At 44.1% G+C, this 64,383-nt stretch overlaps 1 protein-coding gene, 1 long non-coding RNA gene and 1 pseudogene across 4 annotated transcripts; 1 reads left to right on the plus strand and 2 right to left on the minus strand.

The window, feature by feature from the left end:
• Positions 1-3,418: 3,418 nt before the first annotated feature.
• On the minus strand, positions 3,419-56,378 carry LOC144684414 (uncharacterized). The gene is made up of 3 exons (XR_013577496.1): positions 56,334-56,378; positions 17,651-17,713; positions 3,419-3,567 (listed from the first exon to the last, which is right to left on the minus strand). It is a non-coding gene; the product is annotated as an uncharacterized LOC144684414 (long non-coding RNA).
• On the plus strand, positions 7,905-60,015 carry LOC144684413 (multidrug and toxin extrusion protein 1-like). 3 transcript variants are annotated; one of them, XM_078548176.1, is made up of 17 exons: positions 7,905-8,237; positions 15,649-15,750; positions 17,843-17,911; positions 27,767-27,915; positions 29,940-29,982; positions 32,767-32,811; positions 36,383-36,480; positions 41,148-41,245; positions 42,459-42,572; positions 48,083-48,150; positions 48,787-48,895; positions 49,484-49,586; positions 49,693-49,762; positions 52,258-52,390; positions 53,314-53,408; positions 54,795-54,876; positions 58,556-60,015. In XM_078548176.1, the coding sequence occupies exons 1-17, from the start codon at positions 8,091-8,093 to the stop codon at positions 58,753-58,755; spliced, it is 1,725 nt and encodes a 574-aa protein (XP_078404302.1). In that variant the 5' UTR covers positions 7,905-8,090; the 3' UTR covers positions 58,756-60,015. The 3 variants fall into 3 exon arrangements, with proteins under 3 accessions (XP_078404302.1, XP_078404303.1, XP_078404304.1); XM_078548177.1 differs by having other exon boundaries at positions 49,511-49,586; XM_078548178.1 differs by lacking the exon at positions 54,795-54,876 and having other exon boundaries at positions 58,556-58,713.
• On the minus strand, positions 15,004-15,488 carry LOC144684269 (small ribosomal subunit protein uS19 pseudogene; annotated as a pseudogene).
• Positions 60,016-64,383: the final 4,368 nt, after the last annotated feature.

Here is a 64,383-nt window from a genome sequence, read left to right on the forward strand (position 1 = left end):
CCTCAGCTTCTCTCCCCTCTGAACTACTTTTCAGGATCCCACTCCTCCTGCCAATTTAGTTTAAATCCACCCCAACAGCATTAGCCAACCTCCCCGCGAGGATGTTGGTCCCGTTCCTGTTCAGATGTAACCCACCCAGCTTATACAGGTCCCACCTGCCCAGAAATGGTTCCAATGCCCCAGGAATCTAAAGCCCTGCCTTCTGCACCATCTCTCCAGCCACGCATTCATCTGCTCTATCCTTCTGTTCCTATATTCACTACTGTGCGGCACCTTTGAAGTCCTGCTTTTACAGTTTCCTAACTAACTCCCTAAAGTCTGCTTGCAGGACCTCGTTTCTCTTTCTTCCAGTGTCATTGGTCCCAACATGGACCACAAGATTTGGCTGTTCACCCTCCTCCTTCACACTGCTCTGCAGCTGTTCTGTGACATCCTTGACCCTGGCACCTGAAAGGCAACATACCATCCAGGAATCACGTCTACTGCCACAGAAGCGTCCGTCTATTCCCCTCACTAACGAATCCCCTACCACTATTGCCCTTCGACACTTCTTCCTCACCGCACCCCCCCCCCCCACTCCCCTGCCACCCCCGGAGCAGCTGGACCACCCACAGTGCAATGGCCTCGGCTCTGGTTGGCCTCCATGGAGGAACCGTCACACTCAGTGTTTTCCAAGGACGAAAAACGGTTTGCGAGTGAGATGCACTCAGGGGGTTGTTCCCTCACTACCTGCCTGGTCCCCTTCTTTTGTCTGGTGGTCACCCATTCCCTCTCTACTTGCACTTCCTTAAACTGCAGGGTGACCACGTTCTGAAACATGCTATCTACAAAGCTCTCAGCCTCGTGAATACACCATAGTGACCCCAGCTGCCACTCCAGCTTCAAAACCCGGAACTCAAGTGGTCAAATACTTGTGTTCCAACCATATTTTCAAGAACCACATTTTTTTTTTAATTTGGAAAGGCATTGCATTATTTGGACACTTGGAAGCTGACCTGGATTTTTTTTTTAAAAAAGGCCATAAGTTCATCTTGGACTGTTAACAAGCATGCCTTTTCTAAGAAATTGCATGACTTCAGCTAACTGACTAGCATAGCCCTTGATGGGGGAGAGCTGTTTGCTTATTGGAACTGCAATTACATTAATTGATTTAAAAAAGCTATTTTAAAGGCAAAGGCCCTAGTGATTTACTGGAAATCACCTGATGGAGCTGAGCTTTATGTTTTGAACTTGTTGTTTTGAACTTAGTTGGGAATGAACTGAGAAGGGAAAACTGCCCAGCATGCACCCTCCTTGCCTTGTCTGAAATACAGTGTGGTTATCAGTATTTAGCTAGGAGTCCTCACTACAGTAGAACTCATCTGTATTTGGAAACCCGAGAAGCTGCGACAAGAAGGAATGATCTGTCTCCATTCTCCTCCCCACCGAAGCTCCGTTGGTGAGAACCTCCAGGCATCTAGTAGGACTAGCGATCTGTCTTCATACAAGGGAGCTCCAGACCGACAGCATTGATACCCTGTGAACTTTATCATCTTTTATAAAGTTTTTCCTCCAACCGCCCAGCTACGCAGAGACCTATTTGTTTGTTCTCTGTTTGTGTGTGTGTGTGTGTGTGTACTGGGGAATTTTTAAAAGAGTTAAATAGCTATACTTCCAGATTACAATTGTATATCAACCAGTTCTTGCAACCTGCTTTTAAAAAAATATTTGTTTTATAATAAATCAATCATTCTGAGTTTATTGAAAGAAGCCTGATTAAAATCTCTTTTATTCTGGGTCTATCAGTAGTGAAGGTAAATAATTGCCCATTTTGGTGAATGAATTAAACATTTACTAATGGTGTGAGCTGTGGAGTAGTAGGGCTTGATGACCTGCACACACCTCCCATCCTGATTGAAACACGTCATTAGACCGATAGAAAAAGTTAATAAATAGCCATTCACACAGAACTTGAATTCAATTAAAGCATTCAATTTTTTTCAAGAGCTTACCATAAAATGGTAAAAACCAAATCATATTACTGCTTTTTGGGTATTTCTGCAACATGTCTTTCATTAAAGGAAACTTTGGGCTAAGGTTAGTATTAGCATTTAGCTCTTTGGATGGAATCAATAGCATTAAATATAATTTGTTTGATCTGAGATGGAGTCCGGAGTTTTTGACTGAGAGGTGGGATGCCAATCTGAGATTGTAGCCTTCTGCTTGAGGCTATTCCAACTGGCTCAGTCCTATAGCCAAATTTTGCAATTGATATTGCCTTTGAAATACCAATGAAAGGTCCCTTTTGGATGTAGATCAAATGATGATCCGCATGCCTGGTGCTGCTTTGTTGATTGATAAGAGTGGATTGGTTGGAAATACAAGATAAAAGGGCTCTGTGCATACAGGGATGATTGAGCACGCTAGAAATAGTTTGTTTTATTTCCACGTGTTGGCACTAATAAACTATTGACAAAGCCTGGTTATTGTTTCTCCTTCTTCAAAAAATTACATGGCAGACATTATAAACCTACTGTGATTAGAACAGATCATTAGTTATAGAAACAAAAACAGTGACATGCTTGCATCAGAATGAAAGCTTGCATTGACAGGTCCATTAATTGACAATATTTCAGAGAAATTACAGCTATCAACACATGTTAACATGAAGTGACCCAGCTACTGCTCATTATTGTTGTGTAAACACTTTGGAGGACACTGCTTATTTCTTGCTTCTTCCTTTTTGGTTCTGGCTACAAGCCACATGATTATAATATAAAGCAAGAATTATTACACTCCCCCCACTCCCCGACTACTCTACCCAGGGGGCTCCCCTGATCACCCCTGACTCCACCCCCCACCAAGGGTTTCCCCCACCGGCACGGGACTCCACCACCCCCAAAGCCCTGGTGCGCCTGACTCTTACTCCCAACCCCCCACTCCAAGCTCAAACCCCCTCCCCCTCCGACCACCAAGGACCAGCACGCTCCCTCCCAATCCCTCACAAGGCCAGACCCCTGCCACTTGAGGCCCGACCCAAGCCGATCTGAGGCCCAGATCCCCCCCCCACCCCCCCACCTGACGTCCTCCCCCACACCCCCTGCAAGGCTCAGCCAACCTCCCTCACCCCCAGACCCGACCCGATCCAAGGTATAACCCTTCCCCCCTTTAGGCCCGACACCCCCCGACCCAGAGGCCCGACACCACCCCAACCTCCGACTCCCCGCCCACATCCCGGCCTCCGGGCACCCCTCCAATCTCCAAACCACCACAACTCATCCCCAACCTCCGGCTTCCCTGACCTTCCCCCTCTGACCTTTGACCCCTGACCTCTGATTTCCCCCACCGACCTCCGAAACCCCTCAACTCCCCAAATCCTATCCACTTACCTTAGACACTTACCTTTTCCCTGGCCTGTCGAAACTTTTAAATTTCAATGGACCCTTTAACTTACCTGGTTTACGGCAGCTAATGCCATAAAAAATGAGCATGGCCTTCTTCACTTCGACTCTCCTGTACCTCGATACTAGGCCCCGGAGACATGCTTGCACTGCCTGGATCTCGCCCGGCCTGAGTTGGAAAGTTGGGCTGGATAGGAATGAAGAAAAATTACGGTAAGAAATTGGGTACGGAGTGGCAATCCGCTGATTGTCCCTCCAAGGAAGTTCAGGCCCTTTCATATTTTATTTAACATTTTATTGCAGAAAAGTCCTGGAAAGAAAATGCCATGGCACATGGTGGGACAGGAACTGTTACCCTGTACCAGCTTCAGCTGTGACGGGTTCAGAAACAGAAAAGGCAGGAACGGCCCGAGGGTAGGGGGAGTGGGGCCATGATAGAGGGGCTGTTCCAATGAGAACTGGGTTGGGGGAATGATGGAGGGACAGGACAATGATAGAGGTGGGTTAAAGATAGAAGGATCCTGGCAATGATTGCAGGGTCTGAATAATGATAGCAGAGACAAGGGAAATAATAAAGAGGCTGGGAAATGATACAGGGGTGGGGAGATCTGGGGGCTGTCTGTTGGAAACCGAGGAGGAGCAATGATATGGGAGCGGTGCAATCACAGCAGGAGAGATGGACATATTATAGGCTGTGTGGCAATGATAACAGGGTGGGGAAATAGAAATGGGGCAATTATTTTTTTTATTCATTCGCGGGATATGGGCTTTGCTGGCTGGGCCAGCATTTATTGCCCATCCCTAGATGCCCTTCAGAAGGTGGTGGTGAGCTGCCTTCTTGAACCGCTGCAGTCCATGTGGTGTAGGTACACCCACAGTGCTGTTAGGATAGGAGTTCCAGGATTTTGACACAGCGACAGTGAAGGAACGGTGATATATTTCCAAGTCAGGATGGTGAGTGACTTGGAGGGGAACTTCCAGGTGGTGGTGTTCCCATCTATCTGCTGCCCTTGTCCTTCTAGATGGTAGTGGTCGTGGGTTTGGAAGGTGCTGTCTTAGGATCCTTGGTGAATTTCTGCAGTGCATCTTGTAGATGGTTCACACTGCTGCTACTGTGCATCGGTGTTGGAGGGAGTGAATGTTTTTCGGTGTGGTGCCAATCAAGAGGATTGCTTTGTCCTGGATGGTGTCCAGCTTCTTCAGTGTTGTTGGAGCTGCACTCATCCAGGCAAGTGGGGAGTATTCTATCACACTCCTGATTGTGCCTTGTAGATGGTGGACAGGCTTTGGGGAGTCAGGAGGTGAGTTATTAGTTGCATGATTCCTAGCATCTGACCTGCTCTTGTAGCCACAGTATTTATATGGCTAGTCCAGATCAGTTTCTGGTCAATGGTAACCCCCAGGATGTTGATAGTGGGGGATTCAATGATGGTAATGCCATTGAACATCAAGGGATGATGGTTGGATTCTCTCTTATTAGAGATGGACATTGCATGACAGTTGTGTGGCACCAATGTTACTTGCCACTTGTCAGCCCAAGCCTGGATATTGTCCAGGTCTTGCTGCATTTGGGCATGGACTGCTTCAGTATCTGAGAAGTCACAAATGGTGCTGAACATTCTGCAATCATCAGCGAACATCCCCACTTCTGACCCTATGATGGAAGGAAGGTCATTGATGAAGCAGTTGAAGATGGTTGGGCCGAAGACACTACCCTGAGGAACTCCTGCAGTGATGTCCTGAAGCTGAGATGACTGACCTCCAACAACCACAACCATCTTCCCTTGTGCCAGGTATGACTCCAGGGAGAGGTTTCCCCCTGATTCCCATTGACTCCAGTTTTGCTAGGGCTCCTTGATGCCACACTCGATCAAATGCTGCCTTGATGTCAAGGGCAGTCACTCTCACCTCACCTCGGGTGTTCAGCTCTTTTGCCCATGTTTGAACCAAGGCTGTAACGAAGTCAGGAGCTGAGTGGCCCTGGCAGAACACAAACTGGGCATCAGTGAGCAGGTTATTGCTAAGCAAGTGCCACTTGATGGCACAGTTGATGACCCCTTTCATTACTTTACTGATGATGGTAGACTGATGGGGCGGTAATTGTTCGGGTTGGATTTGTTCTGCTTTTTGTGTACAGGACATACCTGGGCAATTTTCCACATAGTCTGGTAGATGCCAGTGTTGTAGCTGTGCTGGAACAACTTGGCTAGGGGCACGGCAATTTCTGGAGCACAAGTCTTCAGTATTATTGCCGGAATGTTGTCAGGGGCCATCACCTTTGCAGTATCCAGTGCCTTCAGCCGTTTCTTGATATCACGTGGAGTGAATCAAAGTGGCTGAAGACTGGCATCTGGAATGCTGGGGGCCTCTGGAGGAGGCCGAGATGGATCATCCGCTCAGTGCTTCTGACTGAAGATTGTTGCGAATGTTTCAGCCTTATCTTTTGCACTGATGTGCTGGGGCCCTCCATCATTGAGGATGGGGATATTTATGGAGCCACCTCCTCCAGTGAGTTGTTTAATTGTCCACCACCATTCACGGCTGGATGTGGCAGGACTGCAGAGCTTAGATCTGATCTGTTTGCTGTGGGATGACTTAGCTCTGTCTATCACTTGCTGCTAATGCTGTTTGGCATGCAAGTAGTCCTGTTTTATAGCTTCACCAGGTTGACACCTCATTTTTAGGTATGCCTGGTGCTCCTGGCATGCCCCCTTGCACTCTTCATTGAACCAGGGTTGATCCCCTGGCTTGATGGTAATGGTAGAGTGGGGGATATGCCGGGCCATGAGGTTACAGATTGTCTTCGAGTACAATTCTGCTGCTGCTGATGGCCCACAGTGCCTCATGGATGCCCAGTCTTGAGTTGCTAGATCTGTTCGAAATCTATCCCAATTAGCACAATGGTTATGCCACACAACACGATGTAAGGTATCCTCAATGTGAAGGCAGGACTTTGTCTCCACAATGACTGTGCAGTGGTCACTCCTACCGATACTGATCATGGACAGATGCGTCTGCGGCAGGCAGGTTGGTGAGGATGAGGTTAAGTATGTTTTTCCCTCTTGTTGGTTCCCTCATCACCTGCCACAGACCCAGTCTAGCAGCTATGTCATTTAGGACTTGGTCAGTAGTGGTGCTACCGAGCCATTCTTGGTGATGGACATTGAAGTCCCCCACCCAGAGAACATTCTGCACCCTTACCACCCTCAGTGCTTTCTCCAAGTGATGTTCAACATGTAGGAGCACTGAATCATCAGCTGAGGGAGGCAGTACGTGGTAATCAGCAGGAGGTTTCCTTGCCCATGACATCATGGGGTCAGGAGTTGATGTTGAAAACTCCCAAGGCAACTCCCTCCCGATCGTATACCACTGTGCCACCACCTCTGCTGGATCTGTCCTGCCGGTGGGACAGGACATACCCAGGGATGGTGATGGTGGAGTCTGGGACACTATCTGTAAGGTATGATTCTGTGAGGATGACTATGTCAGGCTGTTGCTTGACTAGCCTGTGAGACAGCTCTCCCAATTTTGGCACTAAGGAGGACTTTGCAGGGACGACAGGGCTGCAATTGCTGTTGTCGTTTCCGGTGCCTAGGTCAATGCCGGGTGTTCTGTCCATTTTCATTCCTTTTTTGTTTGTTACAACTGAGTGGCTTGCTAGACCATTTAAGAGTCAACCACATTGGCGTGGGTCTGGAGTCACCTGTAGGCCAGGACGACAGATTTCCTTCCCTAAAGATGGGGTTTTACAACAATTGTTTCATGGTCATAATTGAACTTCTAATTCCAGATTTTTATTGAATTCAAATTCCACCATTTGCCATGGCTGGATTCAAACCCTGGTCCCCAGAGAATTATCCTGGGTCTCTGGGTTACTAGTCTAGGCAACAATACCACTACGCCATCATCTCCCCAGTTATAGCACAGTGCAAAAGCAGGTGGGGCAATAGTGGGGGCAGGGCAATGATCAAGGGGTAGGGTAATTTTAGAGGGGTGGGGTAATTGTAAAGGGGTGGGGTAATTGTAGAGGGAATTGGGCAATGATAGAGGGGCGGGGTAATTGTAGAGGGGCTGGGGCAATGATAGAGGGGCGGGGTAATTGTAGAGGGAATTGGGCAATGATAGAGGGGCGGGGTAATTGTAGAGGGAATTGGGATGATAGAGGGGCAGGGTAATTGTAGAGGGGCTGGGGCAATGATAGAGGGGCGGGGTAATTGTAGAGGGAATTGGGATGATAGAGGGGCAGGGTAATTGTAGAGGGGCTGGGGCAATGATAGAGGGGCGGGGTAATTGTAGAGGGGCGGGATAACTGTTCAAGGGCTGGGCGAAGGGTGATGGTAGAGGGGGGCAGGGTTAGAATCGTGATTGGAGGTTGCAGCAGAGGCGGGGCTGAGCTCCCTCAGCTGATTGGCCGCCCGTTGATAGCGCCCGCAATGGGAGGCGGAGCCCGATGCGGTAGGCGGAGGAGTGATTGGCAGTGCCTGTAGCCAATCGCGGGGAGCCGTGCTGGAGCCTGGGCGGGGCGACGCGACGGCGGCGGCCAGGTGAGTGGGGGAGGAGCTGCTCACCTGGACTCACCTGGAGGCGGGCCCGGCCCGCACAGTCTGAATCAGGTACGCTCGGGCACGGGGCTCCCTGTTTAAAGCCGTAATTTCGCTTCCCTCCCCAGCGGCAGGAAGCGGCTCGGGGTGCAGTGCAAGCCCTTGAGGTATGGCCCAGTCGGCAGATGTGACCATTAGCGATGGTAGCCCGGCAGCAGGCAGCTCGGAGCGCTCAATATTGAGGAGAGTGACTGGCATAAGCGAGGACAGTTTCTGGAAAGAAGCGAAGGAGCTTTCCCGGCTGGCTGGGCCAGTGGTGAGTTTCTATTTTAAATCATTGCGTTAAAAATTAATGTTGCTACTCAGCCTTTCACAGTATTGCTCAGGAGCAAGACCATTGATCATCCTCAGATGAAGTTGGTTTAGAGAGTGGGATAATTGGGCTAAGGCTTGTTGTTATAATTTAATTTGCCTCTTTTTAAAAAATTCTCACCTATGTACTAATTTCTGTTTATAATGTTCTATGTCCAAATTTGGAAAGCTGCCTGGTATTCATACTTGGAGCCATAGCTTTGAGCCAATGATCCCGAGTCCTCCATCCCTGGGAATGTCCTGTCCCACCATCAGGACAGACTCACAAAGGGTGGCAGCACATTGATATGTAGTCAGGAGAGAGTGGCCCTGGGAATCCTCAACACTGACCCCAGACACCATGAAATTTCATGGCATCAGGTCAAACACAGACGGGGAAACCAGATTATTACCTACTGCCCTCCCTCAAGTGATGAACCAGTATTGTGCTATGGTGAACACTATTTGGAAGAAACAGTGAGGGTAACAAGGGCACAGTACGCACTCTGGGCGAGGGAGGCGAGGGATTTCAATGTCCATCCCCAAGAATAGCTCAGTAGCAGGACTACAGACTAAGCTGGCTGAGTCCCAAAGAAACATCTGCCAGGCCTTGCCTGTGGCAGGTGGTGAGAACACCAACAAGAAGGGAAAACCTAATTAACCTCATCCTCATCAATCCATCTGTTTCAGCTGTATCTGGTCCTATTTGCACACAGCAAGATCACAGCAACAGATGAAATGAATAGCCAGTTAAACTTGTGTTGGTGCTAATGGTTAAGCCTATGCTATCATATTATGAAGCCAGTGTCAAAAGTGAGTGTGGGTCAAGATCATTCCTTGTTCAAAGATGAAAGTTGAAAGATCTATAATCTTATGTAGGGCAGACATTCCTATTCACAAAACCTTACTTCTTGTAATCCTGTAAGAAATGATTTTGGATCAGAAGATGTAGAATCCATATGGGTGGAGGTAAGAAATAACAAGGGGAAGAAGACACTGGTGGGTGTAGTCTATAGGCCCCCTATAAGTAGCTATATTGTAGGACAGAGAATAAATCAGGTGATAATGAGGGCATGTAAAAAAGGCAGTACATTAATCACGGATGACTTTAATCTTCACGTAGATTGGGAAACTCAAATTGACAGAGCAAGAATTCATGGAGTGTATTCAGGACAGTTTCCTAGAACAATATGTTCTGAATCCAACCAGGGTCCAAGCTATTTTGGGTCTGGTAATGTGTAATGAGGCAGGTTTAATAAATACAGAATTACCTGGAAAAACTCAACAGGTCTGGCAGCATCAGCGGAAAAGAAAAGAGTTGACGTTTCGAGTCCTCATGACCCTTCAACAGTTCTGTTGAAGGGTCATGAGGACTCGAAAAGTCAACTCTTTTCTTCTCCGCCGATGCTGCCAGACCTGCTGAGTTTTTCCAGGTAATTCTGTTTTTGTTTTGGATTTCCAGCATCCGCAGTTTTTTGTTTTTATCTCCGGTTTAATAAATGATCTCAGATTAAAAGACCCTCAAGGAAACAGTGACCATAACATGGGTGAATTTAGCATTCAGTTTGAGAGTGAGAAACTTGGGTCGGAAACAACTGTGGCAAACTTAAATAAGTATAATTACAACGAATGAGGGCAGAGTTGGCTGGAGTGGACTGGGAAAGGAGTTTAGTAGAAAAGACGGTTGATGAACAATAGCAGATGTTTAAGAAAATAGTTCATGACTCTCAATAAAGATATACCCCAGTGAGGAAGAAAGATTGTAGGAAGGGGATAAACCAACCATGGTTAACCAAGCACGTTAAGGATAATATCAAATTAAAAGAAAAAACATACAATGTGGCAAACATCAGTGGTAAACCAGAAGATTGGGAGAGTTTTAAAAACCAACAAAAGATGCCCCAAAAAAAAAGAGGAGAAAATAAACTTTGAGGGTAAACTAGCAAGTAATATAAAAACGGACAGTAAGAGCTTCTTTAAATATATTAAAAGGAGGAGAGAGGCCTAAGTGAACATAGGCCCCTTAGATAATGAGGCTGGGGAAATAATAATGGGGAACCAGGAATTGGCAGAGGAGTTGAATAAATACTTTGCATCAGTCTTCACGGTAGAAGACACTAATACCATTCCAAAAATACTAAATAATCAAGGGGAAAAGTAGGGGAGGAAATAATACAATAACTATCAATAGAGAAGAAGTACTAGGGAAACTAATGGGGCTGAAGGCTGATAAGTTTCCTGGACCTGATGGGTTGCATCCTAGGATATTAAAGAAAGTAGCTACAGGGATAGTGAATGCACTGGTAGTAAACTTCCAAGAATCCTTAGATTCTGGAAAAGTCCCAAAAGGACTGGAAAACTGCCAATGTAAACACCCTTATTCAATAAGGGAGGGAGACAAAAAACAGTTAAGTGTAGGCCAGTTACCTTAACATCTGCCATTGGGAAAATGTTGCTGTCCATTATAAAGGATGTAATAGCAGAGCGTTTAGAAATAGATAATATAATCAAGCAGAGTCAGCATGGCTTCGTGAAGAAGAAATTGTGCCTGCCAAATTTATTAGAATTCTTTTGAGGAGGCAACAAGCAGGATAAAGGAGATCTAGCACATGTAATATACTTGGATTTCCAAAAGGCATTCGGTAAGGTACCGCAAATAAGGCTACTTAATAAGATAAGAACCCATGGTGTTGGGGGTAGTATATTAGCATGGATAGAGGATTGGCTAACTAATAGAAGACAGAGTTGGGATAAGGGGGCCATTTTCAGGATGGCAACCTGTAACTAGTGAAGTGCCGCAGGGAGCAGTGCTGGGGCCACAATTATTTACAATATATTAATGACTTAGATGAGGGAAGTAAATGTACTATCGCCAAGTTTGCAGATGAGACAAAAATAAGTGGGAAGGCAAGTGATGAGGATGACACAGAGCAGAGGGATATAGACAGGTTAAGTGAGTGGGCAAAAGCTTAGCAGATGGAATATAATGTGGGAAAATGTGAGGTTATGCACTTTGTAAGGAAGAATAGAGGAGCTGAATATTATTTAAATGCAGAAAGCTGCAGGACAGAGGGATTTGGGAGTCCTTGTGCATGAATCCCAAAAAACTAACATACAAGTTCAGCAGGTAATAGGGAAGGCAAAGGGAGTGGAGTATAAAAATAGGGAAGTCTTGCTAAAACTATACAAGGCACTAGTTAGACCACACCTAGAATACTATGAACAGTTTTGGGCCCCTTACCTAAGGAAAGATATACTGGCATTGGAGACAGTCCGGAGAAGGTTCACTCAGATGATCCTGGATATGGAGGGATTTCCTTATGAGGAGAGGTTGAGTAGGTTGGGCCTGTACTCATTGGAGTTTAGTAGAATGGGGGGTGACTTTATTGAAACATACAAGATTCTTAGGGGGCTTGACAGGGTAGATGCTGAGAGGTTGTTTCCCCTTGTGGGAGAGTCTAGGACCGGAGGGCATAATCTCAGAGTAAGGTGTTGCCCATATAAGACAAATGAGGAGGAATTTCTTCCCGGAGGGTAGTAGATTTGTGGAATTCTTTACCATAGAGGCTGAGTTGTTAAGTATATTCAAGGCTGAGGTAGACAGATTTTTTTAATCAGTACGGGAATCGAGGGTTTTGGGGAAAAGGCAGGAAAGTGGAGATGAGGAATATCAGATCAGCCATGATCTCATTGAATGATGGAGCAGACTCAATGGGCTGAATGGCCTACTTCTGCTCCTATGTTTTATGGTCTTAATCATGAAATAGGGCACATCAAAGACGTCCTGCTGGATAATGGTTACCCTGCTCAGATCATTTCGCGCTGTATATCACTCGAATTCATGAACGGGAATAAGGCTGTCACTTTCGGACCTGAAAAGTGCCCAGTCTACCCCTGATTACCCTAAGGGTAAGGTATGTCAAAAATTTGAGCAACAGGTGAAGCTAGCTGTTTGACGGTGTTACTATGCAGTAGCAACGTGAGTGGATTCGCCACTAACAGGATGCTGCCGTTGAGCCAAAAAGACATTCAGCCGATCACACGAATGAGTAACGTGGGATATGAATTTCGGTGCCAGTGTGATGCTAGGCATGTAGGCCGTACATCCCAAAGACTGCCTGATTGTATCAAATAACATGTCCCAGCCACTGTTTGCAATGGGCAGGGTACACACCGTACCCAACAAGCCCATCCTTGCAAACTCAAAACGCAGTGTCCAACATTAGATGCAATTCCACAATTGGACAACATTAGCTAAATAATCCTCAGTGTGCTAAGAGTTACTCTGACAACCAATTTAAGATTGTCAGTTGGGCTCGCAGTGTGGCACATTTGCGTGTCCTGGAAGCTCCATATATTAATACACAGGGCCCTGTTCTTTGTAGGCAGAAAGAACATATACACACATTGTTTAGCTGAAAGAGGCGCAAAGTAAATAACAGCCATTTGCTGACTCATTCCTCAGGGCAGTCTTGACCAATCAGGGTCAAGCTGCCTGGTTTAAATTTCAAACCATGCTTAGCAGTTGACTGTCAGTTACCATCAGTCGTGCATTCTCCATGGCAACTCCACTTGCCAACCAATCAGCACTCTCGTCACATATAGAATAAATTATTGTTTTCCCCTTATATTGGTATTCTTGTGAGGTGTCCTGATGAGTGCGAGACAAGGAGCTTAGACATGTCTCTTTTATCAGCAATAATCATGACTTTTGGTTATTTTTACCAGTGAATATATACTATTATAATTTGTACATCCTAAATTTCCCATTCAGTTTTGATATGTCCGCTGTCATAATTTGGTTGCTGGTTCTGCTCCCTGGATAGCTGTATGGCACAAGTTTCAAAATTCTCCTTTAACTCTGTCGCCATCTTGTGTAGAATCATAGATTGATACACCACATGAGGCCACTCGGCCCATTGTGCCTGTGCCGAACCTTTGAAAGAGTTATCCATTTAGTCCCACTCATCTACCCTTTCCGAATAGCACTGAAAATGTTCCCCCTCCAATTATTTATTCAATTTCCTTTCATATGATATTGTTGAATTTGTTTCCGCCGTCCCCTCAGGCAGCACATACTAGATCACAACAACACGCCGCGCTTATATAAAAACAAGCTCTCATCTAATTGTTTTTAATCAATTACCTTAGATCTGTGTCTTCTGGTTACTGACCATTCAGCCACTGGAAACAGTCTCTCATTATTTACTCCATCTAAACCCTTTAGGCAATCCCTTAACCTTGTCTGCTCTAAGGCAGTCCATTCCAGCTTCTTGTCTCTCCATGTCTCTGGAATCCAGTATCCTTGGTACCATTCCAGTAATCTCCTCTGCACTCTCTTCAAAGCCTTGACATCCTTCCTAAAGAAAAATGTAATTTTAACTAGTTGAGTACCTAGTTTGTGTCAGAAGTACTCAGGAGGGTTAATCTGCATCATTTCATTTCAGTGGTATGTACCGGTGGTAAAACACTGGCTTTCACTGTTTTTTATTGCAGTTCGTTGCTGTTGAGATTATCTCACTTGGAACAGAATGCACATTGTGTAATGTGAATAGTGAGTCATTTATTGTTAATGGCAACATCATGGGCAATTCACTTACCTGCACCTGTATAAAATAGAACTATATTTTTTATTACCATTTCCAGTAACGTTGAACTGTGAGCTAAACGTAGGTTGGCTTTTTGTTATTCTAAAATCTGAATTATTTTTACATTTATGGGATGCGAGTGGCATTGGCAAAGCCTTGCATTTATTGCTCACCCCTAATTGCCCTAGAGAAAGTGGTGGTGAACCGCCATGGTCTGTGTGGTGAAAGTACTGCCACAGTGTTGTTGGGTAGTGAGTTCCAGAATTTTGACCAAGTAACGATGAAGAAATGGTGATTATATTTCCAGTCGGGATGGTGTGTGACTTGCAGGTGTTTCTATGTGCCAGCTGCTCTTGCCCTTCCAGGTTGAGGTCATGAGTTTGGGAGGTGCTTTTGAAGAAGCCTTGGTGAATTGCTCCAGTGCATTCTGTAGATGGTACACAATGTAATCACGTGCTTCAGTGATGGAGGGTGTGAATGTTTAATATGGCGGAGCAAATCAAGTGGACTGTTTTGCCTTAGATGCTGTCAAGCTCACTGAGTGTTAGAGCTGCGCTTTCAAGAACACAAGAAATAGGACAAGGAGTAGGCCGTATGGCCCATCAAGCCTGCTCCGCCATTCAATATGATCATGGCTGATCTTGGGCTTCAACTCCACTTTCCCGTCCACTCCCCACATCCCTTAGTTTCTTGAGAGACCAAAAATCTGTCTATCCCAGCCTTAAATGTATCCAGTGATGGAGCATCCACAACCCTCTGGGATAGAGAATTCCAAAGACACTCAATCCTTTGAGTGAAATAATCTTTTCTCAGCTCAGTCCTAAACGATTGGTCCCTCTGAGACTGTGCCACTGTGTTTTTGATTCCCCGATCAATGGAAACAATCTCTCGGTGTCTATCCTATCAAGTCCTTTCAGAGTTTCGTAGATTTCAATGCCTCTCATTCTTCTAAACTCCAGAGAATATAAGCCCAATTTACTTAGCCTGTCATCATAGGACAACCCCCTCAACCCCGGGACCAATCTAGTGGAACTTTACTGTACCACCTCCAATACAAGTATATCCTTTCTTCCTGCACATAGTATTCCGGATGTGGTCTTACCAAAAACCCTGTACAATCGCAGCAACTCTTCTTTATTAATTTTATTTAAGCAACATTCCCATGTAAACGGTTTCCTTCAGAGGAATGAACCTGGAGGAGTGATTGGCACCGATACCAGGACTGCTTTGCTTGACAGGCTTGTAGGTGATGGAGAACTCTCCAAGGTAATGTCCAATCATTTCAGCCTTGATTTCAACCTGGTTAAAGGTTTTCCCATTGTACACACCAACCATGCTGCCGACCATCTCCGGGAAGATAACCGTATCCCGAAGATGTCTTGGCAACTTCTGGTTTCTCTGTTGGTAGGAGCTTCCTTTTTGGCCGTGCGCAGCTTTTTCGGGAGGGACTGTCTGTTTGTGGCACAGACCGGCCGGTGCAGGCCCCTGTTCACACGCCTACGCTGATGGGCACAATACGACTGCATCAGCTGTTCGTAATACCTGTCAAAGGGCTGATCCAGGTCAACACCTCTGTTGATAAATTTCCTCAAAGTTCTTTTCTTCTTCTGTTCTACTTGGTCAGCCATTTTCACCTGGCCTCAAAAATCTGCTTTCATATTCTTATGACCAAATTGAATAACTTCGCACTTCCCCAGTCATCTGGGTAGTATTCCATCGCACTATGAAGTTTTGTTTAAATATGTGTTCAAAAGAAAGCCTAATGGACAATTTCATGTTTTTCTACAGTTTTTCTCGCACCTGATGGTCTTTAATATAAGTGTTGTCAGCTCCATATTCTGTGGGCATTTAGGAAAAGTTGAGTTGGATGCTGTTTCACTTGCCACAGCTGTAAGTATGTCGATGATGATTTATTGTATAGAAATATCTGTTTTGTTAAGTACAAGCTGAGCTGCAGTAGATTGTTTTTAAATTGATATTATGTGCTTACTAACAGATCAAGTGCTTTTTACAAACAGAAAACAGATTTCAATAACATCACTGAGCCAAATAGCCTGAGAGATTCTTGGGTTCATTTGCTGGTCCTTGCTGATCTATCTGATATCAGAAGAGACAGCAGTATCCTTAACCTTCAATAAGGAGGCAAAAAGTATGCCAGAGATCCTGTGATAGACATGACTCAGCAAGTCACATTCTCCCCTCTGAGTCAGAGGTTGTGGGTCCAATTCTCACTCCAGAAACTGAACTGGACTAGACATATAAATACTGTGGCTACAATAACAGGTCAGAGGTTAGGAATCCTGCAGCGAATAACTCACCTCCTGACTCCCCAAACCTGTCCACCATCTACAAGGCGCAAGTCAAGACCGTGATGGAATATTCTCCCCTTACCTGGATGAGTGCAGCTCCAACAACACTCAAGAAGCTTGACACCATCCAGGACAAAGCAGCCCACTTGATTGGCACCACATCCAAAAACATTCACTCCCTCCACCACTGACATAGAGTGGCAGCAGTGTGTACCATCTACAAAATGCACTGCAGGAACTTACAAAGGCTCCTTAGACAGCACCTTCCAAACCCATGACCTCTACCATGTAGAGGGACAAGGGCAGCAGACACTTGGGAACACCACCACCTGGAAGTTCCCCTCCAAGCCACTCACAATCCTGACTTGGAAATATATTGCCGTTCCTTCACTGTCGCTGGGTCAAAATCCTGGAACTCCCTCCTTAACAGCACTGTGGGTGTAACTACACCACAGGGACTGTAGCGGTTCAAGAAGACAACTCGCCACTATCTTCTCAAGGGCAATTAGGGATGGGTAATAAATGCTGGCCTAGCCAGCGATGCCCATAATCCCATGAATGAATTATAAAAGAGGCTTGAGCACAAAATGCAGGTAGGTGGTCCCATTGCAGAGATGAGGGACTGCTGCACTGTCAGAGGTGTGCTATCTTTCAGATGATATGTAAAACCAAGGCCCTGTCTGCCCTCTTGGGTGGATGTAAAAAAAATCTCAGGCAACTATTTCAAAGAAGAATAGAGGATTTATCTTGTGTCCTAGCCAATATTTATTCCTCAATCAAATAATTAAAATCAGGAACAGTAGCACTGTAGTTATGATACTGATCTAGCGATCCAGGGGCCTTGACAGATGATCAGAAGACATGAGTTTGCAACTGGAAAAGTTAAATTCAATTGAATAAATCTGTAATTAAAAAGCTAACTGACCATGTGATACAAAAGCCCATCTGATTCATTAACGTCCTTTACAGAAGTAAAACTATCCACCTTATTAGTTTAGCTTACATGTGACTCCAGACCCATAGCAATGTGGCTGATTCTTAACTGCCCTCTGAAGTAGTCTAACAAACCACTCAATTGTTAAGTAGGTGGGTCAGCTCCAATTAGGCAATTAGGGCTAGACAGTAAATGAAAACCTGCCCAGCGATGCCCACATCCCGTGAATGAGTATAAAGGACTAAAGTAAAGATTATCTGGTCATTATCTCATTGCTATTTGTGGGAGCTTGCTGTGCACAATTTGGCTGCTGCATTTCCTAAAATTACAAGAGTGACTGCACTTCAGTGGCACTTCGTTGGTTGTAAAGCACTTTGAAATGTACTGAGGCCATAAAGGTGCCATATATATGCAAGCCTTTTTAGTACTTGGTATCCAGTGATGTCTCCTGAAATGATTGGTTGGGAGGATTTTGGATGAGAGCCGTGTTGGTTTTCGTTGTGAGGCATTCCACAGTGAAATAGTTGGTCAGTGTTGGCTAACCTACCTCACATCTTGGTTGAGATCAGAGCTGGCAGTGTCCTGGAGCTGTACCCCACCACATCAGTACCTATGGGGAGAAAGTTAAAGGAGACATAAAATATTAATTCCTGTAACATGCATTAATCTTTTACGTTTTGTGATAGCATAGCAATGGTGCCTGCAACAATATGATGTATTGTATGATTCTTTGTCACAGGTCATAAATATATCAGGTATTTCGATAGGTGTTGGGTTGTCTTCAGCATGTGACACGCTTGTATCTCAGGTAAGCGCATAATCCAGATTACAGTAAAGCCCCTGCATTCGTGGGGGTTACTTTCTTGTGAAACATTGCAAACAACGAGATCGCGAACGACGAGCATTCTCTACAATAAGAGTCAATTATATAGGCTCCAGCAATGCAAGGGCAGCATTGGTTTGTGTAGTTACTCTACAGCAAATTGTGGGTATGTGACAGATGGTTGGTGGGGGGAGACTCTGAGCTCAATGTTGTAACAAAAGGGCCAGAATTTTGCGTTCCGAACACACGTAAAACACTGCGAAAGGATGTCGGGCGTGCGTCCTGACATCATTGCACACGCGTGCAACATTGAGGTCAGCAGGTGCGCGTGGGAGTCGGAGCAGTGCCTGCTGATAATTAAAGGGCCAATTAAGGCCATTTAAAAAGCCAATTGTCAGCGATTTTACGTTGCCCATGGGATTTTTTTTCTAGCTTGTGCGGACAAAGCAGGTGGGCAGATTTTAATTTTTCATAATTTCCTCATCCCCAAGCGGGGTAAAAGGACCCTGGAGCAGCAGCACTTTCTCTGTCATTGTCATTCCTTTGCTGAGCGAGTACAAAGTTGTCCCAGAGTTTCTTGGCAGTTTCTTAGCATCTCGTTTGATTGTCAAGCCTGCCTTTCAGCTTCTCAGGTCCACATCTTCCCTGGAAGGTTCCCCGGAGTATTGCAGCCCAGCTCTCCTTCATTTTCAAGGCACTGCTCCTCTGCATCCCATCTAATGGGGATAGTGTATTCCGCTGGTGGAACCTGCTCTGAAGAGGAAGAGAGGGAGAGGAGGCCAGGTGGGCATGGGCAGCATCCCAACGACAGCCCTTTAAGAGGAGAGGCATGGGCTTAGTTGGTACAGGGCCAACAGGAAGGCCAAGGTGGGAGGGCACACTGAAGACGCCACAACGCAGCGTCTAGAATTTTCAGGCAGTGCTCCAACTACCTCCAGATGTCTGAGGTCCTGTGCTGCAGGAGGCTCCGCCTCTCCAGGGACACAGTGACAGTAATATGTCACATGATAGGTCCATAAATCACCTCCACCTGCGTGGGCAGCCACCCCATGCCAGTGGCTTTGAAGGTCACAGTGGCCCTCAACGTCTATGCCTCTGGTTCTTTTCAGGGCTCAGTGGGGGGACCTGTGCGGCATTTCTCAATCAGCTGCTCACAGCCGTGTCGAGCTCGTGACTGATGTTATCTTTAGACACACCCACACATTCATCCACTTCCGGACAGGTGAGGGAAGCCAGGCGGAGAGAGCACGAGGCTTCACTGCGATGGCTGGGTTCCCCGATGTCCAGGGTGTAATAGATTGCACTCACATGGCCATCAAGGCACCAACAGGTGAGCTGGGAACTTTCATAAGCAGAAGGGGGTTGCACTCAATGAATCACAGAATCACACAGTGCAGAAGAGGTCTTTGGCTCATCGAGTCTGCACTGACACGTGAGAAACACCTGACCTACCTACCTAATCCCATTTACCAGCACGTAGCCTGTAACCTTGAATGTTAAGATGTGCCAAGTGCTCACCCAGGTACTTTTTAAAGGATGTGAGGCAACCCGCCTCCACCACCCTCCCAGGCAGTGCATTCCAGACTGTCACCACCCTCTGGGTAAAAAAGTTTTTCCTCACATCCCCCCTAAACCTCCTGCCCCTCACCTTGAACTTATGTCCCCTCGTGACTGACCCTTCAACTAAGGGGAACAGCTGCTCCCTATCCACCCTGTTCATGCCCCTCATAATCTTGTACACCTCGATCAGGTCGCCCCTCAGTCTTCTCTGCTCCAACGAAAACAACCCAAGTCTATCCAACCTCTCTTCATAACTTAAATGTTTCAACCCAGGCAACATCCTGATGAATCTCCTCTGCACCCCCTCCAGTACAATCACATCCTTCCTATACTCAAATGAATGTTCAGATTGTCTGTGACGACAGGACACAGATTCTCCAAGTTTGTGCCCATTACCATGGGAGCTCACACGATGCTTACACCTCGCGGCACACACAGGTACCAAGGCTGTTCATGGCTCTCGCACGAGTGGATGGATGGTTCGTGGGTGACGAGGGCTATCCCTTGAAGAGGTGGCTGATGACCCCACTCCTGGGCGGTGGTGGAGAGGACTATCGGGCTGCTGAAGATGCGCTTCAGATGCCTGGACCACTCAGTGGTAACATTGCAGTATCCTCCAGAGTGTGTCTTCCTCATAGTCATCGCATGCTGGGCCCTGCAAAACCTGGCTCTGGCAAAGGGGGACCCACTGGAGGCTGAGGAAAGTGAGGCAGCTCCACAGGCCACGGAGGATGACTCCAGTGATGGATTAGATGAAGAGCCTGGGGAGGTGCAGGGTGAGAACCTTGAGGCAGAGGACAGGAGCCCTCATGGAGGCAGGGAAACCAGGGATGCTTTGATCCAGCGAACCTTCTGCTAGGAATCCAATAAATGCTGGCCCAGCCAGCGAAGCCCACATCCCGTGAGTGAATTTTTAAAAAAGGCATTGATACCTTGTCAAGCCAATGGCACTGTCTCCTTGGCTCGCAATCAATAAATGAGAGCCCAACCCAGTACACCAGCACCACACAACACCATACATTTACAAGCCAGTGCTGCATCTGGCACCTATTCAAACCATCCATCCAGCCAACTCAGCCCATTTAATTAAAATAAATGTTTATGGTTCTTAACCTGAACAAAGAAAGTGTCCATCCCTAACACAGAAGTAAAAAAAAAATGACCAAATAGCATTCCCTTTGACTCCCAAGTTTTAGCGAATCAAATGTTGATGCATTTACATGAAATGTTCACCGATTTATTTGTCTTTTTAACAGAACTGGACTGAGATTTGGACATTTCCAAGTTAATCTCTCCATTCAGGCTGCATTTCAGCTGCAACCATTCCATTCACTCCTGTCAGAAAGGTACTTTTAAAAAAAAAATTAAATGTCCACTTCCAGGACTAATGGAAGGAATCCACTTCCAGAGACTTCCACACCATCTCCCCACTAAAACGTGCCGAGGTCTCCGCTCCATCATGGCTGCCGTCTCCTTGGCACCAACCACTGACCGCGGTCACATCCGTCCAGAATGAAATTAATAAAATGGAATAAGTTCATTTAGAGTAAAGTGTCTTTAATGAGACAGGGGAAAGTAAAGCAGATAAGCAAACAGTTGCTCCCTCAATGGGTGATCTGGTGTACAAAGGCTTTAGCGTGGGTAAGTGTATACAGGAACAAGGGAGTCACGAATGGCAGGGCTTTACTGTATGCCACAAATAAATCTTTAACAACGAACGCAGAATGTTAGTTTCCTCCTTAAACTTCGTTACTGTAATTCTCCCTTTTGGTTCTGAGGGTAAATACACTGACCAGCATGGAACTGATTTTCATGCTGGTTTCTATGCAAATTCTAATCTCTGTCACAGTTGATCCTGATTCTAATGCAAATTCTAACCTGTGCTGATTGTAAATGCAATGCTTTACTGATTGCAGTGCTCATTTGCTCCAATAATTTTCCTTGCAATTCACTACACAACATGAGTTGATCTTTATGCCACAATCTCTATCATTTTTCCAGTTCCAATAATTTAATGAGATTCCCAACAAATTCAGACAGAACCTTCCTTCTTAGAAGATTGTGATCAAGAAATAAAATGATACAGATTGACTGTTGTAAAATGCTTTAATCACTCTGAGTGTACATATTTAACAGTGAAAGTAATATTTAAATACTAGTTGATTGCTCATGACCTTTGTGCAAGCACAGAATATCATCAAAAGTATATTTATTACATTCCATGGGTTTATAAATTCCTGCTATTCCATTACTCTCAAGATCATCACAGACAAGGAAGGCTGTTTCTTAAATGATTCCAAGTTGTTTGCCTTCACAACTTGGTGTGGAAATCCATTTCACGTGTTTGCTATCACTCAGTGTAATTCAAAACTTTCTGATATCTGTCTAAATTTGCCTCTTTACTAGTGTGAAACCTAACTCTTTGGCCAAGCCTTTGGTTACCAGTTTTAATATCTCCTTGCAGAGCTTGGTGTCAATTAATTTAAGAATTGTTCCTGTGAAGTGCCATGTGAGATTTTGCTATGTTAAAGATGCTATATAATTGCAAATGGTCCTACTCTTTGTATAGTAATGTTCTTATATTCAAGTATGCCCTTATATAGTAGTAATCCAATATTGCACATTTGCCTATTCCATTCCCTTTATTGTTTCCTGCACCTCTAAAATCGGTTCTTGGGTGCTCCTTTTCCAGGCTGAAAAGCCATTGGCTCAAAAGTCTTATGACTTTGTTTGAGGTTAGAAATCAGGTTCAAAGCTCTTCTGTCATCTGCCTTCTAATCCCAGCAGCCATAAGTGGTCAAGATGTACAATATTCATCTGCCTATATGACATAGTTCTGTTGTAACTTCATGATAAATGGGATGAGGATTTTGAATCCTTCCCTCCTGGTTTACATTCATTTAATGAGCATTAGCACATTGTTCTTGGGTTACCAAAAAAAATCCTTTTTTCAAAAAAAAAATCGGTTGAAACTGTCCCTGTGTTGCCACTGTTGGTGATATCATTGCATGTTGTGTCATGTGGTCACTGCAGATCACTGTTGGCTGAGATTCTTCAGTCACCTCATTACCCTAGACCAAACACAGCCTTTAAAACCAAAGAGCAGTGGTCACTGCAAAAGAGATCCATAAGCCATTAATATGTAAACTGAAACACAACTATTCCCTACTCTTCCTTCCTTGCCTTTACTAACATTGGCCCAGAGCGCTATTTCATGTTTGATTGGCCATGTATTTACCAGCAGCTAATGAGATTGGGAGAAAGTGACACAAATAAAACAGTTCTGTGATCACAAATGACCAGTGAAGTTGCTTAAAATTACCATGACCGTTTGAAAGGTCAGATGATTACTACTGGTCAGTGCGATTACTCCGTAGCAAGGACAAAATACTAATCTAAATGTGTTTACATCAGGGTGGTACCCTGGCCATTTAATTTATGTTCATAATCCAGGGCTGTTGAGGGCAGTTGCAGTGCTGGTATTGCTTCCCTGCTTGCGTGTCAGCTGTGGCTCAGTCCATAGCACCCTCGCCTTTGAATCAGAAGGTTGTGGGTTCATGTCCCACTCCTGGAAACCAAGAACTGTGATTGTACTCAAAAGAGTTGCAATCTGTGACTGTTGATAACTCAAAAGAATTGCTTCCCTGCTTGCATAGAAGCTAAACATGCAACTGCTGACCCCAGAGAACATTGAGGAGCTCAAGAGGGATTACAAAGGTTGGAGGACCGTGAAACCCCTCTTTGAGTCCCTGACACACTGAAGGGAAGCGGTCAAGGGAAACATCAAGAGGTTTTTCATCCTCAAAGGTGCCCAGAAAGCTAGAAAGGAACAGAGGGAAATGTCCTGACTCCAGAAAAACATGCAGAACCTGCTCCGGCTGCAGCCGATGGGGGTCGATGTCAAGGAGGAACTCCAGGAGGTGAAGAGCCAGCAAGCCTAAGAACATCTTCCGGTTCAGAGTCCGCTCCGTGGAACAGGATGAGACGTGCTCACGTTTCTTCTTCCAAAAGGTACACAGAGAGGTCTGTGATCAGCAGCCTGAAGGAAGAAGACGGCTCAGTAAAGTCATCGAAGTCTGACATTTTGAGGATCAGCAAATCCTTTTATGCCGGATTGTATGATGTGAAGCCCACAGACAGCACAGCCTCCCAGTCCTTCCTGTCCTCTATCACGGAGGTCTTAGACGACAGTACACAGGAGAGCCTGGACAAACCGCTAACTCCTGACGGACTGACTAAGGCCCTTGAGTCCTTCGAGAAGAGTAAAACTCCTGGAAGCGACGGCTTGCCGGCGGAGTTGTATTCGGCTCTGTGGGACTTGATCGGCCCAGACCTGCTAGGAGTGTACGAGAGTATGCTCCTGGCCGGTAGTATGTCAGAATCCATGAGGAAAGGCATCATCACCCTCATCTACAAGCACAAGGGGGAAAGGGAGGAAATTAGAAATTGGCGACCCATTTCACTGTTGAATGTGGACTATAAGATTCTGTCCAAGGTCATTGCCAATCGGGTCAAGTCTGCTCCAGAATTGGTGATCCATCCTGACCAGACCTGCACTGTGCCGGGCAGGAAGATCTCTGACAGCCTGGCGCTGCTCAGGGATACGATTGCCTATGTGCAGGACAGGAGTGTGGACACCTGCCTCATCAGCCTGGATCAGGAGAAGGCCTTTGACAGAATATCGCACACCTACATGGTGGATGTGCTCTCCAAAATGGGGTTTGGGGAGGGAATTCGCAATTGGATCCAACTGCTCTACACTAACATCAGTAGTGCAGTCTCAATCAATGGGTGGGAATCAGATAGCTTTCCGATTAAATCTGGAGTCAGGCAGGGCTGTCCTCTTTCCCCGGTCCTTTTTGTGTGTTGCATCGAACCCTTTGCTGAGTCCATCAGGAAGGATCTGGGCATAAAAAGCGTGAAGATCCCAGGCAGTGGAGGCACTCGGGTCAAAGCCTCCCTGTACATGGACGATGTCGCCGTCTTCTGCTCTGATCCGGTGTCGGTGCGCAGACTGATCCACATCTGCGACCAGTTCGAACTGGCCTCAGGAGCCAAGGTAAATCGTGGGAAGAGCGAGGCCATGTTCTTTGGGAACTGGGCTGACCGATCCTTTGTCCCCTTCACCGTCAGGGCTGATGGCCTGAAGGTGCTGGGGATATGGTTCGGAGGGACTGGGGCATGTGTTAGAAACTGGAAGGAGCGAGTGTCTATGGTGAAAAGAAAACTGGGCATGTGGGAGCGACGCTCCCTCTCTGTTGCGGGTAAGAACCTGGTCATCAGGTGTGAGGCACTCTCGCTGTTGCTTTACGTGGCGCAGGTCTGGCCCATTCCAGACTCCTGCACGATGGCGGTCACCCGAGCCATCTTTCGCTTTATCTGGAGGTTGAAAATGGATCATGTCCACAGGGATGTGATGTACAAGCCTCTAGATAAAGGGGGAAAAACGTGCCCAACATCGCCCTCATACTGATGGCCACCTTTGTGTGCGGCTGCATCAAGCTGTGCGTAGACCCTCGTTACGCAAACACCAAGTGTCACTATGTGCTGAGGTTCTACCTGTCCCCGGTGTTGCGAAGGATGGGTCTGGCCACGCTGCCACGGTACGCTCCAAGTAGTTGGACCGTGCCGTACCACCTGTCCCTCGTGGGAAAATTTATGCAGAGAAACACCTATGACCACAAGTCCATCAGGCAGAGGTTGGCACGTAACGTCTTAGAGGCCCTGTGGGAAAAGGAGAGGGTGGATCCTGTGGGATGGTTCCCCGAGCAGACTGTCAAAGTCATTTGGCAGAGTGCCTCAACACCGGAACTTTCCAACAAGCACCAAGACGTAGCTTGGCTGGTGGTGAGAAAGGCCCTCCCCGTCAGATCCTTCCAACACGCCAGGAGTCTTACCCCCTTGGCACGTTGCCCTCGAGGTGGCTGTGGTGGGGATGAGACCGTTGTTCACCTCCTTGTGGATTGTGCCTTTGCAAAGAAGGTCTGGAGAGAGATGCAGTGGTTTCTGTCGAGGTTCATCCCGAGCAGTTCTGTGACACAGGACTCTGTGCTCTACGGGCTGTTCCCAGGGACACACACCGAGACAAACATCAACTGCAGCTGGAGGATCATCAACTCGGTGAAAGACGCTCTTTGGTCTGCCCGAAACTTGTTGGTCTTCCAGCGCAAAGAGTTGTCCCCGACCGAGTGTTGCAGACTGGCACATTCCAAGGTCCAGGACTACGTGCTGAGGGACGCACTGGGGCAGCTGCTGCAAAGGCGCAATGGGGAAAGGTCGCTGTCTAAGACCTTTCTGCCACAGTGCACCGAGGGGCTGGGAACTGTTGAGAGCCCCTCAGGCTGTACAGCTCACTATGAATGTATGCAATGAATACTAATTGTATTATAATTGTATTGAAGCACCTCAGAGTGCAACATGATGTATGTTGATAACTCCAATACCATTGTCTGATTGTCTGCATTGACCATATTGAAATGATTGTAATATTCATTGGTTGTATTGATGCACCTTGAGATACATGTGTAAAAGTTGAATCTGATTGTACTTATGTGATGGTGATTTTGAAATGGTTTGGAATGTTCTTCCAGATATTTTATGAATAAAGTGTATTTTTCCAAAAAAAAATTGCTTCCTTCCCTGCTTGAGATGGGATGAAACCCAGAATAATTCAAGCCTGTATGGTTCAGCTACTCTCTGCCTGAACTTTCACAAGGACAGTTTAGAATAAATGCTAACCTTGCCAGCAACACTCATATCCCAAAAATTGTTTTTGAAAAAAGTTATTGGAACAGCCTGCCATTTGGAAGTTTTAGTCTATTGAGTAACTTGTGTTTTTAATTGGGCCTTTGAATGTAGTAAAGCTTTCAAAGTTCATAGAACAGTGGGGACAAGTGTGTACCTTGGAACTGGAAATAATGACCTAGTCAGATAGATAATGTTATTTGAAGTTCCGCTTGGGTGAATAGGTCATAAACATTGAACACCATTGGGTGGAACCTCAGTGAGCAGCTCAGGAGGAGGGTGAATCATGCCAAGATTTTACTGGTAGCTGCCAGTGTTGGGTAAGTTTTTGACTTGGCACTGAACAAACAGCTGACAGTACAATGGTAGCACTGGAACCCTGGAGTGCTGAATATTGCAAACAAACATGTGGAAACTGACCCCATAATCCTGCAGAATATGCCTGCAAGACAAAATATCAATAAATAAAGGGAAAAACCAAATAATGGAATCTTGGGGAACTCACACTAAGTTTCTCTACAATCTTTTTTTTCCCAGATGTTTGAATTTTCACAACCTAACTGCTTGAAGGTGTTGTTGAAAATTATTTTGTTTCCTGAACCCCTGGTCCTAGTACTCTACTCCTACATCAGTTCAGCCCAGTTGCTAGTCTTACAGTCCAAGTGTCCACCCTCAGTATTCTGCCTCTAACAAACAGATGGAAAGTCACTTGTGAAAAGATCAGGAGACAAGTTAATTGCTAATTTCACAACTGAATGTGTGATGTATACCTGGAGCCTGCCCAAGTCATCCGACTTCAAAACCGCTTAAACCAGCCGCCTCCACATTCCCTGGCTCTGCTTCTGGCTAGTGCCCCTAGGAAACACAACAAGAAATCCCTTTTTATGATATTTATTAAAAGCCAAACTGTCAAAGTAACTGGAGTTATGGTTCTGTTTTTTGGCATCTTTTTCTCACAGTTTCTATAAATGAGTCTCTTATAAACTGTAACCTATTGCTTTAATGTCTACCATAGATGGCTTGTTGAATCACCTCTTTCTTCCCCTCCCCCATCCCCAAACCCGCCCCTCCAACAAATTTCTCAAACACTATATACTGGAGAATCTGTAAGGTGTCTGCTTTATCTCCCATCACCTCAGACAACAGAAAATACCAGTCATTCAACCACTTCCCACAGGCAAAACAACTTTTTAAGCTGCAAGGCATCGAATGTTAAATAACGTAATACATGCATAAGAAACTGGAATCAGTCCACTTGAAGTTAATGTGTCCTTTTTAGAAAACTGTTTTCTTGCAGTTCCTTGGATTGTAACATTCCCTTTGGACTTATCATCTGAACCTTCTCTTTTTACTGGGCATGATCTGTAATGTTACATAAAAGTGCATGAGTTACAAGTTTTTTTTTGTTGCAAAGTACTTTGTTGCAGTTACTCTTTTGAGAGAAATGATTGTACCCAATGGAGCTATGTAATTGATCCAAAAGACCATGCAGCTCTGCAACAAAAATCAAAAGTTTATTTTTGTTCTGATTTTCAGACATTTGGTAGTAAAAACTTGAAGCGAATTGGCGTGATTCTCCAAAGAGGGATTCTCATTCTCACGATAGCCTGCTTTCCCTGCTGGGCGCTCTTCATTAACATCGAGCACATCCTGTTGGCTTTCAAGCAGCCTCCCGAGGTGGCCAAGTGAGTGTCCCTGTATCTTCTGTGGTCTTTGAGTGTGGGACATTTTTTTAGAAAGAAAATCCTCTGTGGGCTCAGGCTAATGAAAGAGCAGCTTAGTGCACATGAAGCAGCTGAGTATTGGGATGATAGTTCACAGGTAACAGGTCAGATTTAACTTGGAGAGAAGCCCAGTCTCATCTGGGTAAGAATCAAGCAGTGGCAAGGTAGGGAAATGAGAGGTTAAGCCAATGTATCTTGCTCTGGGAACCACCTGGAATCCAGTATTGGGAAAACACAGACAACTGGCCATGTATCGTCCAGTTGGTTGGGAATGGTGGGCGAAATAGGGCATTTAACAAGCGAACACATTTGTCTTTTTTTAAAAAGAAAGAACTTGATTTTGAAGGCTGCTGTTCAAAGCAAAAAAGACATTTTTGAAATGCTTTACAGCCATTCGTGTACAGTCACACAGGGAAGTATGGCAGCCAATTTGTGCACAGCAAGTTCCCACAAACAGCAATGAGATAAATGACTGTGGATAAAAGCAAAATACTGTGGATGCTGGAAATCTGAAGCAAAAACAAAAATATCTGGAAAAACTCAGCAGGTCTGACAGCATCTGCAGAGAGGAATACAGTTAAAATTTCGAGTCCGTATGACTCTTCATCAGAACTAGGAAGTTCTGATGAAGAGTCATACGAACTCGAAATGTTAACTGTATTCCTCTCCACAGGTGCTGTCAGACCTGCTGAGTTTTTCCAGCTATTTTTGTTGTTGTTGTAAATGACTGTGGATGTTGGTTAAATGAGGACACTGGGAGAATTGCCAGGCTCTTTGAGTGGGGCATATTTTCTCCAGCTGCGAGGACAGATAGAACCATTGTTAAACGCCTTAGCTGAACAATGGCATTTGCAACAGTGTAATATTCCCTTAGTACTGCACTGCAGTGTCAGTCACCAAGGGATAGGCAATAAATGCTGGCCCAGCCAGTAACACCCACATATCATGAATGAATAAAAAGGTCAAGGTTATGTCTTTGGATTGGACTTGTACCCACAACCTTCAGACTCGAGAGGTGAAAGCACCACCCATGAACCACAGCTGGCACACAAGCTTAACTCGTATTAGGGGACCTACTCTCCCCTTTCTGGGCACTTACTCCCCCATGGCCTTTGTAGGGTGGATAGGTTGAAGGTTGTAGTCACTAGTCCTTCCCCACAGCCAGCCAGTCAGTCATGGTCACTCTGTCATAGGTAAGTTGGAGTCTTGTTCTCATTTAAGAATATGTCTGCTTTCTTTTCTCTTGACATGAATGCTTTTGTAACCTTCTGTGGCTGTATGACAGACAATAGTAGTATAAGGGGAATATTTTTTCTTCAAAGTACTGTCTTTTTGAATAGAAAATAATAGCCTTGCAAAAAATTTGTCAATCCATTAGTCACCATGAAGAACTGAGGGTGCAGTTGTTAGGCTGCTCTTATGTTTCTAGTTAGCAGTAACATTCTATCCATTGCAAACTGCTGGTGTCACTGGCTTCAAAACCACTTGGGAACTTTCCAGTCCCTGAAAACCTTGTTACAGGCTGCAAACAGATTTCCCTTTCTGTGCCAGGGCCTCCTTAAAATTTTGCAGTTTTGTTTTAGCTAACATGTAAAACATGGACTGTTTCCTGTAATTAATGGAAGGGAGAAGTGGAGGGAGAGGGAACGGAGAGACCATGACATTAACACAAGCAGTTACACTTTTAAAACCACATCACATGAATTTCTGGTCTTTTACTCTTTTTTTAAAGACGTTTTCTCCAAATCACAGAACCCACAGAATTCAGTTTGAATGATGGCCTTTCGTGTAGTTTAAACTAATCATATTGTTCGGAGTTGCATCAATACTTGTTAAACACCAGTCCAGATTGCTTCATGCCCTTGAATGCTGGATTGTCACAATGTGTTTTGAGCATTGCGTGACCTTCCCGCTTGTATTTTCAGTTTACCATTGGTGGTCTGTTGTTACCCTATTGTTACCAGCATCTTTTATTTTTCTTGCAGTTTAACACAACTCTATGTGAAGATATTTATTCCTGGTCTTCCCGTAAGTAAATTATTATAGATGGCACAAGACTCATAACTGCACTGAAGACCGTTGTTTAGCTGAAATGTGGAACAGTTGAGTCCAATAAAGGAAAGTTACTCTGTGGGTTAATAATTGCCTGATGTGATACTGAGCCACATGATGGAGAGGACCTTGCCAGTTTGATCCCAATCTGGGTGGTGTTGGCTTGTATCAACTGGCATGGTGTTCATGCTGCTGCATTTGCTATTACTCTACATACATTAAGCCTTGCAAAGACATGAAAACCTGGTGATTCTGAAGATCAGCACCTTATCCACGTGGGCATTGTTCACGTGCAAACAAATTTGAGCCCTGACAGCCTGATGTGATCATGCAGAGCATCACGCCGAAAACCAACCCTGTTTTCGCCCAATGTCCACACTTGCAGACTTCCCAGTGGAATTACTGAATTCTAAGCAGCAATGCCAGCTGATATTCCCTCTTCCAGACATCTTGTGCGTGGTTTGGGACCATTGCAGCTCATCACAGACCTTTGAACCTAGGAGCTTCTTGCTTGGTATGGGAGTTTGAGTGTGTTGTTGTAAATGACTCCTGGGAGAGCATTTTCCCAGGGCAGACACAAGGAATTGCTTGGCGATGTGAGGGCTACATGGAAGTGATCAGAGATGGCCATGTCTATGATTAGCATGATGGCAATCGAGAAGTCATGAGATGGTAGGGCTTAGGGGGTGGCTGTGAATATGGGTAGGAGAGTGTGTACAGAGGGAGATAATAAGGGAGGATCAGGGTGGTAGCAAACTTAGCTGAGAGGGCAAGGTGGAGAGGCTTCAGAAAGAGGCAAGGTGTCATCACCCATGCTCACACCTTGAATTTTTTAGCAAGGTCATGATGACAAGGTGATCATCTATAATAAGGTCATGGTTGGCAAGGGCCTTGTTTGCAAGTAAACTAAGATTCCATAAGAAAACGTGGTGAGGGGCAGTGAGAACTGATTCACTGGCAGAGTGTATAGGGTCAGTGGTGGGGTAGGTGAGTGAAACGAGAAGGAGGTTGTCAAGATTAGCCCTGAGTGTTGGTTGGGGGAGATCAATTGAGGAGGAGGGGGCAGTTGGGGCTGCTGCTCATGAAGAGGCAACAATGACTATCTCAGTGAGTCCGTCAGAGAGGCCGAGAGGGAAAGCTCTGAGCTTATCCATAATGGAGTTCAGTCTGGAACGGGAGTAGAAGTGTGGAGGAATCGTGAATGTTTGGTTTAGGGATTTTAGGTGAAAAGTACCTGAGGAGAGATTGAAAGGAAGTATGGTGGTTAACAAGCAAGGGAGGAGACAGGAGAGAAAGTAGAGTTAGAAAGTAAGAGGCTCAGGTACCAAAATGCACATGTGAATGGGCACATCGCGTTTTAAGGTGAATTTGTTCTGGTTGCGAGGGAGGACACAAGACAGATTTCATAAATCCTGTGGCGGGGTCAAGTTGCCTTCTAGACAGGGTGGAGCACCAACAAACTGTAATCCGGCTTCCGAGACCAGCGTGAAGGCTAAGTAAGCCAGGAGCTGCTAGACGGGCAAAGTATTGGTGGCTGCCATGCTAGTCGTTTTTATATGGAAAATGAGGCGAGGAGAGTTGAAGGTGAGCCAGTATTCAGTAATCCAGCTGAGATGAGTAGTGGCATCGGTCAACAGTAGAACGCACACCAATGGATCCAGTACCCCCGCAGAGGTACATCAGAAATAGGATGGGAAGTAGGTGCAAAAGGATGAGCGAATGCCATTAGGCAGCAGCACAGCAGACGTCTGAGTAGCATGGAAACCAACAGAATCCTACTCGTGAGAAAACTGAACTCAGCAGCAGGTACTAGAAATCATTAGAAAACAGCAGTGTCCTTGGAAGTTTTTTATTCTTTCATGGGATGTGGGGGTCACTGACAAGGCCAGCATTTGTTGCCCATCCCTAATTGCCCTTGAAAGCACTTAAGAGTCAACCACATTGCTGCGCCTCTGGCGTCACATGTAGGCCAGGCCAGGTAAGAGTGGCAGATTTCCTTCCCTAAAGGACATTAGTGAACCAGATGAGTTTTTATGACAATTGAGAGTTTAATGGTAATCCTTACTGACACTGGCTTTCAATTCCAGAATTTTTATTAATTAATTTTATTAATTAATTGAATTTAAATTCCACCAGCTTACATGGTGTGATTTGAACCTATGTCCCCAGAGCATTGGACTGAGCCTCTGGATTACTAGTCCAGTGACATAGCTGCTATCTCACCATAAGCAGCAGAAAAATGAACTACTTCGGAGAAAGTGGGCTTGTGTCCTGGACCCAGCACAGCAACTAAATGAAGCTGAGGAACCAGAAGTGCAATGAAGTCTAGTCAGAAACTCAGCAGGTTATAGCAGCATGTGAATTGTATTTTAATTGTATTGAATTGTATGCAGGAGGAGATCATTGACTGAGGTTTCACTTGAGCACATATAAAGAGACACTTGTTGAAACTGTGTGGTTGAGTTAGGAGGTGTATGCTCGTAACGTTCAACTCTGTAAATAAATGTAAGGCTGAGTAAAGATTGGCTCAGTACAATCCTTCAGCAATTGGCTATCTAGAAAAAGGTGTTTAAATGTAAAAAGCCCATTCAGTTTCTAAAGCTGTATTCTCTTACAATTTGGCCCATTGCAAGTGGCAGGTTCTATGCAGGTCAGATTCAAGTTTTTAAAGAAAGTCCAAATGTAAGTTTATTGTCCATCTCGTCAATGTCAGCTACATATTTGTTTTTAGTAATTTTATTTTTCACCTTTCTTTCTTAGGCAACATTTCTTTATGAATTAGAGAGCAGATACCTTCAGAATCAGGTATGTTTAATGAATGAAGGTTTAACTTTATTTTTGAAAATGCACAGGACTTGTGAAATATTACCAAATGCAGAGTTGACTCATTTCTGTTGGTTTGAAGTTTGGCTGTAATCAATAAATTGGGTGACTTTGGAAATACAAACTATGTCAAGTGCCATAGTAATAGAAGAGGGTTCCATCTGCTAAGTTGCTGATTTTAGCAATACCTTTGTGGGGAGGTGAAGAGCAAAAGGTTACCTGTCTCCCAACAAGAGGGAGGAGTGACAGTCCCATCATCCCAGACACATTCTCACTCTTGTCTTGAGACAAACCTGTTCTGACAGCATACCACCTGGAGTAATTTCCTTTATTAGTGAGCAAATAAGTGTACTTCATGGGCTTACATTAGCCCCAAAACAGGTTTTTCAGGCAAACTTGCCTCAATTATTTTTTTGTGCTTGGTGAGCCTCCTCCCATGCTACTTCATCTCATCCTATTAGCTGTTAGGAAATGGAGACAGCTTAAGTAAGTTATATTGATATTTGTGGATGTTAGGAATGAGTTTTAGCTTTTAATGTTTAATGTTTGATTTGTATTTCTATATCTGTGTGTTAAGAAAAGATCAAATTGAGTTTTAGTTTCACTTTAAAAAGGTGCCTGCATTTCTAATGAGTTTTACGACTTAAGAAGTTAAACAAGAGTAGAAAAAACAGTGCTGTTGCCTAGCAACAGGCTTGCAGAGAGGCAGGTCCCTCCCACAGACACACAGACACAAAGATCTAGAAAAGCAATTTTGAGTTCAGTTTTGAAGACAGTTGCCAAGCAAAAGCAACCTAGAAGGGCAGATAGCTAGTTCCAAGATAAAGTTGGTTGAAAGTAGCTGCAGGAGAGACTAAAGCAAAGGAGACAGATAGCAAGTCCCCCGCTAAAGAAAAACTCAGGAATCCAGGGGTGTGGAACAGGAGAAGGTCCCAAGCAGACCTTCTAGTCAAAGGAAGGACAAGAACATGGGAAAAAGTCCTGTTAAGTGAAGTTAAAGTGAAAGGCTTCAAGTTTAAAGAGATAAAGATTTGAGAAGTCAAAAGGTACAAAGAGACAACTGAAGGTCTGTAACTCCTTGCTATGGGCATGTGATGCAGAGGTGTACTGTTGACGGCTGTGTCAGTGAGAGAATGCGTGGAAGACAGCTTGAATGCATGTGGTGACCCAGGGGAGAGGAATGTCGGAAAGAGAGTTTGAAACCCTGGAGGTGAATCTTTGTGGAAGGCGTCTGAGAGAAAGCGTTGGTTTGGGAGAAGATTCCAAGGCGAGTTCTTGGAAAGTGGAAATTAGAAACCCTCGTGTGAAAGACTGAGTGCAGTGAGACCGGTTGGCTCATGGTGTGACAAGCTTCTGGGGCGAGTTGAGGAGAGATCCACAGCATCCAATTGAAACATAGTGACAGATGCCACCTCAAAGTGTGATGTGTCTGACTACGTGGTGTCTATTGGTTTACATGGACTGTGTACTTACTGGGAACATTAGACTATAAGATAGCTTGTGTTATCCTTACAAATCTGTATATATCTGTAAATATAGTTCGTTTTTTCTTGTTTAATAAACATTTTATGCTTTTGTTAAAAGTTCATTAGCTGACTGCAGTAACTCTGTTTGGTAGCCCCTCTCCACGTATCTAAATGGACAAATAAATGTTAGGTTTTTTTAAATTCATGAGATGTGCGCATTGCTGGCTAGGCCACCATTTATTGCCCATCCCTAATTGCTCTTGTTCAGAGGGCATTTTAAGAGTCACGTGTAGGCCAGACCAGGTAAGGAGGGCGGATTTCCTTCCCTAAAGGACATTAGTGAACCAGATGGGTTTTTACGACAATTGGCAATGGTTTCATGGTCATCATTAGACATTTAATTCTAAATCTAATTGAATTTTAATTTAATTCAAATTTCACCATCTGTTGTGGTGGGATTCGAACCTGGGCCTCCAGAGCATTATCCGGGTTACTGGAATACTAGTCCAGTGACAATACCACTATGCCACAACCTCCCCATCTATCAGGCTCTGAGCTCCACCCTGGAATCAGGCTTGTCCAGTGGTAACCTCAGCTGGTGATCATAACACAGCATAACCCTCTTCCTTTCTCCCCCTGTGTTTACCTAACTTGCCCCTTAAATGCATCTGTGTTATTCACCTCATGCACTCCATTTGGTTATGAGTTCCACATTCTCACCACTCTCTAGGTAAAGTACTTTCTCCTGAATTCCCGATTAGATTTATTGTTGGCTATCCTCTATTTACGTTCCTAGTTCTGGTCTCGCCCACAAGTAGAAACATGCCTTTTCTGCAATTTTATACTATGTGTTTCTACGTAGAAAGTTATGGAGTTGAAAATGCACCAGAGGGAAGAAAGGTTACCCTTTACATTTGTGTGAAACATCCTCTGAAGGCTTTCACTCTGCCCAACATTTTACCTGACAATTGGCCTCAGTTGGTTCCCCTCTCCAAAGAAATCGCAGGGTTACAAGAAGGACAATGCCTCATTTCATTTTTCCTTTTTCTTTCAATGAGCCACTTATTCATGTCGCTTATTCCTAAATAGTCTTCAACATTGCTCTCCAACTGCTAGAAACCTAGCAACATGAGCCTGACAAAAGCCTTTCCCCCTTCTGCAGGCAGTACAGTTGAGATAAACTGAGAGGTATTTAATCTGTGTTCCAGGGCATGTTCCTCATGTCCATCCAGGCCATTATAGAATTATACAGCAAAGGAGGCCATTTGGCCCAATGTGTCCATGCCAGCTCTTTGGCAGAACTATCCAATCAGTGTCACTCCATCTCTCTTTCTCCAAATCCCTGCATGTTTTTACTTTTCAAGTATTCGTCCATTCCCTTTTGAAAGTTACCGTTGACCCTACTTCCACCACCCTTTCAGGAATTGCATTCTAGATCATAACTCGCTGGGTTAAAAAGAATTTCTCCGCATCCCCCACTCCCATCTGGTTCTTTCGCCAATTACCTTAAATCTCTTTCCTCTAGTTACTGATCCTATTGCCAGATGGCTCTTAATTTTGAACACCTCTGTTAAATTTCCCATTAACGATCTCTGCTCTGAGGAGGACAATCCCAGCTTCTCCAGTCCCTCCACCTAACTGAAGTCCCTCACCCCAGCATCTTTTCTAGTAAATCTCCTCCCTGCCTTCTGCAAGGCCTTGACATCCTTCCTAAAGTGCGGTGCCCATATTTGGACACTGTAACCTAGCTGAGGCCTAACTGGTGGTTGGTAAAGGTTTAACGTAACAAGTGTTAGTACTATGCGTATTGATAAAGCCAAGGACCCCTGTTTCTGTACCAGCCTTATCAACTTGTCCTGCCATCTTTAGAGACCCCAGGTCCATATTTTCCTGCGCCCCCACCGTCCCCCTTTAGAAATTATAACATTTTGTTTATATCACCTCCTCTTGTTCTTACACTCAAAAAGCGTTACTTCCATGCTTCTCTGCTTTAAATTTTATCCATCATGTCTCTTCCCATTTCACTGTCTATTTGATAAGCTAAATGGAAATAGCAAGAACTGGTTTATTGTTTCTTCCCATTCCAGGGGATTATTCTGCCACAGATTTTCACTGGTTTCGCAGCCAACATTTTTAACGCTGTGATAAATTACATCTTGCTGTATGTGCTAACGCTGGGAGTGCCGTAAGTAGCATATAATTCTTTCCTTTTTTTCAAAGAAAAATGCAAACTCTAGTCACCTGTTTGCGATAGGCCTTTCCCTGTATATCTGTTTTCATTTCTCCCGTATCACCCCTTCTGCCCCACCCCCCATCGTTTGCTTGAAGGGGAGAGCAAATGAGTTCTACAGCCCTCCACTTCAACCGCCCCATCAAAATTCTCCAATTGATTATTTCACAAGCTGAGATTGAGAGATCTTTCTTGGGGAAAGCTATAGAAGGTAACAGAACCAAGGAGGGTGAATGGAATTAGGACACAGATCAGCCATGATCTAAAGGAATGGTAGAGCAAGCTTTTGAGAGGCTGAATAGCCTCCTCCTGCTCTATGCTGAGGAAAAAAAAAGCAAAAACTTGGGAAAGCAAATTGTGGGATACAAACGGTTAGGCCCGCCTAGTGGGGCATAGTTAAGAGTGCATGTAGCCCAAAAATTCAGTTGTCTGCTTACATGCAGATTTAGAAATTTGTACTTGGGGGCACTCACTTCCAACCTAAATAGGAACTCACAGCATCTTTTAAACATAGTAAAATATCCCAAGAAACTTCAGAGGAGTTTTATCAAACAAAACTTGACAGGTGACCAGAAGCTTACTTAGAGGCAGGTTTTAAAGGAGTGTCTTAAAGTTAGGAGAGAGAGCAGAGAGGTTTAGGGAGGGAATTCCAAAACTTGGGTCATTGGCAGCTGAAAGGCAAAGCCTCTAATGGTGGAATGGTGAAAATCGGAGAAGCTCAAGAAGCCAGAATTAGAAGAGTGCAGATATCTTGGAGGGTTGGGGCTGGACGTGTTGAGGAATTTGAAAACGAGGATGAGAGTTTAAAGTTCTGCACACACTATTGTGTAACTAGCCACTGGAAGAGTTTTGCAAAAGCAGTTCTTGGTGGTTCAGCCTCCGATTTCCCATTTTATTGTTTCAGCCTTGATGGGGTCTTTCACTGCAGGCCTTAACCCTTCATCTGGGTTTCTCAATCTAATTTTTTAAAAAAACATGAAGCCAAACTGAACCCGTCTATCTTGTGTGATAGGAGGCTCATTCCGCGGATGAGGTTTACATACGATTAGTGCAGTCCTATTATTTCTGTGTATGCTCTTCTTAACACACAAATTAATTTGTTTGTTGTAAATAGGTTAATAACTATGTAAAAATAATGCACGCAAGAATGTTATACTGGTACGGTGAACACTGATTAACGAACCAACCATAAACAAGTTTGCAGCCACGCCACGCTATTTAGAGATGACCTCTGTTTTTGTCCTGTAATTTAAAAAGAAGTCCTCCTAGATGCGGCTAAGGCTAATAAGCCTACTATTGGTCCTTATCCCTAGTTGCCTTGAGACAGTAATGAGGGACCTTCTCTAGTAGTTTTTTACACTTCAAAAATAGTATCAAAAGTCAACCAGTTATAGTGTGACACTGGAGCCACAAGTAGGTCGGGACCATTCAAATTGGAGTGGCCACTTCCCTTTCCCAAAGTACATTAGTGAGCCAGTTGGCTTTTTACAGTAACCTGTCAGCTTTCGTTGTCGCCTTTCATTGTCGTCTTTTTTTTGGGTCGACTGTGGCTCAGTTGGTAGCATTCTTGCCTCTGAATCACAAGATTCTGGGTTCAAGCACAAAAAAAGATCAAAGCTGCCAGTGAAGTTCTGAGGGAGTGCTGCATTGTCGGAGGTTCTGTTTCTCTGATGAGTGGTATAACAGAGCCACTGTCTGCCCCCTCACGCAAATGTGGAAGATTGTATCGTGCTATTTTGAAGGAGAGCATGGGAGTTATTCCCAGTGTCTTGGTCAGTATTTATCCCTCAATCAGCATCACAAAAATAGATTATCTGGTCATTATCGCATTTCTATTTTGATTGGGAGCTTGCTGTGCACAAATTGGCTGTTGTGTTTCCTACATTACAAGAGTGACCACTCTTCAAAAGTATTTCACTGACAGTAAAGCACTTTGAGATGTCCAGTGGTCATGAAAAGCACTATATAAATGTAAGTCTTGTTTCCCAGCTACTTGGTCACAAATGTAGTAGATTTATTGCCCCTCAACCTGCCTTGATGGGATTTGAACTCATGATCTCTAGGTTCATGGTCCGGTACCAAGGATCAGTACTTAGCCCCAGCTGTTCATACTATATATCAATGATTTGGATGTGGGGACCAAACGTAATATTTCCAAGTTCATGGATGACACAAAGCTAGATGGGAATGTGTGTTGTGAGGGAGATGCAAAGTGACTTCAAAAGGATTTGGACAGACTTAGTGAGTGGGCAAGAACATGACAGATGGAATATAATGTGGAAAAATGTGAGGTTATCCACTTTGGTAGGAGGAACAGATGTGCAGAGTATTTCTTAAATGGTAAGAGATTAGAAAGTGTACATGTACAAAGGGACCTGGGTGTCCTTATCCATAAGTCACTGAGAGCTAACATGCACGTACAGCAGGCAATTACATGGAATGTTAGCTTTTATCGCAAGAGGATTTGAATAGAGGAGTAGCGAAGTATTGCTTCAATTATATAGAACCTTGGTTAGACCACACACGGAGTACTGTGTGTAGTTTTGGTCCCCTTATATTACGAAGCATATTATTGCCATAGAGGGTCTATAGAGCGACCCTGAGTTCTAGATTCTCCCACAGGAGGAAATATCCTCTCCACATCCACCCTGTCAAGACCCCTCAGGATCTTAAGGATTTCAATCAAGTTACCTCTTACTCTTCTAAAATGCAGTGCATACAAGCCTAACCTGTCCAACCTTTCCTCATAGGACAACCCGCCCATTCCTGGTACTAGTCTAATAAATCTTCTCTGAACTCTGCATTTACATCTTTCTTTAAATAATGAGACCAGTACTGTACACTATATTCCAGATGTGGTCTTACCAATGCCCTGTAGAACTGAAGCATTACCTTCCTACTTTTGTGATCAATTCCCCTCACAATAAATGATAACATTCTGTTAGCTTTCCTAATTACTTGCTGTACCTGCATACTAGCGTTTTGTGATTCATGCACTAGAACACCCAGATCCCTCTGAATATCGGAGCTCTGCAACCTCTCACCATTTAGATAATAAGCTTCTCTTTCTTTCTTCCTGCCAAAATGGCCAATTTCACATTTGCCCACATTATACTTAATTTGCCAGATTTTTACCCACTCACTTAACCTATCCATGTAATTTGTAGCCTCCTTATGTCCTCTTCACAATTTACTATCCTACCTCTCTTTGTGTAGTCAGCAAATTTAGCAACCATTCCTTCAGTCTCATCATCCAAGTCGTTTATATAAATTGTAAAAATCTGAGGCCCCAGCACTGATCCCTCTGGCACACCACTCGTGACAGCCAGAAAAAAGACCCATTTATGCTTACTCTCTACTTCCTGTTAGCTAGCCAATCCTCTGTCCATGCCAATATGTTACCCCTACACAATGAGCTTTTATTTTCCGCAATAAAGTTTGATTTGGCACTTTATCAAATGCGTTGTGGAAATTTGTGCTGCAAAAATTGGAGAAGCAGCTTTAAATTCCAGCCTTAGTTAAGGTTCACACTCTTCTTGCCCCAAGACAGACAGGCATTGGCCTCTGTTGGATAGACAGAAATGTTGTTCAACCAGAAATGAGTGAAAATTCAGCAGGATTTCTGTATTAAATTACTCAGTCCCTAGATAACTTTCCAATGGTATTGGGAAGAATTACAAAGGTTCCCACTCAGCAATGGAATTTGGGGTCCATGTCCAGCCAAGAGATAAAAATACATGTTACCTCATTGAAAATTCCTTGCATTATTTGAAGTAGTGGAAACTATATGAATTGATCAAAGTACAACTGAAAGGTTTACAACGTACGGCCATGCAGTATAGAGTATACAATGAAGGACCTATAAACTCCAGTGCCTTTGAATTGGTGGCACATCTAGGAATTGAGATCCCCTCATAACCCTACAACAGAAAATGTTGACCAGTTTACTGTTATCCCAATCCCTCGGTTATGTTACTGATTTTAAGCATGCTGTACACTGAGTTACTCTGTACAAACTTAAAAATTACTCACCTTTTTTGGCCTCGTGATCACCATTGCCCATGTAGTATCATACCTATCTAACCTTATTTTTGTTGTCTCTGGCTGCATAGTTGTTGCTATGCCAGCTGTGGCTATGTGGGTAGGGCCCTTGCATCAGTCGGAAATTTCCCACTCCAGACTCGCAGTGCAGTGAGATTGCTGCATTGTCAGAGGTGCCATCTTTCGGCTGAGATGTTAAACCAAGACCCCGCCTGCCCTCTTGGGTAGATGTAAAAGATCCAGTGGATATTATTTTGAAGTAGAGCAGAGGATCTTTCTCTGGTGTCCAACACCAAAAAAACTAATGATCCAAGACATTACCCCATTGCTGTTTATGTGACTTCACTGGGTCCAAAAGGGCAGCCCATTTCCCACATTACAACAGTTTGGCTTTACTTTGTTGGTCATAAATTGCTTTGGGGCATCCCAAGGGTATGAAATGTGCTTTATAAATGCTTTTATGCCAGCTAATATATAAAAACGAAATCCTTCCAAATCCGGTTTTGATGAGGCAAGCTCTCTGTTGAATTGGCAGATTTGGAACCACATTTAACAAGTGAATGTAATTTTTTTTTATACAGAGGCTCTGCTGCTGCCAATGTTGTGTCTCAGTACTGTCAAGGCATTCTCCTGTTCATATACATTCGATGGAAAAAGTTGTATGTTGGGACCTGGACAGGTAATTAATGTTTGTCTGGGAGGAGATTTGTGTGGAGTACAAATGCCAGCATAGACTGGCATGTTAGATGGATCCAAGCCAGATGGTGAAGTACGAAACCAGACCTAGATCTTTTCCTTGATAGTAGGTTTATTCACAGGATGCAGCCTTACAGATCTCTGCCTCCTAACTACTACCCATGTGTTGCAGTTGATCCTTTGGCTGGTCCCGTGGGTGCTGCCAGCTGTCCAGTACTAAATAAGTGATTTTAGATGGGGAATGCCAGCAAGAGATTTGACTGTTAAGGGGATTATAGCCAAGTCTGATCTTGTTCTCTCTCGGTGTAAAAACACTTTCCATCAAGAATCACTGGGCAGCAATGAGATGTGGAAGTGTGAGCAGCTGGATCCCCTCCTGGCTTAGAGCTGCTGCGGCAAATTATAGCACCTCTGCCACTAATTAGATGAGACGCGATCAACTCTGGGACCATCCCCCGTATGGTCATATGGCTCACTTCATCTCTGAGTGGCGTATTTCCCTATCACTACCTCAGGAACGATAACAGAATTTGAAAGTTATGAATGCATGTCCTGAAGAGTTGCTAAAAGTGGAAACCCGTAGAAGAGGGGGAGGTTGCTGCGGACTAATATCAAGTTCTGTGAGGCGATAAGCCATAAGGAAGCTGCAGAGTTCTGGTAGGAAACCAGTGAAGGATGGCCGGGCAGTTCTGATGGCCAAATGGTCAGGATGTTGCAAGCAGGCGTTGTAACCATAGGGTCCAACATGGCCTTCTCTCTTTCTTCTATGTTCTGAAGTGGTTATGCAAAATTCAGCAAGGCTAAATCATGTAACCCAGTCCATCACATTCTGGTCTTCGTGGATCAGTATCTCACCATTTATTGCATTTCCTTGAGTGGTCAGGCAGGTGATCCGTTTCCAGACATCAATGTTTATAAGCTTTTTGGAAGCCAAGATGACCCGTCACCAGTGTTTTGTATCATTCTTTGTAGGAGAAGCAGTTAACCTTCACACGTTGAGATTGCACGATGGGCATGACTGAGATCACAAAGTTGGTGTGAATTCAACTTTGTCCTAAAAATGACCAGGCTGCAATTCATAACTTGGACGTAGAATTTTCTCTTCCTGCTCCTCCCTTCTTTCCTCCTAAACTTCTTGGATAGTTTCTATATTTGGTTGTACATTGTGTCAACTGTACCATTTTGTTCTTGCCTAGGATGGTCCACTGACTGCCTGCAAGAGTGGGGCCGTTTTATACAGCTGGCAATTCCTAGCATGCTGATGATGTGTATTGAATGGTGGACGTATGAAATTGGAATTTTTCTTGCAGGTAAATAAACTAACATTTCCCCTTTGAAGTCCCTGGCTCTCTTTTTATTAATTAACGAGTGAAAGCCTTTTTTGTTAGGCGTACAGGTCGAGTATCCTTTATCCGAAAACATCCAAAAACCCCACACTTTTTTTTAACCTTATCGACCTTTAGCACAGGAAGTCTAGTCATTTGTCTGCACTGTTTACCTTGTGATTTTTGTGGTAAACATGCCAAAAATAAACTTATTACAGGTACCCTCTATTCATTATTCAGTGATACAGCTTTCTATTCTAGCCATTTTATTTATTTTAGACTATAGCTAGCTTAGGCTATTGTAATTTTATAAGCGGTATCCAAAAATCAAAATTATTTAAAATCCAAATCGCTATCAGCCCCAAAGGTTTCAGATAAAGGATACTCAACCTGTACTCCACTTCAGATTTCTGGTGAAATAATTGACAGCCCAAGTCTAACACAACAACGACAACTCGCATTTATAAAGCACCTGTTAACACAGCAAAATGTCCCGAGGCAATTCACTAGAGCGTTATCAAAGTTAAACACAGAGCCACCTAAGGAGATGTTAGGACAGGTGACCAACAGCTTGCTCAACAGTTAGAATTTAAGGAGTACCCTAAATGAGAAAAGGGAGAGAGAGGTAGAGAAGTGGAGCTGTTTAGGGAGGAAATTCCAGAGCCTTAAGGCCAAGGCAGCTGAAAGAGAATAGAACTGGGACAGGGAGATCCTGCGAGTAATAGTTAAGAGGGATCAATAACCAGGGGGCATAGATTTAAGGTAAGGGGCAGGAGGTTTAGAGGGGATGTGAGGAAGAATTTTTTCACCCAGAGGGTGGTGGGAATCTGGAACTCACTGCCTGAAAGGGTGGTAGAGGCAGAAACCCTCATAACATTTAAGAAGTATATGGGTGTGCACTTGCGATGCCATGGCACACAAGGCTATGGGCCTAGTGCTGGAAAATGGAATTAGAATAGTTAGGTACTTGTCTGACCGACGCAGACTCGATGGGTCAAAGGGCCTTTTTCTGTGCTGTAGACCCCTATGACTCTTAAGTTTGTCACCATCAATGTTTAAATGATGGGGTGAGATAGCGTGTTTTTTAAAAAAAACAATCAAAACATTGGGTGATATCACAAGCTCTGTGCACACAATTCTGGTCAGCAGACTACAAAGGAGGTATGCAACCCCTGGAGGTGGTGCAGAATAATGAGTGGTTCAAGCTTTAAGTGGGATGGGTTTTGAAGAAAACTTTACAAGAAACTCAATCCCTGAACTATAGACTACAAATAACTTGTATTTCTGTAGCTTCATTTAATGTTATAAAATTTCTTAAGGTGCTTCACAGGTCCGCTGTAGAACCAAAATATAGAACCAAGACAACGTTAGGGCACATGATCAAAAACTCTGTCAAAGAGGTCGGTTTAAGGAGTGTCTTAAAGGAGGAAAAAGGCAGAGTGGTTTAAGGAGGAAAATTCAGTGGATAGGGCCTTGGCAGCTGAAGATACGACCACCCATGATGAAGTGATTAAAATCAGGGGTGCTCGAGGCCAGAATTAGACAAGTGCAGATATCCGGTTGTGGAGCTGGAAGAGATGACAGAGATGGGGAGGAGCGAAGTCATGGAGGGATTTAGAAACGAGAATGAAAATTTTAAAATCAAGACCATGCTTGACAGGAAGCATTATAGGTCAGCGAGCACAGGGGTGCTAGGTGAATGGGACTTTGTTTGATTAAGGACATGGTATTACAATCCCCATGGAGACTAATAACTTAAAGGGATATGAATTTTCCACAGAGACAAATGCAAGGATTACATACCAAGATTTCACATTTTAAGATGTTTACTGTAACAAACAAACTAAAATATTCATCTTCGCACATTACTTAGTAGGCAACTACTACACTAAGCTACAGAAAAGGTATTCCCTATTAACTTGCGAACACAACCGAAAACCCCGGCCTGAATTGTCCCAGAATTGCATTATGTATGGTGGCGAGTGTGAAAAAAGACATTTTCCTGCCAGCCGCAATGGTGGGTATTTGCACTGCATTGTCCGCTTCCTGCCTCATTAATTATGCAGCCACAGGAAACAGGTCATCTCACTGGTGGGCGGCCTTGAATCACCCGCAACGCCATTACCTCACTGTTTCCTCACTCCGGGTGCCCTATCTAAACTGCAGTCATGCGCACAGTTCTTCATGCTTGCAGCCCAGGACGGCACTGACCCTCAAGCCAGAGCGGCAAGAGTGCTAGACCTCCTGCGGCCAGTGCAGGGGTAGAGGACACCACACAGGCCTCCAAAAGGCATTCCAGCAATGGGTCACTGAACTCTTCTTGGCTTTCAGGGCCATGTCTCCAGTGAAGACATGGCCCTGAAAGCCAAGAAGAGTTCAGTGACCCATTGCTGGAATGCCTTTTGGAGGCCTGTGTGGTGTCCTCTACCCCTGCACTGGCCGCAGGAGGTCTAGCACTCTTGCCGCTCTGGCTTGAGGGTCAGTGCCAATGCTGCACAGAAGAGGTTGGCCATCCAGTGCAGAAAGAGGATGAATGATCCCATCTGTGCAGCCAGGGTAAATCAACCATCTTATCACTCTAAACTCACACACTCACAAGCCCATCACACATTCACTGGCATCTCACTCACTGCCAGCTCAGGGGACATCACCATTCACTCTCTCACACACACCCTCACATCTCCACCTGGCCTCATCTCCTCTGAAGACTGCCTCCTCAGCCCTCACCACCTTGAGGCCACTTGCACAGATCAACATGTGGCCCCACACATACCCTGGGGTATCCCCCTTCCCCAGTACAGCCCTCATCCTGCAGCCCTTTCCCTTCTTCCCCTTCCCCAATGAAGCCCAGGCCCTGCAGCCATTTAAAAGCCAAATATGCCTTACAGCTGGTCTGGTAGGTAGAGACTTGCCCATGAGCTCCCCCCTAAAAGCGATGTGCTGCCTGCGAAGCCTGGTGCTGATGACCGCGAGTGCTGCCCGAAGCAAGGGAGGCAAACAAACCTCGAAGTCCCGAGCGAAGTGCAACTTGTCAGCATCGTGAAACACGTCGGCGCAAGCTCATGATGCAGCCTTGGGGGGTGGGTTGTGGGGGGGGGTGGCGGGGAGCGCGGGATGATTCCGGCGAGCAGGGTTTATAGTGAGATTCCAATGTATTGAAATTAGCTTCCCAACGTGCAGCGGCAGGAGACGCAGCCTGCCAATGATGGGTAGAGCGGATGATCGCAAACTGGTTTTATGACAACTTGAAAACAAGTTTTTGTGATTTCCCGATATTTTCCGTTTCCACTTATGACGCCTGCTGCAAACTGGAGCGGAAAATCCCAGCTCCCATCATTTATACGTAATTCTGCACTCTCACTGGAAATGTAGTCCTGTGTTTTAAAGTCCCAAACCCCCTTTGGCTTTAACAGGATTTCTTCTCCCTACCCCAGAAGGGTGAATCTTCCAGTGTCATTTCACTTAGCCTTCTGAGCATAATCGAATGGACTTCCAGTGGTAAGGCATGCTCTAGCGACGCCTCAGCCTTTAATACTCCACAACCTTTGTTTTTTCAGTGATACAGCTTTCTTTTCTAGCCATTTTACTTACTTTAGACTAGAGCTTGCTTAGGCTATTGTAATTTTATAAGCGGTATCCGAAAACCAAAATTATCTAAAATCCAAAATACTATCAGCCCCGAAGTATTCAGGTAAAGGATACTCGACCTGTACTCCACTTCAAACTTCTGATGAAATAATTGACAGCCCAAGTCTAACATAACTATGACAATTCGCATTTATAAAGCACCTGTTAACACAGCAAAATGTCCCGAGCCAATTCACTAGAGCGTTATCTAAGTTGAACACAGAGCCACCTAAGGAGATGTTAGGACAGGTGACTAACAGCTTTCTCAACAGGTGGAATTTAAGGGGTATCCTAAAGAAGAAAAGGGAGAGAAAGGTAGAGAAGTGGAGCAGTTTAGGGAGGAAATTCCAGAGCCTCAAGGCCAAGACAGCTGAAAGAGAATAGAACTGGGACTGGATCTGTCCTTACCAGCACTCTGCTTGGTCATTAACCCAAAAAACAGTCCTTTTCTCCTGGCATAGCAGCATCTGTTGTGGATCAGCTTCTCCAAACCTCTCTGCCTGATTGACCGAGAGTCTGTGGATCTATATGCCGCTGGGCCAGCTGGCTCCTCCTTTGTCTCAAGGTGTTAAAACATGCACCTTACTTTCAATTTGATTTTTGAGTCACTGTCTCCATACTAAGCAGGTTACATGGGCCTGTCTCCAAGCATATTTCTTAGGAGGTTACAAACCCCTCTTCAAAGAGACAGTTTTATGAAGTCCAGAGCTCGTAATGCACAAGCAGCAGAGTTTTGGATGATCTCAGGTTTAGAGGGTAGAATGTGGGTGATCGATCAGGAGTGTTAGAATAGCCAAGTCTAAAGGCAACAAAGACATGGATGAAGGTTTCAGCAGCAGATGGAGTGGAGATAGTGGCGGAGTCGGGCAATGTTACGGAGGTGGAAACAGGTTGTTTGGCGATGGTGTGGGTATGTGCTAGAAGCTCACTTTGGGGTCAAGCATGACACCGAGGCTGTGCAAAGACTGGTTCCGTTCCTACAGTTGTCAGGATGAGGGTTGGTGATTAGGGAACGGAGTTTGGAGCAAGGATTAAAGGCGAGGGTTTGATATTCCCAATATTTAAGTGGAGAAAATTCCTGCACATTCAGTAAATTATCAGACTGCTTATCCGATGTGCAGGAGTCAACAGAAATGGCTATGTGTCGGCAGCATACATGAGAAAACTGATGCTGCTGTGTTTTTGGATGTTTGGCGGGGGGAGCTTTGTGTATATAAAATATTAAAGTGCTTGCATAAGTTAAACCCTGAATATTACTTTTCAAAAAGAGGGTAAGACCAGATATAAATTAACAAAAAAATATTTTGAATGGCATCCTGTGCTGCTTGATGTGTTCTGGAATAATTTGCCAGGCAGGGTGAAAAGGTTGTTCAGAAGTGGCCTTCTCTTGCTTTGAGTTAGTTGTGGCTCAGTCGATAGCACTCTCTCACCTGAGTCAGCAAGTTGTATTTAAACCGCACTCCAGGGATTGATACGTCACTGGCAGTGGTCCTGTCCGATCTCACAGGTGGATGTTTTTATTAAAAAAAATTTTAAAATGCCCATGTTATTTCAAAGCAGAGCAGGGGCATTCTCCCGTGTCCTGATTGATGTATCCTTGAACCAACGTTACTAAAGCAAACTGATTATCTGGTCATTTTCACATTGCCATCTATAGAAGCTTGCTGTGTATAAATTGGGCGCTGCACTTCCTACATGACAACAGTGACTGTAAATTGTGGTTGATGAATTACTTTTTTTTTAAAAAAAGTGCTTTGGGATGTCCTGAGGTCATGAAAGTTAACATATAAATGCAAGTCTTTATATTTTTTCTTATTTTGACATCTCTTACATTATTAAAGTCTGGCTGTACTGTTTCCTTTTCACAGGATTGGTTAGTGAAGTAGAACTTGGAGCCCAGGCCATTATTTATCAAGTTTTATCAGCAGCATACATGGTAAGGCTGGCATTTCATTGAGACTACGCACCATTAGCTTACTCATTTAAACTGGAAACTGGGTTACAATGCAAAATGTAGAGCAGTGTAGCTTGTTCAAAACAAAATGTTTATGGCACTTTATTTCATCAAAACACCCCAGAACATTTGCTGAATTACGTTTGTTCTATTTATTAGGATCATCAACTTATTAAAACAAGCAATGGCAAATTGGTCATGCAGCATGAAACAGATTATTCAGTGTGACTGGGATCACCTGGTACCTGTACTGTTTCTAACCCCTATGTACTGAACTCTGGCAAGATACACATGCCTTTTCTTGCTGAAGCTTGTCGAAAGCAATCATTGGTACCCTCTTTTGTTTTGCCCTTTGTATAAACATTGGCGGAAGATAGATATCGGCCCGTGATGCCGAGACAATGAAAGCAGAAGCAGACCAAATAGCCACTGCTGCCAAACAGCACGTCATAGCACAGACTGGGAATTTTAATCTGAGTCCTTTATAGTGCAGTAGCACACCAAATCGTACATTTACACCGTATACTGATGGGGCAAAAGCTGCATATCACAAGGAGGAACAACATGGGGAAAATGAAGTGATCTCGAATTGCAATCATGATGTTGTTTCCCCTGCAGATCCCTCTGGGATACAATGTGGCTGTAGTCGTTTGTGTGGGGAATGCTTTGGGTGCCGGAAACCCAGAGCGGGCTAAAACCTGTGCCAAAGTTGCTCTGTTGTGTGCTGGTGAGTGCTTGGTTTATAACTTATTACATTGGTGATGAGTTACTTGCCTGCAAGCTTCATAAGAGCATTGGATATATACTTTAAAAAGGAAAACTTTGCAGGGCTATGGAGGTGGGGGGAGTTATTGGGAGCTCCGTCAAAGAACTGGCACATATACGATGGGCTGAATGGCCTCCATTCAAATAATGTAATCCATCGCCTCAATTCTTACTCCATTCCTTTATGCTTTTTTCCCCCGTGAACACCATATTTCCCAGTCCCCCTTTTGGAAGGAGTTGACTTTGCGCTCACTCATTTGATTCTTCGTTATGTGGGCCGTAGACTTGTCATTTGACTGGATCGGGCTGTAGGGTGCAAAGGATCGAGCTTCCCAGAGAGGTTGCTGGATCGGGAGCAAGAATTCTGACTAATACAGATATCCCCCGTCAAGTTAAACTCGTTGAAAAAATATATTTGCCAAAACAAAGGAAAATTCCATACCGCTTTCAAGCTTAGAGATACGGAAACAGCTGAGCTGTAGTGTTAAGAGTTTCATGGAGCTTTAAATAGATTATAATTTTTGAATACCTCGCATCCCTTTTCATTTAGCCATTTCATGCAGGTCTATTTCAACAGGCTGCTGTGCATTGGTGATCACTCTGATACTGGCAGCCATAAAGGATGTGGTGGGTTATATCTTTACCACTGACAAGTTAGTAAAAGCAAAATTTTACAAACTGGAAAAACTCTTCTGTGCGTACTTTACAAAGATGATTTACAAATACTTCAAACTGACACCTGTCTGTTCTTTCTGTTAGAGAAATTATTCGAATGGTTGAGCATTTAGATCCATTAATTGCTACTTACCACTTTTTTGATGCTGTGACTGTGAGTATTTTTTTTTTAAATTTCAAACTAAAAGTTGAATCCAAAAGGTATTATTTATCAAGAACGTGAACATTGTTTATATTCTTGTGTGTCCCCTGTCCAAAAGGCTTAAACTATGAAGACGGGTTGCATTGACTAGGCTTGTATTCCCTTGGGTATAGAGTAGAAGATTAAGGGGTGCTCTAATTGAGATATTTAAGATAATTACAGGAGTTGAATGATCAGATAGAGACAAACTATATTTCTCTAGTGAGTGAGTGCAGAACATGGGGACATGGCCTTAAAATTGGAGCCAGGCCATTTAAGGGGTGATGTCAGGAAGCACTTCTTCACGTAAAGGATAGTGGAAATTTGGAACTCTCTCCCCAAAAAGCTGTCGAGGCTGGGACTCGATTGAAAATTTCCAAACTGAGATTGATGGATTATTTTTAGGTAAAGGTGTTAAGGGTGTGCAACCAAGGTGGGTAGATGGATTTAAAATACAGAACTGACATAATCAAACTGAATAGTGGAACAGGCTCGAGGGGCTAAATGACCCCCTCCTGTTGCTATGTTCCTATCACATTGATCAGAAGTAATCTGGAACCTTGAGTACAGTTTCTAATGTTTATTGTGATCCAGAAGGACTCTAAGCACAACAGTGGCTTTCCCATATTGTAATACAGCAAATTTAAAGAAAATATCACCTGATTCAATATAGGCTGTCCTTCAATGCCCTGTTCACTTCTCAACTATTCTCCATGGTGGTACACAACTTGAATATAGCTGAAAAGAGAGACATGTTGCTGAAGCTTTTCATCTTGCACTCATCAGGACAAATGCAAGAATGCCAAATTTCAAACAATCGCAACAATTTATACTTCAGGAGAAAAGGGTGCTGATTGGCTGGCTTGAAGTCAGCTTGCCAGCCAATCAGAACCCCCTTTTCTCCTGAGGTAAAAATTGTTGTGATCATTTGAAATTTGATATTCTTGTGTTTGAGTGCAAGAAGAAAAGCTTCAGCAACATGTTGTCTCTGTTTTCAGCAATATCCTTCATGTGAGTCTAGATTGTGTCATCAGCCTAATCATCCATTGAGTTCAATGCAGCTGAGTTCAACCCTGTTCATGCCCAGTGTCCATGCTTACATTCCATCTGTGGTCATTGCATGCTTACCAAGAGTGTGAGCCCAGGAGTGTTGAAGCCAACTGGGACACACTTACTTCTGTCCTGGCTGAGGGAGGCTCACACGAGACTGACCAGACTTTAAACTTTGAACCACCCCAGCCTGTACCCTTTAAGATGGGAAGACATTCAGCTATTTTAAGTTTTTTTTCCCCCCCAGTGTTGTGATTTGGCTGTTTTCATCTTTGTACTTACTTTTGACTTGATGAACATTGTTCCGAATGCTGGAACTATTGTACAAATGACACATACGTTTAATCTACATTTGATCTATTAGAGTCAATATTCATAGCTTCAACTTTTTGCTGCTGCATTCAATACAACCTGAAGAACTGGTAACATGAGTCTTGAGCTTTTGTCTCTGGGTGCAGCCATCTTCCAGCCATTCTGGCCCTGGGCTCTTGCTTGTGTCCCCTTGGAAGTATATATTATTATATTGTTGCCACATTTTGTTCTGCCTGATGGCCTTTTCCATTTTTGTGGTGAATACTCTGGCAAAGTCAGGCATGGGTTGGCATATGAGGTGTCCATGCTAGAGAAGTTGGGACACTCCACCAACTGGGTTAGTGGCAATTGATTCGTCAGTTCGTGTAGTTTCTTTTGGGATTTTGTCCTGAGCCTTGCCCTTTAGTAGCATTCAATGCAATTTAAAATCAGATCCATCCATTTGTTTGTTCATTACTTTGGTGCTTATGCCCAGTTCTTATTATGCCCATTTCTGAGCCATATTTCAACATGGGTATTACTAATGCATCGTCGAACCATATGGTGAGGTTGAGACTTGTGCTAGATCTTTATATAGGATAGAGAGTTACTTGTGGAACTCAAAAGTTAAGTGTATCTATGGTAGTCAGGGAAACTATTCCCATTTGAGGAAGATGTGCTCCCCCTATAGGTAGATTATGTCACAGATTCCAGGATAATCTTTTATGAATATAACTGGAACAATAGCACATCCTAATGTGTGTACTTTTGTCCTGTTCCAGCTGACCTGGAGACCAAGGCGAATTTTGGTCAAATTCATAGGGCTTCGAAGTGGGTTAGTGCCAAGGCCATAATCTATTAAGCAAAGTCCAGATCTGTCCACATGGTCACTGCCTAGACCTGGCTTGCATCAACATTTTCTGTTGTTGATTTGATAATGTGGTCAACATCTGGCAAGATTAAAGTTTGGACAAATACACAACCTCGGCATATTAAACTCAAAAGACTTATTAAACTTTCTGTCAATGTGAATTTGGCAGCTAATTTGTTATCTAATTCTGGGAGGGGAAGATTGTAACAGAAAATTGAATTATGTCACTAATATATTTCATTTGTCTGCTCTACAGTGTGTAAGTACCGGAGTGGTAATAGGATGTGGGAAACAAAAACTGGGAGCCATTGTCAATCTAATTGTGTTCTACGCAATTGGTTATCCCATTGGAATATCACTGATGTTTGCAGCAAAATTTGGCATCTTGGGTAGGATTTTATTTTGAATATGCTATAATTTTACTTTTCTGAAAGCTAGCTTATATTTCTGTTCTTCTTTAAACGTGCTACGTTGTGGAGATGCTCAGTTGGGTCGCCGTCTGGTTAAAGTTGCAGGATTCAGTTGCAGGGGATAGATATGAAGGGCAATTTGATCCCTTAGTCAGGGCTGAGTTAGTTCATTTCAACCAGGTCAGAGGTAAGGGTGTTTTAATTGATAACTTCGCCATTGGGTGGAGTGGAGAAAAGATTTCCCACTCCTGATCATGATCGTGTGTGCGCTTCTGAAGTTAACATTCAGTGAACTCTGAATTCTGGATGTTTTGGTGAGAGGTCATTGACCTGAAACGATGGCCTTGTTTCTCTCTGACCTGAGTATTTCCTACTCTTTCTATTTTAATTTCAGATTCCAGCCCCCACAGTATTTTGCTTTTGTACACTTTAGGAACCTGGCTGTGATTGAAGAACATGTCAACACTACGTGCCTAGACTTGCATGTGACTGTGGAGGGTGCCAGAGGGCAACTGGCACTTCTGATTGCTGTAGTGAAGTGGCTATTACACTGGATTAGCAACCTGAAGGTTGAGTGTTCAAATCTCACTGCAGCACGTTGTAATGCATTTATATATAGTTTAGAAAAATGTATTTGCACACTGACTCTAGCCTCACACGCTGTGTGGTTGACACTTGATGCCTCTGGAATGGGCCACCAGCCATTTAAATCAGCAAAAAAATTGCTATAGAAGAAGGCGGGCTGCTTTCTCAAGGGAATTGGGCCTGGCTAATGAAGGTGAGATTCCAGTTCCTGAGAACATATGCCAAAGGTAATTCAAGCAGAGAGGGGGAGAAAACTGCCCAGGAAGAATGTCAACCTGATTGTGCACTTGTTCATTGCAGTCCTACTGTGTTTGCAGGTCTTTGGTCCGGAATGTTTACAGCTGTGGTTGTGCAAATGATCTTTTTCCAAACTGTGATTTTTAAATTGAACTGGAAGAAAACATCTGATCAGGTATAACGGAAATTAGTTACTATGTAAATTTTGCAAATATATGCTATTTTTTTTTTTGTTATCCTGCTTTTCCCTCTTGTTTCCTCATGTCGTGCACAACAGTCCAGTCAAAGCTCTGGATGTGCTCCCACGTGGTCTGTGGAGTCCCTCGCCATCTGACTACTGTCAGTGTTTGGCAGAGGCCAAGGATTGCTCTCTGATTCCCAGTGGGAAAGCGCCAGGATGCTGTTCTATCAGCCTCAGTTTGTAGTGCTTCTACCTCTGAATTGGAAGTTTGCAGGATACTTCGGGAACTTGAGCATAAAATCTACTCCTGCCGCCCCTCGTCTGCCACCCCTCCTCTGCTGCCCCTCCTCTGACACCCCAGCACAGTAGTGAGGGAGTGGTGCTGGTTTCCAGGTGAGACATTAGAATGAGGACTCATCCACCCCCATGGGCGGATGTTAAATATCCTATACGCAATATTTTTCAGAAGAGAAAAGGAGTCAACCACCGTGTCCTGGCCAATATTTATCCCTCGACCAACACCTAGATTAGATTAGGTGGGTCGTTATCTCATTTTGTGGGAGCTTGCTGTGTATAGAATTGGCTGCTACATTGCAACAGTGGCTACACTTCAAAAGTACTTTGTTAGCTGTAAAGTGCTTTGGGCCATCCTAGGGTTGTGAAAAATGTTAGATGAATGATACATCCTTTCCTTTCCTTCTCGGTTACCTCCATTATACAACAGTGAAGTGCTACACTAAGTATATCAAGTAAAATGTTCCTTAGAGTCGATTTTTAAAAAAAAGTCCCAACCAATTCAGTTCATTAACTGCTAGCCTCTGGTACTTGGGTTCAAGCGCAGCTAAGACCAATGGGCTGGCAGGTTCCTCTCGATCAGCAAGAAGAAAATTCTAGCTGCAGGGTACCTTGAGATTGGTCTGTCAGCTCTTGTGACATATCAGCTCCCAACAAACCTAATGGAACTGCCTACAGAGCATATATGGAGAACTCATGGTGTTTCTTAATGGAGGAGCATGAAAATGCAGTTCTTCATAGCTGTTAGACCAGTTGTACCTGCAGTTTTACTTTTCTGCCTGAAATTTGTTAGTGGAACTAGATTCAATGAATTTCAAAAGGAAATTGGATGAATCCCTGAAAGGAAAAATATGGCATGGCTATGTAGAAATGGGTAGAGACAAATTGGATAACCCTGTCAAAGGCCCAGCACAGACATGATGGGCCAAATGGTCTCCTGTATCATTCTATGATTCTTAACACCTGGCAAATAGTTTTTGATAACTTCTAAAATAATATAGATGAGGGGGATTTCTTCAAATAGAAAGCACTCCCTATTCCAGGTCTGTCTTCTCTTAATAAAGGTTCTTGTACTTTACTTTAAAGGCTCGGGTTAATGCGGGTGTGAAGAATAACATGGACTCCTCAAACAGCCCCTCTGGTGGCCAAACAGAAGATATTTTTACAGGTATCAAATTTTTTGTCCACTTTAAATCACTCTCCATTTAACAAACTTGAACATTGCTCTGAATCAACAAAACCATAAACCCATTCCTGTATAAACAGGCTATAAATTTGCTACGTGGAAGTAAGTAATTTCATATATTTTGAATAAGTTCACAGAAAATGCAGCTGACGTAGAGTAATCAATAGAACAACTTGTAAACAATGCTTATGCATTAAATTGATATTTTTCACATGAAATGTAAGAACTGTGGGTGAGATCAAAACTAGGGGCTATAAATATAAGATCGTCACCAATAAATCCAATGGGAATTTGAAGGGAAATGGCCACCCTGACAGGGATGAAACACGAACAAACCTTCTCATGGCCAGTAACCAGTTTTAGAGCTGTATGATTCACAAACAGGGGACGAATTTCTTGCAGAGCAACGGGGCAACAGCTCTTTATCTTTCAACTCCTGAATTAAACCAAAAGCAGTGATTGTGAGGAATCCCTGTATTTATTGATAATGCTGCATCACACAGTAAACATTTATTCCCTCCTACCAATGAGGATTTCAGTTGCTTGCTTAAAGAAGAACGAAAGTGTACATGGACATGGCCAGTAATGTGTTTCCTTCTAGCCAGCCCTCCAGCCAGCCTGAAGTTTCAATTCTCCTTCAAACCAGTGGAAGACCAATAAGGACTGATGTCTCTGTATTGATGTTATGACCAATGCAGTTGGTACAGCGGAGTTATTTAAAAATCCCAGAGGGAAACTTTAAACAACTGTCATAAACTATAATTTTAAGTGTTATGTTTGAGATGCAACTCTAAATTCAGGAATCAGACCACCAGTTCTTGAGGTTTTACATTAAACTAATTGAAACATTTTATTAATTTACATTTTATTAATTTAGGGTAAATATATATACACCTGACTACAAATTACTACTATTATAAGCTTTTAACAAATTCCCAAACTAATCTCCATTAAGGCAACAGCAACCCATAGATTTAAGCAAACACCAGGCAAAGCGTTTTCACCTTACAAATTCAAAATTAAGTTCTTTTCACTGGAGCCAGTTGGAGGCTTGCAGCTGCCTTTTGATCGTACATTGCCTCTGCCCTGCACACCCAAAAACTGCTGAAGTTATACCTACCACCACTGATTGAATTCAAATTCTTATTGTCTCACCAGCCTCTTTGTACTTTACCTTTTAATAATGAAACCCCTTTCATAGAACCAATTTTATTAGTAATATAAACATATGGCTTGGTAGCTGCTAGAAAGGCATCAATTTTACACCCCGCTCCTTGAATGCTCTATTCAAAAAATGCAAATACACTCTACCTCTCTGTTTACATCTCAAACTAGTACATATCAAAGCACCCAGACTAGCTAACTTTAATCTAATTAAGACACACCCGCAGACCAAACCTCTATTTTAAAACAAAAGTCTTTTCCAAAGTATTATATACATTAAAAGCTTCATGACAATTGGCCAAGCCATTGGAACAGCTCAGAGAAAAAGGGAAAGGAAGATCTAAAAGAGAGGACTCCAAGATAAGCAATGAGAAGTTTACTCTCTTTGCATGCTCCATCTACATCAATCCCCTCCCACCTGCCATTTAAAACTTGGAAGAGTATTCCAAACAAAATCTTTTCTTTCCTTTTAACTAACACAAATAGTGACATTTTTATAATTATTATTTTACTTATAAAAAAATTAAAGTATCCATTGATACTTTAATGGATGAAGAACCTTGCACTGATCCAAAAAAAAGTCCAGTGTTTCTCTTAGGGTTCAACATTGAGTTCAATGCTTTCAGATCATAACCTCTACTTGCAATTTATTTCACATTCCTTTACTGATTTGCTTTTTCTCTCTCCTTTATTTTGCATTTGAATGTAGCTATCTTGCCATTCACACACGTCTCAACATCTTTAGTTTCATTACTTGCCGCATTACCACTCTCTTTGACTTTGGACTATGAAACCTTTTGTCATTTAATCCCACCACCCCCACCGTCCCAACACAGACCTTCCCTTTTGGTGGTCTTCCACCTCCCTGCCTTTCACTTACATTTATAACATTTCCCCATTCTGATGAAACATCATCAACATGAAATGTTAACTCTTTCTTCACAGATGCTGCCTGACCTGCTGAGTATTTCCAGCATTTTCTGTCTCTTTGTTTCTGATTTCCAGCATTGACAGTATTTTCCTTTTGTAGGCCAAGAATGTAGTTTGGTCACCCCATTCTGGCAATTGCTACACCACCTGTGTGTGGGTCTGGCAGCTTTGCACACAGTCATTCTGGGCCCCTAAAAATTTGGTCCACTTGTCAAATAACGAGCTTAAAATGTCTCCGTGTGACTTTCAGCCTCGTTACCTCCTAGAATTGACTATTCCAATGCTCTCCTGACTGGTGTCCTATCATAGAATCATAGAACGTTTACGATACAGAAAGAGGCCACTTGGCCCATCGTACCTGTGCCAGTCAAAAAACAAACCACCCAGCCTAATCCCACTTTCTAGCATTTGGCCTGTAGCCCAGCAGGTTACAGCACTTGAATGCATATCCAGACACCTTTTGAAATGAGTTGAGGGTTTTGCCTCCACCCTTTCAGGCAGTGAGTTCCAGACCCCCTCTTGGTGAAAAAGCATTTGCTCATCTCCCCTCTAATCTTTCTTCCAATCACTTTAAATCTCTGCCCCTAGTCACTGAGTTCTCTGCAAAAATAAACAGGCCCTTCCCATCCACACTATCCCAGGCCCCTCACAATTTTGTACATCTCAATCAAATCTCCCCTCAGCCTCCTCTGTTCCAAGGAGAACAACCCCAGACTGTCTAATCTTTCCTCGTAGCTGCAATTTTCCAGTCCTGCTAATATCCTCGTAAATCTTCTCTGTACCCTTTCTCATGCAGTTACATCCTTTCTGTAATGAGGTGACCAGAACTCTGCACAGTACTCAAGTTGTGGCCTAACTAATATTTTAAATTGTTCCAGCATAACCTCCCTGCTCTTATATTTTAAGCCTCAGCTAATAAATGAAAGGATCCCATTTGCCTTCTTAACCGCCGTATCAACCTGTCCTGCTACCTTCAGGGATCTGTGGACCTTCACACCCAAGGTCCCTCACATCCTCTACACCTCTTCATATCCTCCCGTTTATTGTACAATCCTTTACCTTGTTTGTCCTCCCCAAATACATCGCCTCACACTTCTCTAGGTTGAATTCCATTTGCCACTTTGCCATTTGCCTATCTTCCAACCTCCATAAACTTGCACTCATTCAAAACTCTGGCACTATCCTAATTCGTACGCAATCCCTTTGCTCACGGAACTACATTGGGTCCTGCCTAAGTGATGTTTCAGTGTTAAAATTCTCATCTTTGTTTTCAAATCCCTCCAGGGCCTTGTCCCTCCCTATTTCCTGTAACATCCAGCCTTACAACAGCCCAAGGCCTCTGCACTTCTCCAATCCTGGAGCCTTGAGCATCGACGGTTTTGTTCACTCATCGTTGGTGGCCATGCCTTCAGCTGCCAGGTCCAATGCTCTGGACCTCCCGCCCTAAAACCTCTGTACTTCTCTTTCCTCTTTTAAGACACTCCTTAAAATTTGACCAAGCTTCACATCTCTTTGACTCTGTCAAACTTTGTTTGACACAACACTTCTTCCTTGATTTGTTTTGCAGAAAAAATTGGGGAAGTAGTGAACAACATCGACATAGAGCAACTGATCGATGAGGCCAGTGTGACACAAGCTGGTATTACAGTTGGAGATGTTCTACCCATGAAACAACTGATCATCCGTCGTGGCCTAGCCTTCCTTTCAGGACCACTCATTCTGGCAATTGGACTCGCGATACACTTCACTGTCGCAGTGGATGTGTAAACCCCAATGGACAAAGCAGGGATTAAGACTAAACTGAACTCCGTCATTTACACCACAGTTCCAGCCTCTGGTTATTTACTATTTTCCGTTTAGGTTTTGTTAATGCAGATCAGTATGTCGTCATCATTTTAGGCAGTCCCTCGGGATCGAGGGTGACTCGCTTCCACTCTGGTTCCATGGGTTCTGAGATGGCTGATAAGTCCAATGTGCGATCTGCAGTCTCTGACACATGCAGGTTAGGTGGTGCTAGAAGGGCTGGGTAAATGGATTGTTTGAAGGTTTGTATGCTCTCTACGACACCTCGACTTTGTCTTTGTATGTTCCTGACAGTCGATGTGTTCGGTGCCTTTCTGAATAAACCTTCTCCATTTTGATCAGTCACAAGCCAGGGACTCCCACGAGTCGGCGGGTATGTTTGACCTCTTGAGGACATCCCTAAAGTGTTTCTGCTGTTCTCCTGGGAGGCTCCTATGCCAGCCGAGTTCCGAGTGGAGCAGTTGCTTCAGGAGTCTGGTGCCTGGTATACGAAAGACATGTTCCGGCCAGCAGAGCTGGTTTTGAGTGGTTAATGCCTTGATGCTGGATGAGTTGGCTTGGGAGAGGATGCTGCTGTTGGACTGTGAAGGTGGTGATCAGTATGTACATGGTCAACATGTAGTATCATTGGGTCATTGCAAAATCAAAGTAGAGGCAGTCTAGTCAAAATTTAACCTCAGTATTGTCACAGTGCAAAATATCCAAAATTACATAATTCTGGTAAGGTAGGTTTACAGTTGCACATTGAGTGCAACCTAGCCATGCTGCTGCTGGGATTGAAAGGTAGGTGTTTCCTTGTAGAGACAAAGGAAAAAACAGTCAGGGAAAATCATCTCAGACAACTCTTGCACCTCTCCTGATATGGATAGCTGGTTACATGAACTCTGTCCCAAAGTGCTTTACAGCTAATAAAGTACTTTTGCAATGTAGGGTGGAATCTTGCACCCTCCCCAGCAGCGAGTTTGGTGGTGAGGGGTCATTTAATCAGGCAGAAGGGTGGCTGACAGTGCACCATTGGCTTGTGATGTTAGTTCTCCAACATGCCAAAGTTCTAACCTCAGGCATGCTGTTGAGATGCTAATCCTAGCTAGACACCTCAAAAGGTAGGTAAATATAATACTCAAATATCTGGACACCACCAGCCAAGAGTTGATTAGGTATGTTATGTATTCATTCATTGATTAAAATGTATTCTGACTCAAGATTAAACAACGCTAACCTGAATTATCATGGCTGGAAGTAACACATCACTTGAACTCATACCATAAGATATACATCGTTGCTAATAATCTAGGTCAATCCATGCATTCCAAGGATCTGGGATTTGAGTGGACACTGTTTTGGAGCTGCTTCAATGAAGAGTGCAGGAGGGCATGACAACAGCAGCACCAGGTATACCTAAAAATGAGGGGTCAACCTGGTGAAGCTACAACACAGGACTATTTGTGTGCCAAACAGCAATAGCAGCAAGTGATAGACAGAGCTAAGCGATCTCACAACCAATGGATCAGATCTAAACTCTGCACTCCTGCCACATCCAATCGTGAATGTGGTGGACAATTAAACTAAGCCACTGAAGGAGGCAACTCCACAAATAGTCCCATCCTCAATGATGGAGGATCCCAGCACATCGGTGCAAAAGTTAAGGTTGAAGCATTTGCAACAATCTTCAGCCAGAAATGTTGAGTGGATGATCCATCTCTGCCTTCTCCGGAGGTCCCCAGCATCACAGATGCCACTCTTCAGCCAATTCGATTCACTCCATGTGGAATCAAGAAATGGCTGAAGGCACTGGATACTGCAAAGGCTATGGGCCCTTGCAATATTCTGGAAATAGTACTGAAGACTTATGCTCCAGAACTGGCCACACCCCTAGCCAAGCTGTTCCAGTACAGCTGGCATCTACCCAGCAATGTGGAAAATTGCCCAAATATGCCCTGTAACACATAAAGGACAAATCCAACCTGGCCAATTACTACCCCATCAGTCTACTCTCGATCATCAGTAAAGTGATGGAAGGGGTCATCAACAGTGCTATCAAGTGGCGCTTGCTTTGCAATAACCTGCTCACTGAAGCTCAGGTTGGATTCTGCCAAGGTCACTCAGCTCCTGACCTTATTACAGCCTTGGTTCAAACATGGACAAAAGAGCTGAACTCTAAAGGTGAGGTGGGAGTGACTGTTCTTGACATCAAGGGAGCATTTGACTGCGTATGGAATCAAGGATCCCTTGCAAAACTGGAATTGGGGGGAAAACTCTCTGTTGCTTGGAGTCATACCTATCACAAAGGAAGGTGGTTGTGGTCCATTCTGGTCCACTCCTCCATCACCCCCTACACCTCAACCCCCTCCCACAGCACCTTCCCATGCAACTGCAGAAGGTGCAACACCTGCCCCTTTACGTCCCCTCTCCTCACCGTCCAAGGGCCCAAACACTCCTTTCAAGTGAAGCAGCATTTCACTTGCACTTCCCTCAATTTAGTCTACTGCATTCGTTGCTCCCAATGTGGTCTCCTCTACATTGGAGAGACCGAAAGCAGACAGGGTTACCGCTTTGCGGAACACCTTCAGTCTGTCCGCAAGCATGACCCAGACCTCCCTGTCGTTTGCCATTTCAACACTCCACCCTGCTCTCATGCCCACATGTCTGTCCTTGGCCTGCTGCAATGTTCCAGTGAAGCTCAACGCAAACTGGAGGAACAGCACCTCATCTTCCGACTAGGCACTTTACAGCCTTCCGGACTGAATATTGAGTTCAACAACTTTAGATCATGAACTCTCTCCTCCATCCCCACCCCCTTTCCGATCCCCCTTTTTCCAATAATTTATAAAAAAAATTTCTTTTCCCACCTATTTCTGTTATTTTTAAATGTATTTCCATCCATTGTTTTATCTCTACCTTTTAGCCTATTTCGATTTCCCTCCCCCCACCCCACCTAGGGCTATCTGTCCCTTGCTCGTCCTGCTTTCTACCCTTAATGTCCCATTAGCACATTTCTTAGCTAATATCACCACCATCAACACCTCTTTTTCCTTTTGTCCATGACATCTTTTGGCAATCTCCACCTATCACTGGCCCTCTATCCACCTCTACCTGTCCCCCCTCCCCCGCCTTAAACCAGCTTATATTTCACCTCTTCTATTTTTCCTTAGTTCTGATGAAGAGTCATAAGGACTCGAAACATTAACTCTGTCCCTCTCTGCAGATGCTGTCAGACCTGCTGAGTTTTTCCAGGTATTTTTGTTTTTGTTCTAGATTTCCAGCATCTGCAGAATTTTGCTTTTATCTAGGTGGTTGTGGTTGTTGGAGGTCAGTCATCTCAGCTCCAGAACATCACTGCAGGAGTTCCTCAGGGTAGTGTCCTTGGCTCAACTGTTTTCAGCTGCTTCCTCAATGATCTTCCTTTCATCTTAAGATCAGAAGTGGGGATGTTCGTTGATGGTTGATGATTGCACAATGTTCAGCACTTTTTGTGACTCCTCAAATAATGAAGCAGTCCATGTCCAAACGCAGCAAGACCTGGACAATATCCAGGCTTGTGCTGACAAGTGGCAAGTAACATTCATGTGACACAAGTGCCAGGCAATGACCTTCTCCAGCAAGAGAGGATCGAACCATTGCCCCTTGATGTTCAGTGGTATTACCATCGCTAAACCCCCCACTATCAAAGTCCTGGCAGTTACGATTGACCAGAAACTGAACTGGACTAGCCATATAAATACTGTGGCTACAAAAGGTCAGAAGCTAGGAATCCTGTGGCAAGTAACTCACCTCCTGACTCCCCAAAGCCTGTTCACCATCTACAAGGCACAAGTCAGGAGTGTAATGGAATATTACCCCCTTGCCTGAATGAGTGCAGCTCCAACAACAATCAAGAAGCTCGACACCATCCAGGACAAAGCAACCCTTTTGAATAGCACACCATCCACAAACATTCACTCCGTCCACCAGTGACACAGTAACAGCAGTGTGTACCATGTACAAGATGCACTGCAGGAACTCACCAAGGCTCCTTAGACAGCACCTTCCAAACCCACAACCATTACCATCTAGAAGGACAAGGGCAGCAGACGCATGGGAACACCACCACCTGGAAGTTCCCCTCCAAGCCACTCACCATCCCGACTTGGAAATAGATCGCTGTTTCTTCACTGTCGCTGGGTCAAAATCCTGGAACTCCTTCCCTACAGTGGGTCCAGTGGGTGTACCTACACCACATGGACTGCAGCGGTTCAAGAAGGCAGCTCACCACCACCTTCTCAAGGGAAATTGGGGATGGGCAATAAATGCTGGCCCAGCTAGTGATGCCCATGACCCATGAATGAAAAAAAAGAAACCTCCACCAACATACAAACTTTTAATAGCATAAGTGGAACAATGTTGAAATATTTAACAATACTATGAGAATATGTACTGACCCAAAGTATGTTTAGGTATATATCCCACACTCCTAGCATGCAGAAAACTAAACATTCAATTTCTCAACTTTCATCACCAGCCAATGAAGATGCCAGGTGCCCATGAACAGGGTGGTCAAGATCCTACTAGACTAGTCCAAATTTAGAGTTTGTTGTTTCTAATTTAGAAGGTTGGCTGCAAATGCATTAAAGCTGGTGCACAAAGTGGTGGAATCTGACTTGGAGTCTCTATTTCTACGCAATGAATCCTCAAGCTAACTTGGATTCAGAGAGGAAAGCCACAGCATTGAAGCTGGCCAACACCACACAGGAGGGAAAGCGGAAGAACCATCCAGGCTTGTTAACTGCAACGGTGTGTGAGCATATGATCGGCTCATGTAAACCAGAGTGTGGTGTTTGTGATGTGAAAGCTAGGAATAGAGGGAACAACATTATGTGTGCCAGAAGTTTGAATTTAATTAAGTCTAAACAATTATGATGCAAAATAGAAAGTATTCACCCCACCTCTTGGTAGTTTGAAGTTAAAATCAGAATCAACTTGCCACCCATTCAGCTCCCTTTTTTTTGGTCGTATTACTGGAATAGACTGGAGTGCAACTTTGAATAGATTGCTGGGAGTTGGGTGAATTAGGGGAAAGAGGAGCTCCTTTGCTTTTACTAAGTTTTTAACCCCGTATGAATTGATTCCTACTCTACTACAGAGGAAGCTGTTTGGTGAGTATCTGGTAAGTGGTTATTGCCGATGCTATTCCTAAGGTGTAAAATAGTATACAAACTGGTGGTAAGGTTTAATAAAATATTTTAAAAAGGAAAATAATTAATTGAATAAATTAATTAAGTAGTTCATTAAAACATATTAAGGATGGCAGGACAGGTGATGTCACGGCTGCAGCATGTGGGCGCTTCTGTATGCCATTGTGATCCAGAGTAACCACGTCTGCAGTAAGTGATTGGAGCTCGAGGAGCTTGGGCTCAGAGTCATTGAGCTGGAGGCTGAGCTGCAGACACTGCAATGCAGCATGGAAAGGGAACATTACCTAGACACTTTGTACCAGGAGGCGGTCACACCTCCTTAGGATAGAGTCTTTTAATTTGGTCAATGTTCAGGGATAGGAGGGCGTGACTGCAAGTAAGGCAGGTAAGGGGATCCAGAGGGCAAGAGTTCAGGAGCACC

The sequence above is a fragment of the Cetorhinus maximus genome, chromosome 9, assembly GCF_964194155.1.
Source record: "Cetorhinus maximus chromosome 9, sCetMax3.hap1.1, whole genome shotgun sequence".
Lineage (NCBI taxonomy): Eukaryota > Metazoa > Chordata > Chondrichthyes > Lamniformes > Cetorhinidae > Cetorhinus > Cetorhinus maximus.

Excerpts from the sequence above, each read along its gene's own strand:
- LOC144684413 (XM_078548176.1), top strand. The coding sequence starts at position 8,091 with ATGGCCCAGTCGGCAGATGTGACCATTAGCGATGGTAGCCCGGCAGCA. Across the intron at positions 48,896-49,483 it reads AGTTGCTCTGTTGTGTGCTG|CCATTTCATGCAGGTCTATT; the intron begins GTGAGTGCTTGG and ends CTTTTCATTTAG. Across the intron at positions 49,587-49,692 it reads TATATCTTTACCACTGACAA|AGAAATTATTCGAATGGTTG; the intron begins GTTAGTAAAAGC and ends TCTTTCTGTTAG.